This window comes from Plectropomus leopardus, chromosome 8 (genome assembly GCF_026936395.1).
Source record: "Plectropomus leopardus strain MGB_pleo_1.0 chromosome 8, ASM2693639v1, whole genome shotgun sequence".
In the NCBI taxonomy this organism is placed as follows: domain Eukaryota; kingdom Metazoa; phylum Chordata; class Actinopteri; order Perciformes; family Serranidae; genus Plectropomus; species Plectropomus leopardus.
Genome location: NC_142183.1, coordinates 18,926,242 through 18,997,485, shown reverse-complemented (window position 1 = coordinate 18,997,485; position 71,244 = coordinate 18,926,242). Strand labels below are relative to the sequence as shown.

Here is a 71,244-nt window from a genome sequence, read left to right as displayed (position 1 = left end):
TAAAAAAAGACCCAGATGAACTCAATACTTTAAAGATCCCTGCAGCCTCATCAGACACATCAGACTACAGTACAGTACAGAGTGACAGCTCCACTAATTTACCTTAGAATTTCAACCTACACCCTTTAATAAAAATAAGAACTGGGAATAAAATCATGTTTACAGAACAAAAAAACAAAAAAGACTTAATCTCTAAGCCAGAGGTTCTGACTAAGTGAGATATTTTATGGATATTTCATATAATTATTTAATGCATGACAATACCTTTACAGAGCAACCGATAAACTCCACAGTTAACTCAAATAATGAACACAATATCTGCAGGAAGTTTGTGTAAAACAAGTGATCTGGATGAATTTTGAGCAGATTGATGCCTTTGAACATTGTATACTAGATGAGTTTTCTTGATATTTTGAGGAATGCTTGATTGGATTAGCTGTCTGTACATTGTCCATATAATATATATATATATATTTTATCTTAATTTTTCTTTTGACAAATCTAATGTTTTCTTCTCCCTAAAGCTTATCCATTGTTCAGTTAGCTCTTTGGTTATTTTAACTGCATATGTTTCTAATGCAGGATGAGGCTATTCAGCAGAGCGTGAAGGCTCTGTGAATATAAATTTTAAACTCTAACCTTTGATTTTTAAAAAAGATTAAATCTTCACTTAAAAAAATGAAATGATAAAGAAATACTGTGTTATTATTATTTTTATTATTATTATTATTATTATCATCATCATCATTATTATTATTATTATTATTATTATTATTATTATTATTATTATTATTATTATTATTATTAGTTTTAGTTCCTAAACCCCCTTAAAATCAAAAATGCCCCACAACCCCCATGAAGCTTTAGTGACCCCTAGTGGGGTTTGGGACCTCCAGGTTGAGAACCAGTGCTTTGAGCTTTGTTCATTTAGCCCTTAAATCCCAACACTGCAGAAACAGGCAGTCACTCTTTTTAGTGCACTATTGAAATTATCTTGTGTTTGTTTGCCAAAGTTGTTGTTCTCGGCTTTTTGGAAACTGACAGTGAGATCTCAGCTGTGAGTGTTTTTGAATCCACCATATTAAGCTCTGTTCCAATCTGACAATACATCCCTGCCAAGATAAAAATCTCTCCCACACTCACTGTGATTTCAGTCCATAGAGGTCACTTCTGATCATTGTAAAGCTACTTTCAAACAAGACGTCCCCCACATGTACATATATGGTATCTTCAGAGGAAGTGAGGATTTTGCCAACTAGCACAACAAAATAGCCTGAATTTTCCCATGTGCTTTTCCACAGCACTAAGTCTTCTTGTACTTTGACTTTTCTCCAGGAGAATCAGCTCCACTTTCTGCAGGATGACCTTTTCTCAGATCTCGTCAACCTCACCCATCTCTTCCTGCACGGAAACCGCATCCGTGCTCTCTCTGAGAATGTGTTCAGAGGCCTGGTCAACCTGGACCGCCTCCTGATCCATGACAACCGCATCAGGCAGGTCAACCGTCGGGCTTTCCGTGACCTGGGCCGACTGACCATTCTTTACCTGTTCAACAACTCCCTGGCCGAGCTGCCAGGCCAGGCCATGAAAGACACCCAAGGCATCCAGTTCCTCCGCCTCAATGGCAACCCCTGGTCCTGCGGCTGTGAGGCTCGTCCCCTGTGGGAGTGGTTCCGCAAGGCCCGCATCTCTTCCTCTGAGCTCATGTGCACTTCCCCATCCCAACGCCGCGGCCAAGACCTCAGATTCCTCCGGGAGTTGGACTTCGCCCTCTGCCCTCTGCCTGACCCCGGCTCCCTGGCAGGAAGCACCACAACCACCTTCAGCACCAAAACCCGCTGGTGGTTCTCCAAGCACAAGCCTGCATCGTCATCCAAGTCTTCGTACCAGAAGAGCACAGAGACAGTGAAGGCCTTCCCCTTTTCTGCTGGCAAGCCTCAGTACCTCCCCAAACCCGCTGTTGAAACCTTCTCCAAGTACGAAATGTCAGATGATGAGAAGGCGCTCCCCAAGGTGGACCCAGAAGAATACTGGACTAACTACGGCAACGAAGACTCCTCCATCCGCTGCTTTGAGCTAGAGTGCCCCCCAGGCTATGACAACCCAGCCTTCCCCTCATCATCCTCCTCGCCCAGTGCCCAGTCCCTCCTCCACCTCCTCTCCCTCTCCATAGTCACATTCTCTCTCCATTTCCTTTTTGGCTGAACTCTTTTCTCCTTCACCCCCTTCTCCCCTCTCTGATTTCTCTCCCTGCTCTTTCAGACACTTAACAAACACCTTGATCTTGATTCCTTTCAGTTCCCTCCTCGACCTTCAGGAGGTGCTACACTGACACAGGAGACAGGCGAGCCAGCAGGGAACTGTTTTTCAGAGCAGATGAGTTGAGCAGGACAGGATAACAATGTTGAAGTAGCTGCTGCTTCTTAGTACAGGCTTTAAAGAGTAGAGATCAGATTATAGAAACTGACTCTGATAGTGACGGTACAAAGGCAGAAACCTACAACAACATGATGAAGTGACAGAGACACAACACTCAGACAGCTGGTGGTGTCTCCAGATGGTTTTTGATAACAGCTGTTAACAACGCAGGCGTTGTGACTCTTTGACAGCTTTTTTCTATATCAACTAGTGCTCACCATCCACTCAACACTTATTTATTTCATTCATCATGAGTTCTGATCACCAGTGGCAGGAGAAAGACGTGCTTTAACACAGATCATGACTGTCAAGGGAGGAGAGAAGAAAAAGTAGGAGGTCATAGTGAAAAGAAAATCAATACAGTTTGAGCAGAGGGAGCTTAAGATGCTCATCTGAAGGGAAAAAAGGATGAGAGGATCGTTAGAACTGCAGCCAAGAGCGGCTCTCCTCTCTCCGTTAGATTCAAGAGATCCCAGAGATGCCAGCAAACCACAGCCACCCACACATGTACATACCAGTCATCATCACTGTACATACACGCGTCCTAAACTGCTCTGTATTTTAGACTAGCTGGATTTTTACATTTAATTTAGGATCATTTTAGGACCACAAACAACAGCTTGTGGTGATAGAAGAGATGCGTAGATTGTAACCAAAAGGCTAACACGTGAAGAGCTCTTTTTTCAACCCTTGTGTTTCCCAGTCTTGTCTCTTCCTCTCTCAGACAGCCGAAAAACTTAGAAAGGGAAGGTTTGCTCTCCAGATTCAGATTTTCTTTTGTTTGTGTTTGTGTGACTCAATTTTTGTAGTTTGAGTAGGATTGGACTGTTGTAGACCAAAGTCTTGAAAAGACCAGTTTGATTAGGTCTCCTCTTCAAATGAGTGTATGCGCCTGTTTTGCCTTTAAAAAATATGGCTTTCGTCTGTCTGTCAGTCTGATGTCTGAACTGTCACAGAACAAGGTGAAAACAACACAAGGACAAAATCCAACAGCCCTTTGTGTAATTTGAAGCCTGTCCTGCTGGCTCCTGTTACATGACACTCAGTATGACTGTTTTTGTATGTATGTATTTCTTTTAAATCTGAAAGTCAAAAAAGTCTCTTATGCATAGATAAACTTGTTTTGTTTACAATCTGTATACTTTCAGTAATGCATGAGAGAATGTGTCTGTTTTTTTACTCTTTTCTGAATACAGAAATCCAAGAGTTTAACCAATATCTGTATTGCATGGTACTACAGACCGTTAACAGACCATGCAGACCTGACATACATAAAACCATCTCTCCTATATTAAAGCTGTACTTTCTAAGATAACCTTTCTGACTCCACTGTGTGTTTTTGGATAATGGGATGGGTATTTAAAAAGAAATCTGTTCAACGCAATGCCGATCCAACCTGATCATGGTGTATAAGGCCATACTGTGTGTTCCCCGTCAACCCCAAATGTCAATTTGTCCATATCAATCAACCTGAACCATGACTGTGAATTTCTGGTGTAGAACATGAGGGATGCTGTCGTACTGTTAGATTCTGTATTTTTAAATGGGAAGACATTTTAGGAAAGTGTTTTGCTTTATTACAAAATAAAAGAAACAAACAAAAGCGTCTGTTGGTTTTGTTATTGTTTCACCGTCGTCGTTGTTTGCAAAGAATACCACAAAGGAATACAAAAAATAGGCAGTGAGCTAGCACATGAGAAAAAAACACAAAATATCCAGATAACAATAGATAATAGAAACCTGAGTGATGGTAGTCTAGCAATCCAACAATTCATTCACTTGGAATCAATAGCCTTCTGAACAGAGCTTTTATGCAGGCACTTTTACACAGCACAATAAGCGAATCATAAGCATGAGTGACCAATTTCATCAAAGCACTCCTTTATGTTGAAGTCTGATGGCTTTGATGTTCAATCAAATCAACAATCTTTGTTTTTTAAGAGAGGAACATACAGTGCTCCTGTCAAACCTCTCAGAAATAGGAGGTGGTATTTGTAGTTTGTGAGTGAGTGTACGTGTGTGCTTACGCAAGTGTGCAATGCGTAAGAAATCCATTGTGATAGTGTGAGTGTGTTTGTAGAAGGTCAAGTCTCAACTTGTCCTCGCCCCAGTCACACAGCTATATTGGGCGATATTATACAGAGCGATGGATGAATAAGATGGCGAGGTGTGTGTGTGTGTGTGTGTGTGTGTGTGTGTGTGTGTGTGTGTGTGTGTGTGTGTGTGTGTGTGTGTGTGTGTCTGTTTTGGGGGTGTAATGGAGAAGTATGATTCAGGGAAGGGGCTGAATGGGAAACACGCCAGGCAAAATGTGACGATGTGTCCCGGAATCAGCACACCCCCTCAACAGATTAACTCTCACCGTGATAATGACGGTGATGCATATATACACTCATGCATGTGTTGCACATATGCACATGTGCAAATAGCCTACACACTCACACATACTCACACGCACAAATAAAAAGTTCAGATAAGTTTGGTTGAGCGGCCCTCTGATCTTTTTTGTCTTCCAGCTCAAGTTATTCATCACTTTAACACCTCACTTTCCTTCTTCCTCTTTTCTCTGCTTTATTTTCTCCTCTTTGTGATGAAAGCTACTTCACCCCTTCCAGTCATCATTTGCAGCAGACAAATCATCAGACCCACCTACATGGTTGTCCTTTACAGCTTCTTTCTTTCAGAACTTGAACTTGAATTTCCTCAAATTTAACATGCACATTTTGACCACAAAGGAGGTGAATTTAATTTTGAGGATGCACAGCACTGAGACAACATTCTAGGTGTATCACTGTTGTTAATATACTAACCAATGGAAATGCTATGAACCAGTGTCATAGAGGTAGAGGTTTGTTGCGTTGTTGTTGTATGTTGGGTTATTGATTGATTGCAGAGGCAACAATGTTAAAAATCCGTGTTCCCAGTCTAACAGTAAAATCTGCTGTTTGTGTTGCAACATTTTTTTGCAGTAAAAAAAGACAGAGACTAAAAGAGCGGCTCTTGTTATTTCAGTAGAATGGTGCTTTGAGCCTCATCCTAACATCAGCAGGCCAGCATGCCCACAATGACACTCATGACAATGAATGAACTTCACAGTCATTGTTCCATTTTGTTTTTTAACCCTGTCACACACAGTGGTCACTTCATGGACCAGCTATTTACAAAGCTATTTTCTTGCATGCATGGGCTCTGATGTTATAGTTCTGTATAAACCACCACAGTGAACTCGAGTGAGTCATGCCATTCACTGCCACCCACTGGCCAGGTGTTGTAGGTGCAACACACATCTTTAAAACCAAGATGGCTGGCAGAATGCAGGAAATGTTGTGCAGCTCAGGAATATCTCAACAATGTTACAATAATAGGAGACTTTTGCAGGTACGTATAATTTAAAATTTGGGAGGAAATTAGGATTAATCTTCTGTCCACTGAACTGGACATCAAGCATTGCTGGCTGTATTTCAACAACAATTAACAGGCTACAATCACTGCAACTTTGTTGTTATTGGAAAAAAAACCTTCATATGCAGTAACTTTTTTGGCTGTTAGTCAATGGATTTATGCTATAAGAATTTATCTTTCAACTAAAATATGTGAACACACCAGTTTAACACCATAAAATATATAATTTTATAGTTTCACACAATCTATCATTTTTTTAAAATTGGTTTATATGTCTGCAGTTGACAACTTGAATGCATGATCTCCACTCATGTAGACATGTGAAAAACTTGAAGTTTCAGTTTTGTTTGTTTGTTTGTACATTTTTTTAAGAACTTCAGTTTTTTTTTCTTAAAGAGGGAAATACAGCACTTAAAATAAAAATCTTGATTGAGGTAATCATAATTCATGCATGAAAGGGCTAGAGGTGGTTTTTGTGTGTGTGTGTATGTGTGTGTGTGTGTGTGTGTGTGTGTTCCTGTAGATACAAATGTAAAGAGGCGTAATGCATTCACTTCAAAAAAATATTATAAATTCAGAAAAACAACAATGCATTAGATTTTTTTTCTCCTTGAAAATTCATAATTCTGAAATTATAATCTTGTTAATTCAGAAAAACAGAGCAGAATATAAGTGAATGCATTATGTGCACATGCAATAATTTCAATATTTTGAAAAAGTTGCAGTAGATGTTGAAATTGAAAAATTTTGCAATTAAACATTTTCCTGTAGAAGTTACACTATCAAGACAAGTGGTGTCAAACATATAGCTCGGAGGCCAGACTGGCTGCCAAAGGCCCCAATCTGGCCTGCTGGACGACTATACACACGTAATGTTAAAGCACTTTTAAAAGCATTTCAGGTTTCAGGAGCAAGTTAACAAGTTAAATAGTGAGTACCTACTTCATGCAAAATGCTGCCTCAGAGGCTTTTTCACCCTGACCAGAATACAGCTTGCCAAGAGAAAAAAAAGAGAATACTCATTGTCTCATATTTTAAGATATTGAACATTGTGCAAAATACTGTCAGTCAGCAGTGTCAGTACAAAATAATCTGTATCGGATTAATATCTTAATATAAGTGGAACCTTGCTGTAGCGCCACTGCTGAAAGTTTAGATTTGTAAATGATTTGTAAGGCAGAAGATAACTTAATAAATCCTCAATAGCTTCCACTTTAGTTCAGTGTGGTGATGCTATCTTGACTACTCAGGAGTGGAAATGTATGGAAAAATGCAAATGACAGTGAGACTGAATGAATTTGACTAAAGCTAGAGGAGCCAAAAAAACCCAAACTCCCATATAACCCATATAAAGAGCTGAGAATGTAACACCGTCACAAACCATGCTGTGTTTTGAGAACTGAATTGTTTTTCTCAACTATCTTTGTCCCCCGACTGCTACTATTCACAGTTATCTCTCTTTTCATCTCAAAGTATTGACTGAAAGATTTTACACTTGGTGCACTTGTTCATGGCAACCAGGGAAATGTGAAAAATGACTAAAATAAACAATTGAGGCTTGTTGAGGGAAACATACCAAAAAGCCAATCGGGTGCTGCTCATGTAATATAGCATAAGGCAGTTAAAGGGGGGAGTTTTTCTTTGACGTCAGGGTGTTAGGGCTTTAAATGAATAGATCGATATTTTGGAATCCGTTTGTGACATGGAGTGAGTTGAGAAGATGGATACCATTCATACACCTCTCAGACTACATCTTGCAGCCAGCTAAAAAGCAGATTATTTGTCACCTTTGGTTACAGCTAGTCTAGCTGTCTTATCTTATATCCAGCGTTTGTGTTGAGCTAACTGGCTGCTGGCTGTAGCTTAGAGTAAAGAGTTGTGTCAGTCTCTTCATGTAAGTCTTGCAGCAAACTCTAAGGCCGAAAAATGACGCAATTCCCTTAGATATCTTTGTTAATGCACCCTTTCACATTTTCTTTAAGCTGAAAGTTATGCATAATTAAGGTTGGACTGCTTCGAGTAACAGACTCTCTGCCAATAGTGTCCTCGCCTTCTCAGTCAGATCCATCTCTCGCTCCTCCACAGCGTCAGCATAATATGCGTCAGCCTCTCTGTCTCTCTCACGGTCACTTCTGGCAACGCCCAAAATGCTGAACTCGAGGCTTCAGGACAGGAGTCGAGCCTTCAGACATCAGTTTTTTGTGGAAATTATTTACGATATGGAACAAGTGAAACATCACTGCTGATTTTAAAGGTTGGCCAATTCTTTTGGCGAACAGTTACATGCAGGCAGCAATCACATTCGACTCAAAGTATTACACATAATGACCAATAGCATAGTAGAAATAATTATAAAACAGCTTGGAGGCCACTTTGAAGTTGCACTGTGTAAAAAGCAATTAACTCAGGGTCACAATTTCACAGAAATGCAGATGGCAGTATTTGAAGACTGTGGACATCTTATCCTGCCAGGGTTAACCACCTCCGGAAATGCACATCAAAAACTCGAATCGTGACCAATGTTCTTACTCTTCCTATGTTTCCAAGTTGTTCTTTTATGGTAAAAGTGTAGGCGTTTCTCCTTATATGCCTGAAAGCAGCTGCCTGGGTGGTCATGGGACATATTTGCTGTTTTTCCGGTGCAGGAACACAACAAGGCCATTAGCAGAGAGAATTTCTCTGAAGTCGTCAGACTTTGATGATGTGCGCACATTACACTCTGCCCACTTATTCTCCCCCAACTTGCTATCCTATTTTGTGCCTCTGCCTGTCTTCCTCTCTTTTGTGTGATTGCCTGCCTTTCATATGCTGTCACTCAGTCTTTGTCTGAACCCCTTATCACTCCGGCTCCTCTCTCTCTGCCTGTCATACCGTCTCTCCCACATGGCAATGCTCGTCTTGGCCAAGCCTGCGTGTTGGCTCGCGTGAGTTCCGTATTCGTTTCCATGCCATTGGCGTGTTTGCTGACGTTCACCCTCACACATGTTCTTATTTGTCGTAGATGAACTGAGATTCACACCCTGACGTCAGAGGGCCCAGGAAAGGAAACAATGAACCCGAGAGACTTTCAGGAGGATAAAATGGATTCAGTCACTGTGTGCTGCCCTGAAACAATAGAATCTACAAGTATTGTCTTTTTCGGACCTTATAGAGGAGAATAGGTTTATAAATGCAGCTGCAAATGATGGTCGTCAATTATGAATGTCACGTTGACTGTAGCACTGTTGTATTGCACTCACCAGCTCCCACTGTGCAGCACATGGAAACATGAGCCCTCCCATGCAGCAAATCTCTATTGCTAATAACACCAAACGGAAGAGGAAGGAAAAAGAGCATAAACAGATACACAGGGAGACCCCCTAACTATCTAAATTAATAATTTTATGAGGAAACACTGACTATTCTCACTGAACAGTGAGACTTTTTTATGAGTTCACACACTGAGCAATAATGAGCCGATCAACTGTGTGTGTCACCAGATAAAATGCTACTAAAAGGGCATCAGTGGGAAACCTCCAAAATATTTACAAAATACAAAAAAAGAAGAAACTTTGGCAGAAGAAACAGAGGTTACTTTTACCATGTACTTAAGGGCGGAGCCACTTTGAGTGACAGGCTGTCTGCTGACAGTGTCCTCTTCTTCTCAGTCAGATCCACCACTAGCTTTTCCACAGTGCCAGCCTCTGCCCAAATACAGTCACTTCTGGCTCCAAAAAAAAAACAAGATGCCTAACTTGAGGCTTCAAAACAGGAGTTTGCAAACCAATGGTCGATGTCATGGTAGCTACATCAATCATGTTTACAGTCTGTAATTTTTACTCATGCAGATTTATATCATGCAAATGGTTTTTAAATTGTTTTCATCATCCCAAATGCTAGAAACCACGAAGGTTCCTGTAATTCTTCAAGTGCACCCAAAACATAAAAATAAACAAAACTGGAGCTGCATTCACATACACAAAAAACTGTGAAAAGTAGAATATGATAAAGCAGCTTTCAAAACTGCAAAACATCCAGTGATTGAAAAAGTATTCTTTTACTGAAGTAAGAGTAAAAATACTCTTGGTCAAGTTTAAGAGCAAGCCTATTATCAGGTAAATTTTACATGCAGCCAACATGCTATAAGATTGGTATTATTTTACATATGTAAGCAGCATTTTACTATTGTAGCACTTTGATGGTGTTTATTTATGTACTTGTCGTTACATACTATGTCGTTTAGTCCAGTATTTCACACCCTTTGGGTCAGGGATGTATGCCAGCTCGGAAGATGTTGCCGCCCTGGTTCCCTTAACAAAATATCCTCTTTGAATATTGCACCAAATAAGTTCTGTGGCAAACAAGCATTTTATGATATCATATGATACTTTGTGATATTGATACTTCAGCAAGATAATCTTCACAAATGTACACCACTTTAATGATTTTTGAAGCAATAAGTAAAAAGCCAATGTTAGGACATCAACAAACTACACCATGGTCACATGACCTTAACGTTACCTCCAGATTTAGGCTGCAGCGTGGCTCACCGTGATGACGTTCTGCATAGTCACATTTAGCCACTTGTTAACACCCACCTTTTTAAAGAAACATAACAGCTTTATGCCTTTAGTTTTTCCTATAAAGCTGACATTTTTTATTTTGAAGAACAAAATATGAAATCTTGTAAGCCTGTGTTGGTCACAGACGTTATTTCAGGCATCTAACCAAAAAACAATTAAAAGAAACCATTGACTTTGAGACGAGGGAACTGGGAGTGCTGAAATGCTAGCTCATTTTATAGTTTCAGGACTCATATGGAGCACTCTGTTTCAAAAGCTTAATATTAGCTTTTTATTTCAAATCTAAATCTAAAACGTAACTATTATTACTGTCAAATAAATGTAGTTGAGTAAAGGTATAAAGCTGAATAAAATGGAAATGCTTCAGTAAAGAACAATTCCAATACTAAATACTTTAGTGTATGTACTTAATAACTCATCACTTAACCACTGAGCATCAAACAATAATGCTCTGAAAACAAAACATTGTTTTGAATAAATCTAATATAAATCTATTGATTTTTATTGATAAACTTAACGATTTGAGAATTCTCAAAATTAGACTTCCCAAGCATGTAGTGTTTGAGATCTTAAACTCTTCAGATCGTGTTTGGAAAAAAAAAGACATGATGGAAACTTGCTTTGTTTCTTTTGCTCTTATGCTGTGTTCACACTACGAGCAACTACGCGACAGTGCGACATTATCACTGAGTCACTGCTGAAGTGTTGCTCAAGCACAAGATAACGTAGCTTTTTTGTCACAGACTTGTTTGTGTCTGCTATTTGCCTCAAACCAACTCCACTGAACGTCATCTTAAGTTTGCATTTGGACAAAAAAAACCCAAAAAACTTTGCTTTTGATCTATGCCTGAGCCTTTTTCAACATCACATTACACCACCAGATTGCATCCCAGCGTGCTCAGAAATGCATGTAAAGCTCGTAAAGTGTCAGCTAACTGAGCTATATAACACAGCACCACAATAGAAACAAAAGCATATGATTGGTTGTTGCTTTCCTGCATCATTGATAAACTGAAAAAGTTAATGGCAGCTCAACTTTGATTTGTAGTGCGTCACGACCATCTGCATAGACAAGTGTCATGTGTCCATTTGTAATTTTATGTCACTGGCTTCCATTAAAAGTGGCTTGCAACGTGAACACAGCATAATACATACAGGTGTGAGAAACATCAGGTAAGGTCTCTGTACAAAGGAATATTGATAAAGTAAAAGTCACAGCAGCTCAATAATTTTCGTGTTTCACTTCACCCACATTTTCAAGGCAGCAGGTAAAACATAAAAAAATGTATGTTTTTAAGTTGAACCAGTTTGCGATGTTTCATAGTGTAAATTTACAAAGTGATTAACAGCTTGAAAAAGAAAATGCACAGCAGGCTAAATAAACACTTAAACATCAGATTACATCTTTACCAGCTGGTGAGTCTGAAAGAATCAGAATATAATGCTGCAGCAGAGAAAAACAAGCTTAGAAAAAAGACCTGCATTTATGAATGAAATATCTGCCTTCTGTTGTTGCTCCTCTGCTTGCTTGGGTCTACGCACAGAAATATCTGCGTGGATGTATGAGTGTTTGTGAGCATTGATCACAGGATTACACATCGTGCAGTTTGGAGGCAACCAGGGGCTCTGTACATCCGGTCTTGAGTCAGTTTGAAGTAAAAGAGGAGAGCGGGGTGAAGACAGGGCACATCTGTCCCACAGTCTGTCCGCCCCGCTGAAGGTTTACGCACACAGCTAAAAATACAGAGCCACAGACTGCAGAGACAGATTGGAATCCAAAGACGCAGCAGAGATTTAACATGTCTTTGTGTCTGGCCTGTTGTTAGAAAGAGTGACATACAGAGTAAAAGATTTAATCATACGGCAAAGACAGCCACAGTGAAAGTGGCTGCACAGCAAAGATGAAGTGAAAGAAGAGTTTGCTGTGAACAAAAGAACAGTTATTAAATGAGTGCTTGTGAGTCACTCACAACGCCTCCCTCTGGGGAGTTGTTTGGCACATGTTTGTTGGCACAGACGCAGCCAGTGACGTCCATTTGTATGAGTGCCCAAAAATGTGACTGCCACATTCACTGCGTGTGAACACGTGGATTCTGTATTGCTATTCCGGCAACACCATATTTGCTTTTAACTTGGTGCACACAAACACATCCGACAGTAGCTCTGCTGGGTTTTCTCTCGCTCTCTCTTTTGTTTTTTTGGGGTGCTGTCTTTCTGTTGTCTCTCACAGGCCTACATTTGGAAAATAGACAATGCAAGCAATTACAGATCTTTGGAGGACAACCCCTTGGGACCTAAAGTAATCTTTCCCACTTATACAGAGGACAGATTTTGAGTTGAAATAGCCAGACGGAGAATTTGATCTTTAGGTTTTTAGCTGAATGGGATGACGCAAATATGAGATCAAAAAAGTCTGTGCGATTCTGTCAGCCATCTGTGTTTCTAAATTTGCTTCTTTATTTACGTATGTTGTTGATTTAAAGTATTTAACATTAAGTGCATTTCAAGCCGTTGTTAAATAAATTGTGACACAATTGCTGGAAACAAAAGAATAAAGAGAAACAAGTCCATCTCATTTGTTGCATCATAAAAACCTCAACTTGTGGATGTACGATCATGCTGATCCGTCCCATCTGATGTGAATGATAAACACCCTGCTTAGGTTTTGCCACTGGTGTCTGCTTTTGCTCTTCTAACCGTTGCTGTGTCTTGTGTCCCACCACATTCACTGAACAATTAGTAGATGCATGTCGATGCTCTGCTTTTTTATCTGCTCTTTCTGCCAAGCTAACTGGATAGCCTTCTCCAATGTGAGCTCTGACTGGAGCTGTAATTGATGGGAGACCTCGTTATCTTGGATGCCATTGACTAAGCTGTCTCTTATTTGCTCAAACCCGCACAGGCTCCTTACAGAGGTTTCAACATTCTTTTCGGGCGTTTGGGCCCCTTCATGGAAGCATGCAGGGCCGTGGATAATGATTCATTTAGGTATAAAGTGTTCAAACCTTTCTATGACTGTCCATTAATCAAACTCCAGTTTATTTTCCACTTCGTTATATATGAAAGATAACCCTGCTGAATAAAAGCCCCAGCTTGACCAGCTTAAGATGGGTTTTAAGGTGGTTGACCAGCTTGTTTGACCAGTTTGAGGTATATTTTCCTATACTTTTCAGTGGTTCAGCTGGTCATACCAGCTTGTGATGGTCACTCTTGCTGGTTGAAATTCCTGTAAAAAAATGAATCCAAATCAATGTTCTTGAGTGTTGGGAAATAATTGTGTCATGATAGGGAAGTATGAAAAGCAAAGGGCATAAATCACTTAAGTCCACTGTTATACAATACGCATAAAGATTAATGTGTGCAGCTTGATAGGCTGGTCACACATATACTGCAGGTAGCCCACCCAGTTTATCCATCAAAAACCAGCAAGAACTGGGTGACCATCTAAGATCATCTTCCAAAAATGTGAAATGGTGAAATTGCGCTTTTCTATTTTTCAACAGTATATGGCTGCTCAGCACCGTTGAAGACATTGTTTGTGTTGTGAATATTCTGTTAAGTCAAACTTTGCAACTATTCATACACGTATCTTAATGCGTAATAAATTATTTTATTAAAAAACCTGAAATTTTATCAATTGACATGTTTAAAAATAAACCTTCCCTATAGTGGTTTCGTCCGACACCCCTTCAGCCATAAATTGTGGTACAGCCTACATGCGCGGCGCGCGAAACTATTTTTTTTTTAACAGCAATGGCGTCTACAGCAGGTAAGGGTGTGTGTTTTTGTGTGCATTATACTGTGAAGAAAGAAAACTCTAATAAAGTAACACGATAGAAATGTGGAGTATATTGTTTCCAGTTTATAATACAGTTCCACTTTGTTGTAGCACTTGTGACAGCTGTCGTCATGTTTTGGTTTTGGTCAGAGGTCGTCTTGTAAGCTGCAGGTTGCCATGGAGCTTCGTTAGCTAGCTTCATGGCTAACTGTTAACGGTGGAGCAAAGCGTCCAAACTGGTGGGATTTACATAAAACTTTAGATCTGCCGGTTTCTATTGTCAGTCACAGAAGCATCAAATGAGTTCACGTTATGACTCATCCCTGGTATCTTCTACAATACTGATTAGTCAGTATGTAAACAAACATAACATCATGTGTGTTCAGGTCGACGAGGAAGGAAGCGCAAAGCGGAGGCTCAGGCCGAGGAGGAGAAACCATCTGTGGAGGAGAAGAAGGACAGAGGAGAGGGGGAAGACGACCAGGAGGGCCAAAGGGTGGTCATTGAACACTGGTGAGTAACTTATTAGTCAGGGTGCATTATTAATATCTAAAGCCAAATGGCTAGTGAGTGTTTTCATTTAACTAGTCGCTCTTTGCATGTTAACCATCGTTATTCCGACTGGTGAGCAAAACAATACTATCAGCCACATGCTTTTTTTTGCCAGCATTGTGCTAGTGGGTGGTGCTTAATATGTTCCCTTCTAGTGAGATCACATTGTAGTGGGATAAGCACTTAACCATATTCACTTTTCAAATACCTCATTATAATGAAAAAGTACTCAAAAGTTAAAGTATTACTTGGAATTTCCTCATTTCTCTTCCCTTTTACTCCTCCTCTTTAGTTTAGATGATATTACCCCCTAAAATGTAGTTGGGTATGAGTATCAAATGGTAATCACTCAGAGTTGCACTTGAGTAAATGCACAGATTTTTCATCATATGCTGCCATGCTCCTAATGGATAACTGTAGTAAATTGCACTGATGTTCACCTGATGGTTGATCTGTTATTTCTTGTAGTAAGAGCTGACGAGTGTATGGGCGTAATGCTGAGGAGGTGAAATCTGCCCTCTTGGCTGCCCACCCTGACCTGACTGTGGTCCTCAACCCTGAGAAGCCGCGGAGGAACAGCTTTGAGATCACTCTGCTGGATGGAGGCAAAGGTGAGGAGAAGGAATCAGGGAAATCCAAGAATAATAATTTAAAGTTTCAGTTCACCAAAATTAAAACCAACAAAAACACACAATTTTTCCAACCGCTGCTTGCCATGTACCCTGTCTGGTTTTATCTGCTGAGCTCATGAGTGGTGGTGAATGGAATTTCATGTGGTGGTTATAGCATTAAACAGAATCACTAAGCATTGTACCTTTCTGGAAAGTGCTCGAGTTACGTAGAATAATCACAGGCCTCGTTTTGGATAATTGCCGTAGTTTTATTCCTATTTTAAAACTCACTTCACTATTTAAATTCAGTATTTGTATTCTCCCTTTATGTTAACTGTTTTGCACCGAAACACCAAGTCAAAATCCTTGTATATCTAAATTTACTTGTCAATAAAGCCAGATTCTAATTCTGAACAGCTTTCATTTATGGGGCCTTTGGATCTATCAGAATAAACAGTGTGTGGTTAAGACACAGACATTGGGTATTTCAGCAGGAATGATGTATACAGGAGCTCGATGTGAACACAAACTTTAGAAAGAAAAAAAAACGAGTTGAATGAAACAACCGTTCAGTAAAGTATCATAAATTTAATTTTATCGTCAAGTTTAAAAGGTTTTGCATTGGCTGTATATAACTACAAGTGGGGAAAAAAGTAATATCTTGCCAGAACGTGTATGTGTGTGCCCAGAGTGGTTGTCTGTTTTGGCTCATTAATCCCCGCTTAAACAGTCAACAAGAGGCTGTGTTGACCCAGGAGTGCAGAATTGCCACCAGAGAGATTAAGAGACGTGCACATGTCTTATCAGCCATAATGCTCATGTCCATGTGTTGTGTTTAAATGTATGATTATTTTTTTCTGGACTGGCGAGGTTGCTACACCAGTGTCTTTTCACTTTCCACCTAGTTTTTGATTACCTGAATAAACACATGTTAAATTGTCTTGAGGGCACTTAATTTTACTGCTCTCTTCTGGGGGCTTTTTTAAACACTTAAAGCTTTGCGCATCTATATTTGTCCTACAAATGAATTTCTGTGTCATCCCTATAGAAACCTCTCTGTGGACTGGGATAAAGAAGGGTCCACCGCGTAAGCTGAAGTTTCCTCAATCTGATGTCGTGGTTGCTGCTCTAAAGGAGGCTCTGAAGACCGAGTAGACACCCAGTGAAGGTTTGTCATTTAAAAGCTGTCAGACAAAATAGTAGATACAGAATTAATCAAGTTTTGCACTGTCACACTTAATAATTCAGCTGTAATAAAAAGAAGTGCAGAATTAAATGAAACTTCGAAGACTTTCTGCATTATTTAGTTCTGGAGGTCAGTGGTGTTAAATGTAAAAGGGTTTCACACAAAGGAGATGAAGAAGGATTTAAAATACATGTGCAGTACATATGAAAAAATGGCTTTATGGGAGCTCATGTTAGAAATGCCACTTTCCAAAAAGTTATTTTAGGTTGTTGCTATTTTTTGTTTAGTTAGTTAAAATGGGACACATTACAAGGAAAGTTTGATACAATTTCATCTGTATTGACTGGCTTGTGAACCAAAATTGACAAAAAAAATATGATTATATGAATATATTATTTCCTTTGCCTTTGCAGTTTTCTCCACTGTTCAAAGAAAACCTTAAAGGGAAGTTTTGGTATTTTTCAATTGCTGGACCCTATTTTCCTATGTTTTTTTTAAGTGACCAATGGAGACAAAAATGTTATTGAGCGTTCAAAAGAGGACTACTAGGGAGAATTTCCGGTGTTGTTTTTCAAGTGTATCTTGGTGAAAAGATTTTCAACGTCATGGCTGAAAAGTCTTTTTTGACTGTTTTAAAAAAAAATGTTGCACTTTATTTTTCATAATCATAAAATGAGTTTGAGGCAAAACACATTTGCTCGTTAGTTTTTACCAGCATCTCCTGAGATACTTTGTATCTTAAAAATACATTTTTTTCTCCCAGAGCCATGCGTCATAGACTAAATTTGGATTTTCTTTTATGTCTTAACATTTTGTGAGTCACCAGCCGAGGGGAAACGTTAAATGCTTGTTAGTCGAGATTATGACACAACCTTCAGCCTGTAGACCATCACTAACAGACTTTTTAGTTTCTGTGGCAGGCAGAGTGTTGTGTACCCCTCTGTGAAATTATATTAGCAAGTCTGAAAATGAAATCAAGCTGAGTATTGCTCCTTTTTTTGCATGTTTTGCATAACAGATTTCAATAAACCACATGCAATCAGTTTTATACAGTTACCCCCCTAGTTTGCAGATGTGTCCATATTGCTATTTCAGACTGATGGCCTCTAAAGGTGAATAGTTCTGTAGTACACAGCAGTGTTGTGTTAGGAATGTTTGTATGTCAGAGTTTAACAAAATAAATTATCTTTCATGCAGCCAAGACTTCAGGAGACGTGGTCTGTGGAAGCAGAATGATGAGGAGAGACTAATGGGATGTTCTCAGTCCCTCCTCTGATGAACCAGGCTCCATCAGCTCACATCTTCTGGGTGCATGGTGACACCTAGTGGAGTGTCTTTGAGCCAGCACATTACTCAGATGCTGTTATGTTGTTTTTTATGTTTGTTCTTCCCCATTTCTGAATGGTTTAATTTGCTTATATAACATTTTTTAGGTAAATAAAGTTTCTTGTTTTGTAATTATTGGATGTTTTTTTTTTTATTAACTCTGACCAAACAGTCAGTGTGTAAGGAGGATCTTGTAACTGCAGTTTTAGGATTTTTATTGTCGAGTTGCAGCTAAATTGCAAAGAGAATTCTTGCAGAACGGGGGTTGATTAAAACAACCATGAATATATTTTGATGACTAGATTGAAACATTGAATCTTGGTTTATATTTAGTAATGATTAAAATGCATTTTCTACAAAAAAAAGTTGATCCACTTTTGATAGGATCAATGACATATTACCAGTATCACCAATACAGAAGCCTCAATTACATTCAAAGCTTCAAGATGGCATTTATGGCCATGTCTCAAAAAAAGTTTCTTTGTCAATTATTTGCACTTGCAGGTGAGGAAAATATAACAAGGTTGCACCTGTTATGTAGCAACTTTCATGCCTCATAAGTTTAACTTTTTTAAAAAAATGTTTTAAGAAAAAAAAAACCTGACAGACATTTCTTGTTTTTCACATTATGTAAAAATGGTGTCAAGTAAATGGCATAAAAGCTTTGGCTTATTTTAAGCACCCAGATTATCCCTATGGATGGACTGGTATATATTGGTTTATAGAGCAATCAGGTTGGACAGCTTTGAACTAACTTGAAAATTAAAGAACTTCAAGAGTATGATAAACAAATCAACATCATGGAATTATTGTAGGAGTGTAGGGTTTTTAAAAATGTATATATCAGGAAGTGAGCTAAGAAAATATCAGGAGGTGAGTTAAGAAATTTGCTTGTGGATGTGAAAAAAACAAGTACAAGTAACTAAAAAGCTCAGTGATTTTTATTTTTTTAAGAAGTATTAAATATGCATTATTTCGTGTCATGTGATGAAGACCTTGACCTCTAAGACTTTTTAATTATTTGACATATTTTGAAGAAAATATTAGAAAATGTTGCAGGAATGACTTTCCATACAGCCAGTGACAACAAATATAGTGTTTCTTAACCTAAAATGTAATGTTTTCCAAATTATTTTGAAAATATTATGTCTTTAAGTTTTTCCAAAACTTTTAATCGAACTGAAGCGAACGTAATATAATAGATCCATGCGTAGAACCAGAACGCGCAACACGTCAAGAAGAACTTCGAATGTGATTGGTTTGGAAAGATGGAACGTCATCATCACGCGACCAGCCGCAGCGGTTGTTCATCCAGATTTGAGAGCATATTTTTCATTCTACAATAAGGCTGTAAATTAGTTCGTAAGTACAATACATTCAAATAATAAACCCGTAGACAGTCACGTGACAACGTGGGAATAGCTCACTGGTTTTATAAGCGTTTGTAGGCTGTCGTTCTGCCTTCACTACAGAAATTAGTAGGGCTAAGTTAGCTTCGGCTTGCTAACTGCTAGCTAGCTGGTGCTTGCCATTAAGTGTGCTCATTACATGTGTTATAAAATCCTTTAGAAATCTCTTACTAAAACCCAAGACTTGACTGTCTATGCTACGAAATCCCAGAGACTTCTACTGCCTGTTAAACCTTTAAGAGTGAGCGTTGGCTACATTATCACACTTCGTTTGGTCGTGTGGGTGTACTGAGATCACTTAGGCAACTTGTTGCTTTTGTAAGATATGCCCCTCAAACGCTTAAATAGTAATCCATCTGTTAAAATATTTCAAGCACATCTTTTTAGCTTTAGTTTGCAACAACTACAAACTGGTGGCATAGTCTTTCATTCCTTTAAAGCACTATTTTTCCTTTCTAGGTGTGATAAAAGTAAATAAATAGTGTTTTTTTTTTGTGACTAGGTGTTACCTAAAGCTGTCTATTTGGTTTGTGTTGCAGATGTTTTGTCAAGAGACATCCTGGGGAAAATAACTGTAACTCAGCTTTTGATAAGCGTATAAATAATGTTTACCTATCAGAATCAATGATTAATCATAAAAAAAAGTATTAATACAAAACGGAAATAGTTTTTATAAGTATTGCAGTATTTGAGACATTGCCAGAACTGGTGTTGTGTTGTATATGCATTATGCATTACTTTTCCTCTAAATACAATGCTCTTATTACCATGTATTTGTAACATAGTTTTTCTCTTGTAGGTCATGGCAACAGAGGGTGTTGAAAAGGCGAGTGAGGAATCCCCTGTACCTGGGAAGTCGAGCACCAGGTTTGACTTGGAGAAGGAGACTGAACTTAGGTTTGAGGTGGAAGCAGGAGAGGCAGCAGAGCAAGTTGAGCTGGAGCTCCTCACTGGAATGGCTGAGGTTTTTGGCTCAGAGCTGAACCGCAACAAGAAGTACACATTTGGACCAGGTTCCAAGATCGCAGTTTTCACCTGGCAAGGCTGCAGTGTAAATCTTTATGGAAAGCCAGAGGTGAGCACCTGGAAGAAGGTCTATTAAAACATTTTTTCATGTGGGTACTTTTTTGGCTAATTTTGTGATTCACCTCACCAATGGGATATGGTATCACATTTAACACTGTGTGGCTTTGCGAGTTTTTTAATAAGGGATAGGCACAAATAACCAGCGTCTCTTTCTCATTATCACAGGTGGCTTATGTGTCCAAGGATACTCCCATGCTGCTCTACCTGAACACACATGCTGCCCTGGAACAGATGAGAAAACAAGCAGAGCGGGACAATGAAAGGGGGCCAAGGGTAGGTTTGAATAAAAAAAGCACTGTTTTCAAGGTCCTTTATTAGCAGGCTGACCAAATCCCAGTAAATACACTTTCTGTTGACTTGGAATAATGACTCATCCCTCAGGTGATGGTGGTTGGACCTACAGATGTGGGGAAGTCAACGGTGTGCCGGCTGCTTTTAAGCTATGCTGTCAGGGTGGGGCGGAGGCCAACACTGGTGGAACTGGATGTTGGACAGAGTGGGGTAAGATTAATCGATGTTTTCATAATAAACATCAATACAGACAACAAAACATCAGAGGAATAACGTCAGCTGATATTTCAAAGCCACTGGAAATACAAATCCACAATAACCTTGTAACTAATTAAGGGTCTTATGTACATAATAGAAAGCACCTAAAAATTTTGAAATGAGTTTCAGTCCAATTTCGAAATATTGTTATTTAAGTTTTTTGTAAACTTTCTTAATTGTATGTTTGGACATTTATTATGAAACTGTGCAGTTAATTCTGTGAACCAATCATAAAAAAATGCATCAGTTGTCTAACCTAAGCAGGGGCAGTAATGCTTGTTTATGTTCTGACTGAGTACACATCCAAAGATGAGGTTTTATTTTCAATTGTGGTCAGCTGTGGAGTCGTCCACAAAACTCCCTCATATGCAGCGCTCATTTCCCCAAAGACCTGTACAGTACTAACGACGAGAAAACAATGAATTTTGCACAGTATGTTTTGCAGCTGGAACTGTACCCTCTCTCCCTCCAATTCAGCCTCTCACTCTAGATATCATATGTCCCCTATGTCTTCACTACAGAGACTAATAATGTAAGTTACTAACCCTAGATTATGTTGAGCTATACATTTAACTGACTTATAAGGGAGATATCAATCAAAATGTAATCTGCAACTCCTACAAAGTCTTGGTCTAAACAGCAAAATGAGTAGATTTTGGAACTAGGTTGTCTGAATGTTATGGATGTTTATTTTCAGATTTTGTGTGCTCTGTTTTAACAGCAGTAAAAATAAGGAGATGTGTTGTATTTCTAGCACAGCAGTGAATTACTGTTTGTAGGTTGGAGACCAGTTGGGGTGCCATTTGTCCATTAAGTGGAAATATGGCAGTCAGAGCAGTTAATAAACCATCAAGGTCCAGAAAATCATCTTTTATAGTTGTTATTTCAAATGGTAAAACTTATATTAAGACTTAAGTACAATCTGCTCCTCAGGTGTCTGTACCTGGGACAGTATCTGCACTGTGCATTGAGCGGCCGGCAGATGTGGAGGAGGGTTTCTCAGTGCAGGCTCCTTTGGTCTACCACTTTGGCTCTACTACCCCGGGGACCAACATCAAGCTTTACAACAAGGTGAGAAAAGATTTTAACTGTTGTGTAACATGACAGTACGAAGCCAAAAGCCCACAACCAAACTACTATTTTAGTCTGCATTGTCATCAGTTATTCTGTTTTTCTCTGCCCACTTTAATCTGCTCTTTTTTTTTTCATAATGTGTAGCTGACGACATGCCTGGCCGAGGTGTTTTCCCAGCGCTGTGAGGTGAACAGGAAGGCCAGCGTGGGAGGTTGTATCATCAACACCTGCGGCTGGGTGAAAGGCTCTGGATACCAGGCTCTGGTCCACTGTGCCTCTGCCTTCGAGGTGGACGTGGTGCTGGTGCTGGACCACGAGAGGCTCTACAATGAACTCAAACGAGACCTCCCTCACTTTGTACGGGTTGTGCTGCTACCCAAGTCCGGGGGGGTGGTGGAGCGCTCTAAGGAGTGCAGGCGGGATGCTCGGGATGAGAAGATCCGTGAGTATTTCTACGGCTTCCGTGGAGTGACCTTCTACCCCTTTTCATACGAAGTACGTTTCTCAGACGTCCGCATCTATAAGATCGGAGCACCATCCATCCCCGACTCATGCTTGCCACTAGGAATGTCTCAGGATGACACGCAGCTAAAGCTGGTGCCGGTGACACCAGGGAGAGACCTCACGTATCATGTGCTGAGCGTGAGCAGTGCCGAGGACGGAGAGGAAGGTGCTAGAAAGGGAATAGTTGAAAGTCCAGTGTGTGGCTTTATTGTGGTGACAAATGTGGACACGCAAGCACAGGTGATGAAGGTGCTGTCACCAGCTCCCAGACCACTGCCCAGACACACTCTGCTTATCATGGACATCCGCTTCATGGACATGAAATGAGGAAACACTTAAGGCAAGAGGACTGTTTGGGGTTCATTTTTTGGAGGGGGTATTTGCTGAGAGGATTTCTTTTTTTCTCTTTGTGCTTTGTAAAGGCCTAGACGCACCAAACCGACATCAAAGAACTAGCAGCGATGAAAGCAGACTTGACTCATGTTGCCTGTGTCTCAAGTTCGCATGAACACACCACAAAGACTTAGAAACCAAGGGCAACAAGCACACATGTTCACACCTGCAGGAGAAAAAAATACTTTACATACCAGCAGACGGCGGTAATTTGTATTCGTCATTCAATATGGGGAACCGAAAGACCTTCATGACACAGTTGGCCTGTGAGCACATTAACAACACAATCCAAAGTTGAAAGAATGAAGCAAAATTATCATGCGCCAATAAAATACACCGTAAACCATCAGCTAACGTTTCAGCAGAAGAGCACAATGGCTAAAGAAAAACAGTCTAAACTTATATAACAAGTTGGTTTGACCTCACTCCTTCTTGACTTTATCTGTTTGTTTACTTTTCTCACTTCTGTTTGTCTTCTCGTGGGCTGAGCTGAACCGACCATCAGAGTGATTTCACTCACTGACAAGCTCTGCGGAACTGGCTAGAAAAAAAGCAGACGAGGCGTAGCGCAGGACACGTGCAACAGACGATCGTCGCCAGCCCAACGTTGACTGACGACTGACAGTTGGTTTGGTGTGTCAGGGCCTTTAATCATTACAGAGGGCAAAAGGGGAACAGTGTTTGTAGCTGCTGTAAATTGTACCCCATTTTATAGACCACACTGTACAGATATTTGCCAAGTAGTGGGCAAGGGATGTTTTATCAGGGCAAGAATTATTTTTCTTAATCTTTTTTATAAAAAATGTTTTTGTTCTTGAATAATAAATATTTCAAATGGAAAGAGTTTTGTGTTATTTATACTATGTTCTACAGCTGTCTCTTTTCTACAATTCAAATTCACTCTATATCAGGCTATGTGTCTCTGGTTAAGTAAAACTTAAACAAGTATGGGAAAAGTCTTTCCATTTCCACAGATTGTTCCTTTACAGCTGAGAAAACAGTAGGTTTTGCAAAATATTTCCACAAATCCTTGTAAAAACTCAGTATTAATGTGTCTGTGAAGAGGGACATTTGTCCTCTCTTCTCTGTTGTATACATCATTTTAATGCTCACCATGTCTGTTTTGACATACAGAAAAGTGGGGCAAAATAAACTTAATTGTGGGCCACATCCTCACTGACATGACCAGTATGGCAGTCAGTGTTTGGGAGCACTATAATATAAACACCTTTGCTGTTTATTCTGTAAACACCTGCCAGCCCATATTGTCAAATATTCTACAGGCCTATATGCTGTTTTAATGATTTCTCCTAGTTTTATGACAGCTTATAGGAACATATAGGAAGAGTTTGAAGCAACATGTACTGTGAGATGCCGAGACATATAAACATAATTAATGTATTTTCTGATTTTTATATGAAACATATTTTCTTTACCTAATTTTTTTCAGTGCTATTGCTCTAAACATCAGCTTTTATCAGCAGGATGTGGCTTCACCGTAGGTGGGTGTGTTGTGGGGGATTTGAGTTGACCATCAGGGATCTATGGTGAAAAGCTACTGTACTAAAACTTCTTCACATTAATATTATTATTTTGTTTCTCATAGTAATTATAAGTTAAGTAAGCACTTTTATATTACGCTATTTGTTCACAATTTATTCAGTCTTTCTTGAGTGTAATCTTTACATTCAAGGATGCTGAAATCATTACTATTTTACAAAAACATTATTTTACATAGAAATACATAAAGGTGCTACTTGCACTAGAATTGAAAAATGTAAGTAAACAATTATTTGTCCTGTTTGATCATCTGATCTCCAACAACTTTATCTAGACACCATATAATTAGATCATTAGGTAATCATTATTGATTTATATTTCTCTACAGCTGGCTTTTTCTCTACTATTAATGACATTTGCCTTAAATGGTACTCGCCGAGTATCATTTATACTCATTCTGAAAGGTTAAAAGCTGTAGATTGTAATAGGCTGTCAATTGTTACCTTAACAATAGTAGGCACAGTGGAAAGAGGTCACCCAGTACAGCTAACATGTTAAAAACTTACTGATGGGGTGTGGGGTCATAGCTACCACTGATAAATGACTTGATGGGTTTTTATAGGCTAACCAAGTTTGGGTGGGACTTAACATTTTTAAATGTAATGTTTTTTTTCTAGAAAAAAAGATCAAATGTGATGAAATATAATTGAAACAGTTCATTCTTTTGGTGGCCTGACAAAAATGATAAAAGAACTGTAGAGATAGCCCTGCCTTTAGACCCGCTGAGTTTCTTACAACTCTCAGACTGTTAAATCTAGAAAGGATAAAAACTGCTACACATTTACTTCTGTTGCTCCAGCAAAGGTATAGCATTTTTTGTCAAGTGGAATTTGGCTTCTCCTTGATGTGTGGATTGTAACTCATTTGCATGTTGCTTTTGACAAAAGATGGATATGTTTAATCCTAAAATTATCAAGTGTTTTACAAGAAAAAATAGATCAAGGGAAAAGCAGAGGCTACTAATTACTCTTGACGTATGAATGTGGAACTTTCCAAGAATCTGCTGAAGTTTGATGAAACCATCCGTTTCCACTTGGAAACAGTTTCAAGTTTTACAACCCACAACCAAGACACCTGACCCTTCAAGTTTTTTAAGAAGAGCAATATCTCATAAGAAGTGGGCAGAGGAGGGAGGATTATGAAATAAGTGTTCTTCCTCTTAGTTTCAAAATGGGCAGTATGTTGAAATATTACTTTTAAATGTATCATAACATCAGATACAATTTTACTGATCCATAGCAGAGAAATCCATGTCTGTAACACATATTACATACAATTGGTAATTTTTAAAAACTAGGTCACATTTTGAAAAAAACAACAACAAAAAAACAAAACATGAACTCCTGGTATTTTAGCCTAGATGCATGAGATTACAGCAATTATCTAGTTTTCAAAAATATTTATATGTGCCTGCCCATTTAAGAGTTAAGCACCGTTGACGACCTTCCCCAGTCCTTAAAAATATTCGTTATGTATACCCCCTTTTGCAAAACCCACTCCCCCTACAAAAATAACAAACAGTCCCTGAAATCAAACCAATACTACAGTACAGGATGATAGTTTTATGCAGGGTTGATTGGGCTGTTTGTTGAGACCACACCTGCTCGCTCTCTGATTGGCTGTTGATCCCACCTGAGAGACGACGGACTACTTCCGGGATTCCGATGTCGGCCTAGCTAGCGAGCTAACTAGTTTGCTAGCGGCTAACTGAAGGAGGACCGTAACGACCCACACCCTACGGGCTGGACAGCTCGTATGTTCGGTATTAGGTATGTCCTGCTCGTTTTATCTGCTCTCCGTGGTGACTGTTTAGCTGAACGTATCTACATTTATCTCGGCGGCTGTAAGTGAAACTTACTCGGCAAGTGTAAAGCGCCCATGCTAGCCAGGTAATGTTAGCTAACTCTTTTAGCTGTGGTAAAGGACTGAGCAGTGTCGCAAAAAACTTTCGAGGCTAGGTAAGGGCTAACTGATTACTAAGTATAAATCGCGTTTAAATAAGTAATTAATACATGAAACATTAATACATCGAGTTAAGTCTATAATACTTAGTTTGTAAAAGTGAAGTGTATTTAAATGAGGTTCATTGTGTTAACGTTGACTGAGTCCTAGTGCTGCTCTGTTGTTTGGCCTGTTGTTGAACGCTTCTTCCATGTCAACGTATGATCCAAACATGAAGTGATAATCAATCTAATGGTATCGATTTTAAAAACACATTAGCTGCCAACTGTAGGTGTGTCACTGTTGCTGGTAAAATTGGCTATATTTCGTCGTAATGTTTGATGTAAGTTAGCCAGCGAACTGCAGATTGTTGCAGGGACATGACAGGCTCGACACGGAGATTTTAGGATTAACATCCATTATAGTCGGGGGGGATTTGTTTGTTGGGCAGATGAGATGATTAACAACAGCCACACCGACACTCAGCTTCGGCCACAGCTCTGTATTTGTTGATGATTGTTGAAAAGAGGGGTGTGTCCTAACTATCGGGTTACCTTGCTACTCCAGATCCGTTTTCAGTGTGTTAACACCGCACGGACTGCTTTTTCATCTGGAGATGAGGGAAATTAATCTGACGTGTGTGTCAAAGGCGTCTAGGTTCGTCACAGATGGTTATCTCCGTAGTGTTTTGAATTTCCAGTTGTGGGAGGTCTTTCATTTGACCACCTGAGGGCATTGAGGTGACGACTGTGTGTTTAACAACAGTAGGCTGTTGAACAACTCTGTTTATGAGTAATGGTGAGAAATGCACAGACATGCACTTAAACACAACTTTTTTAGGACAGTGAAGAGATGGTTAGTCATCCTAACTGTTGTGAAATCAAAGTGAAGTCTGCTTGTCTTAGATAACTCTGTGGTGTAACCCAACAAGGGCATTTTGTTTTGACAGTGAAACTTAAACTTGTAAAACAAATAGTTTCATATATGGCATTATTAGTATTGTGATGTCCAACAACTTAAGGCCATCACAAAGGTGGGTATTTCTTTAAAAATACGATACCAGTACCCTTGAAAATTCTACCTATACCAATAGAGTACTCCATTAATAACTTTTTCAAACTGTCAGCTCAGTCAAATACGCAACACAGTCGCTAGAGTATATGTTGGCATTGTGCATTTCTGCAAACTACAGCTATGTATGTTCTTATGTAGAATATACATCAGATCTGCAATGTTGTGGTTAATGCACAACAAACCACTTGGTTATGCTTAAGAAAAGATCATGTTTAAAATATTATGTTTTGGTGACTAAAAAGCTATTGAAAATGCAGCAATGTCTCAGTAAAAAAAAACCAACTGCTTTTTGTGGCACTACCCTGGCTTGAAACAGTGATGGGTCATGAAAAAGCATCTGGAAACGCAGCTTAGACTGGCTAAAAAACAACAGATTTTGTTGTTTGTTGGTTCTAATCAGTGGTCTGCAGCTTGGCAGGCGTCTCGCCATGGTGTCATACCATCCACCATCCTTTCCACTTCCCAATGACAAAGTAAGTTTAGAAGCGTTGATATGATACGTTTGAAACTTACAAATGTAGGTTTGTTGAAACGTAAAATTCCAACATTTTCTTCTGGCGACTCCTCTGGTGACTGGGCTGAAATACACCAGGCTTAACTTCATCACGCCACAGATTGTAGGGGTTATCGCTGCTGTGATAGTGAGCCAATCACATATGCATTAAATCAGAGATTGCTTGTGATTGGCTGTAACAGAGGAGGATGGAGGAGTATTCAGATTGAGTTTTAGTGGAAGTAACATTTCACAGCTACAGAACAGTCCCTAAGTAGGCCTAACAGCTTTGTTGTGATCTCTGCATATTTACATGTTGTTCTGCTTGTTGGGAGATGGAAGGAATCAAACATCAGATATCAGTTTATCCTTTCAACATAACCGAGCTGAAAACACACTCAAACAAACTCAAACCGCGAGCAGTTTCCTCTCGTCACAAACACACCTGGTGCAGGGGGGGAGAGGGGGAGACGCTGGGCTGACGCCAGCTTACAGCAGTGTTCGCGGTTACTGAGAGCAGCAAGCATGGGAATAAATGACATTATATTTCCTCCTTGTTCCCTGATGATCTAAATAAGTCGCTGAATGTGTCTCTTGTTGCTTTTTAAATGTAATGCAGCCGAGAGGGTCCGAAAAGCTGCAAAATAGCGATAAAGTTTTCCTCTCCTCCCGTCGCCCTGGGACCTTAGATCGTCTTGTTCGTTTGCAGAATGATGGGGCCATTGTTTCTTAACTTAACAGTATGTATTTCATTATGGCTTACTGTGAAAACGCCCTGAACCACCAGTCGCTCCACTGTGACGCTAACTTTGCTACAAGTGCTTCTAGGAGTTGGTAAGAGTGGCGTAAACAATGGAGTTGAAGTGCACTCTGCTGGATAAACTACATAAATGAAACCATTTCTAAACCACCCAAGCATCCTTTTCTGTATCTTATGCTCTGGAAACAAAAGTTTTCTTATTGGCGCATATCGGAAAAAATATTCGCCAATGCCAATATGCTACGATATGTCTAAGGTAATATCGATCGATAATATCGTTAAACTGCTAAATTGGTTGGGCCCTAGTTGAAACTATCAAATATTTGGAAGTTTTGCATGGAAGTTGTACTGATTATTAAAATAGCTGCCAGTTAATATAATCAAGTCATTATTTCAGCTGTAATTGTTGACAGCGTTAGTGTTTGTCTACTTATGTTTTGCCCAATGACATGTGTAATATGTTTTGTTTTTTACAGGGGCGTCCAACAACTGACGCACAGAGCCAGTGGGTGAAAGAAGACAGGGAAAAGAGGAAAACGGACTAAGATGCATCAGACTACATAATACCATTGATGCACATGGCTTTGTTTGAGAGATACAAAATGGGAAAGGAGGTCTATCTGCAGAGAATTTGGAGGTGGGAGAGGTCTCTACACGCAGACCTGGCCAAGTGCGGTGACACCTCGATGACGCACACAGGGCTTCTTTTTGGAATGAGTTGATTTTGTCCTCATATTAACGCAAAGACTGGAGGCAGGGGTCTCACAAGAACCAGGGGACTCTGCTTGGCTATTTGAGCTATTTTACTTGTAAAGGCAAGGCTAGACAATTTTTAAAACATTTTTTAGCAAATTTTTGAAAATATATTTCAGCTGGACTTTTGTTTGAGGTTAAGCCGCTTCCTGCAAACTGGTTTAAAAGTGAATTTGTTTGTTTAGTTGTTTTCCCCTGCTGACTTAGTTTAAAACGCTGGAACTGTCCCTCCTGCCGCCATCCTCAGTTTCTTCCACCCACCCAGTGCCTAAATAAGCCCTCTCGGGACAATCACAGAAGTCATCAGCAGCTGCTGTGCTCAATCCTCTGCCTGTTCTCCTCTATGTGCTTCTGTACTCGGCCTGCTGGCTATCCACCCACTACCTCTTTTAATTTTCTGGTCTTTTCTTTTTATATTCATTTTCTTTGAGAGGCATAATCAGAACTCAAGCACAGTGGCGAGCATTAATGTAAACACTGAGTGTCAGGAGTGGAGAGAAGCCTAGATTGAGTTTTAGTCGTTCATGCACAGCAGTGTTACAGTTGCACTGGTGTCAGAGAGCTGTAACATTAGATTTATTTATATTGTTGCACCAAATACAGTTACATTAAAGCCATACAAAAATATTTATGAATTACCTACACATATTTTTGTATCACATTGCTCTTGTATAGTTTTGCTTTTATAAGCTTCTATCAAGATTATGCACACAAATTAAATATTTACAAGAAGCTGTGCACATGCGAGCAAAGCTGTATATTGCTATACAAAAAATATCCTGTTTTTGAGTGATTATATTAGTGCCCACAGACATTTTGTGTCTGGACTCAAAGAATCCTTCATGTTTCTGTTCAGTTGCTGCTTTGCGTAGCGTTTTATTTTCCAGTCTGTAGCCATGGCCACTCCTCCCAAACAAACCCCATATTTGCCATTTTGACCTGCAAAGCACACTTTACAGTAGGTAGACGGTAGATATCTACCTCTCTCTCTGTCTTCCTCCCCTCTCTCTCTGTCTCTGATGCCGGGCTTCAGTGGTGGGGGGGTTGGGGGAGGAGTAGGCGTACCTGCTTCTGCTCCTCCCCGTCCATTTCGACCCAGCCGATATGTCCCGGTGTCTGCAGCCACCACCTTCCTTGTGGGATCCACCACCCTCTTCTTCTGCTTCACGTAAGTATCAAGCAAACACACTCACACATATGCAAGCACGGTGCGAAGGGCTGACATGTAGACACATGCAATTGTGTCACTGCTAATGATGTTTATATTTGCGATAAAGGCACGTGTAAATATCTCAATGAGTTATGATTTATATGTCTAACTTCTATTTACTCAGAGAAAGTTAATTGAGAAAACTTGTCCTCGTTTCAGCAACACCTGTGAGTTCCACACAGTTACACCTGTGAGCTCCCAATTTACAGTAACAGTCCTGTATTTCGCACCTCTGAACAGCTTTAATGGAGCTGTTGGGGGTGAATTGTCTTGTAAAAAGCCTTGTCTGCAGTCGTTGGAGCGTAGAGTGCTACTTTTTCATTTTTCCCATCTGTGTATTACCAGCATGTGCAGCAGTTCAACTCTGCTTATGTGCTAGCTACAGCACAGCTAGCAGCAGTTTCTGTGAATAATACTTGAAAATAATTAAATAGTCTTAAATTTGAATTTGCATGGTCCTAATTGCCACAGACAATTTTCTACAATATCATATACCCATCATACATTTCTTTTAGTCAAAATGAGTCAAAGTTTACATTTTTGATGTTTCAAATCTTTAAACCTGCAGCCAAATGCTGTCTTTTTACTTTGCGATTAATTCACTCAAGTTACAACAGTCTTGAATAAAATCATCCTCTGTATGGGACAACATGTATGCTATCTACTCTTATACTTGCCTGCATTGCTTGAGGGAGAAAAAGACGATTTGTCTAAAAATCTCTCTTAAATTTGGTTAACAGTATCTTGGAAAAGGTTTTACAAATCATTCAATTTAAGTGTTGAATAGACACCCTGTGTCTATTAAACTTTTAAAGATAGGAAGATAAAGTCTAGTAGTTATGACAAAATTATGTCAAGCTGTTTTTTTTGTCCCATTCTTTTTCATGCTGTCCAGCTGTCCATGGTTGTCAGAGTATTTCTCCTCCATCATTCCCATCTACATCGCCGTGATCTTCCTTTTCACCCTCGCCAACTTCTGTATGGCCACTTTCATGGATCCTGGCGTCTTCCCCAGAGGTAAAAACATGCCATCAGCATTGGTATGTGAGTTGTTGCCCAAGAAAGTTAGTTATCAGCAGGCCCGCATGGAATCTGCGCCTGCAGAATTCCAAAAACACCTTTGTAGATTTTCCACAGATTTAAAAACAAGAGTAGGTCAAACCCAGTATATGGTTGAATCATGTACAGAGCGCTATAGGGCTTTTAGATTGAATGAATGAATCTACAAGAAATTGACGTTAATAATTTACTGAAAGGAAACCTTATGTTGAGGTGTTATGATGTCAGTGCATTCTCAGTCTTTGTGTCTATTGTTGTCTTTAGCGGAGGAGGATGAGGACAAAGAGGACGATTTCCGTGCTCCTCTCTATAAGACAGTGGAGATCAAAGGGATCCAGGTGCGCATGAAGTGGTGCTCGACCTGCCGCTTCTACCGCCCGCCGCGCTGCTCGCACTGCTCCGTCTGCGACAACTGTGTGGAGGTACACACAGACATACACACGCAATCTGAAAACACCACCTCCATGAGTTTGCATTACATATACCTGTGTGTGCTTGTGCATGCGTGTGTGTGTGTGTGTATGTATGAACTTTTATGACTCCTGTGTAACCTGACAGCTCAACCTAGATCCGTCCTATTCTTAGTTTCCATGTTTGAGCATGGGAGGTAGCTATTGTTTGATTTTAAGGTGTTGTCTGTGATCATCATTATGTTCCTCTCTGGCGTGTCCTTACTGGCGCACATTCATGTTTGTCCTTTGACCCTCTGCTCTCTTAGGATTTTGACCACCACTGTCCTTGGGTGAACAACTGCATTGGTCGGAGGAATTATCGCTATTTCTTCCTCTTCCTGCTGTCACTTACCACCCACATCATGAACGTGTTTGGCTTTGGCTTGGTGTATGTCCTGCACCACCGCCAGCAGCTGGACACGCCCCATGCTGCTGTTACGTATCCTTTACTTGACATTCTGCAGTCATAAAGATGCAGGAGATATTGTGGGACCTTCTTTTCACATTCATTGCGTTGTGATTATTTGTTTTGTTTTCCTTTGCTGGATTTTTCGTAACCTCCTTGACCTCCTCGCTCCAGTATGGCTGTAATGTGTGTGGCTGGTCTGTTTTTTGTCCCAGTCGCTGGCCTGACTGGGTTCCACATTGTGTTGGTGGCTCGCGGTAGAACCACGAATGAACAGGTACATACAAGAGCTTTTTTTGTGCATCAAACCTGTTCATGCAGACAGTTCAGATGGATTTCTTTATTTTTATTATTTATGTTCATTTTTCTATTCTCCCTCCTCTCCCTGTAGGTGACAGGGAAGTTTCGGGGAGGTGTTAACCCTTTCACCAACGGCTGCATGAGGAATATTTCTCATGTGCTCTGCAGCTCCCAGGCCCCGAGGTCAGCCTTCGTCTCTCCTCTGCACTCCTCTGTTTCCTCTCCTCCGTTTAGACTCCACAGTTATTCTTTTTCCACTGCCTCTGTCTTTCCATCGCTCTCTCCTCTCCCACTTTTCCAGCCTCATCTTTTATTGTTCTCGCTTTTCTCTTTGGCTATGGAATATATGAGTACAAGCCTTCAGTATAAGTGACTTTAGGTGTTTAATGCATTTATCATTTTAATAAGGATTTAAATGTATATGTTTGTTCCTCTCACAGGTACATGGGCCGGTGGCGGAGCCCTCAGGCAGTGGATGTACAGCCACCATTTCTCAGACCGCCTCTCACTGAGGCCCAGCTAGAAGCCAAGGTTCTGGACAACGGCATCCAGAATGACAGACACAGCACCAGGGTGAGTGATACTAAATCCAACACATGTATCAAGACAAGCAGTCTGCATGTGGACGTTTAAATGAGGAAGCTCTTCAAAGATTTTCAATGGTTTTCATGTTATCTTTTAATGACTGGTAGACTGTTGACTTGACTTGAGATTAGTTATCTGAATGTTTAAGCACCAGACAATTCCTGTTTCACTTGTTGCATTACATGAATCTCCCTCCTCTCTATCATGTCAGCACCAGAGTTAGTTGAAAGAGAGTATCAGTAGAAAACTGCACTTTAACTTACAAATATATATATATGTATAATAATATACTTAGATACATAATTATAAAAGTTCAGTATTCATTTTGTTCAGTAAATGTTGGAAATAATTTCCTTTCATTTTTTAAACAAGCAATTTTTAGTACTTCAGTAGTGTGGTGAAAGAGGCAGAAAGGCAGAACTGAGTTCACATTAACATCTGTTGATTTTTCACCAATATCCAATATCTCATCAAGTAATATTGGTATTTTCAACAATATTATTGCACATTTCCTCGTATTGTGCAGCCCTACAGTTTATCTAAATTGTAAAATAATCTTCATGTTTAAATATTACCAGATCAAAATGTCAAAAAAAGGTCTCACGCTATTAAGCCTCAGTGACAGGTGTGTGGGATTAAACCATCTACATTTGAAAAGAAATCAAAGAATCCCACACACTTATCTATTACTTGAAGTCTCTTTATAAAGGCAAAACTTTGTCTGCAAACTGTCATTGGGCAAAAATCTATACAGACAAACAAAAAAGGAAAAAAAAGAACTTAAGTGTGTTAAAGTGCTGGACAGTGCATGCATTCCTTGTTTTTCTTTCATGTTTGAATACTTTAAGGTGAGAATGAACACAGAACAGGCTGTTGTTGCAGCATATGTTGTAGCTGCTGGTATGGATACTGGTGCTGGTTTTAATCCTGCAAACCATGCAGCTAGTTTAGACGAAATAACACATTCTGCTCCTCCTATCCATGTGCATAATGAAATCCATGTGTCAGCAGCTGCTTAAGTGGGCGTTCAAACTAAAAATAGTTTGAGTACATCAGTGAATTTGAAAGTTTATCCAATGCCAAAACCTTGAACAATGGTTCATGAAACAAGACTTTATATCTCAAAAAGTTGTTATGGCAACAACCTTTCTATCCCTGGTTGTCCAGTGCATTTTGCAGTAGAAGATGAATTTGCAGCAAACGATGAATTAAATTTTTTTGCAGTGTTTTTTTTCCTCTCTGTGCCAGGCAGTCTAATCAGTGTATATTGGCTCACATGACTTTTCTGTGTGTCTTTTGCAGTCCAAGAGCAGTTTAGATCAGATGGAGAGCCAGTCAGCTGATGCAGAGCCTCCGCCTCCTCCAAAGCCGGAGCTTCGTTACCCTGGCCTGCCCCGTGCTGACACAGAGGGTGAGACACAAACACACACACACACACAATACACACTGTGTGTGAACCTGTGTAGTGGCACGTATATCACGTGACACCTGAGTGTTGATCATCAAGTCCTGCCCAGGCACTTCAGCTGTTTTACATCTTGTGAACAGATGAATGTTTATTTTCTAATCACTACCACACCTCTTTTAAATGTCACTTTTGGTTTCTTGCCCCGCAGAGAGCAGCTTGTTGACTGAAGCTCCACCTACGCCATCGATGTACAAGTACCGACCAGCCTACAACAGCCCAGGAAGGAACCACACTGCCCTCACACACCCAAACAAGGTACATGTCAGTTATACACTCGCACAGACCTCGATGCATAAACTATACACATGACATTATTATTATATTATGAATATTAAAGGAACAGCTAAGTCATTTGAAACACATTTCTTTACCAGATTGCAAACACAGACGCATTTAAGGACTGTAAATCTCAATGTTTTCTTTAAATACTCACAACCTTGATTATTTCATAATAAGCTTGTTTTATCATTTGTAAAACATAAAGGGATGTGGTTAACTTATTACGCAAAATGAGATGATGAGAACAGAACAAGTATTTCCCACAGTTTACTGTAACAGATGGTCTGGTGGCTAATATGCCCTCGGCCCTGATAATTTCCTTTGTGGTTAATACCATGCCCCTCTTTTTTTTTTTTTTTTACTTTGAATTGATCATTCAGTGGCCATCGGTTGATCAGTAAGTCTCAGCTAGTGTCATCTGTGTGTATCCCTTTGGCTGTCTGTGTTTGAGTGGATCTCTCCTTTCCCCCTGAGACTGCATTGACTGGAATGTGTAGTTCATGTACCGTATGTATTTGTATTTCCATTTATGTGTTGATACACAGTCTTTGACATGCAGTGTCGATGCTTGTTGAAGCCAGTCAATGTTTCCAATCCAGTAGTGTGATGATGGAGTAGAGCACTGAAGCATCCAGTTTCTCCCTACCACTCTTTATTTCTGTTAGAATCTGTAGAAAAATGGTTGCTGTTGTTTAGTGCTATGTTATCTGTTCCTGAGGTAACATGGTGATTTTCATCTCTCTTCCCTCTCTTCACTCCTCCCTTCATCTTCATCACACTTTTCCTCCCCCTCTCTACCTCTTGCCTGTTTCTCCTCTCAGATGATCCGTGGGGAGAGTCTTGACTCTCCGTCTCCCTCCATCCTCCAGTCCAGCCGTCAGCCGAGCTACCGCTCGGAGCCGAGCAGCCTGGACGGAACCACAGTGGTGGGGGGAGGTGTAGGGGCGCGCAGAGGGGGAGGGGAGAGGGGTGAGGGCCCCGGAGGCCCTGGCGGGACTGCTGGGGTGATGATAGGGGGCATGTCAGGTTACTCTCTGACTGGGCGCTCCTACACCTCCTACCCATCCTCTCTGGTTCTGTCCACTGGCGGCTCTCGCTCCTCCAGTCTGCGCTCAGCGCACACGGCACATAACCCGCTGGCCACGCTCCAATCAGAGGGCACCACAGACACCAGCTACAAAAGCCTGGCCAATCAAACGCCTCGGAATGGCAGCCTGTCCTATGACAGCCTTCTGACACCATCCGAGAGCCCAGAGTTCGAGTCAGCCGCTCACGAGCTGTCACCGCAGAAGCCTCGTGCTCCGTTTCCCTCAGCAACTATAACAGGCCAGCACGAGGTGGTGTCACCCAGTAGCCCGCTGCAGGGCTACACGTCGCCCTTCCTCTCAGCTCAGATCGCCCAGCAGAGGGAGGGGCAGCTGCTCCAGGGCTCTGCCACTTTCTCCTCCCCCCACAGGGCCTACCTTCGTGCCGTCAGCCCGCCCCCTCCCTCCTCCTCTGGGCCTCCTGAGATCCAGCACCTGCTCCAGCATAACCAGGACTCCTCTTCCCGAGCCCCTCGTAACCTTTCCTCCTCATCCTCTTCCCCAGGGGCTCGATCTCTAGAGCCCCCTGTTTCCCCGCCACCTCGCGGCCTCTCCCTCGGCAAGTCCCAGTCTTACATTGGGGAGGCGGGGCCTCAGCACAAGCCTCGGCCCACAGGAGGAGGCACTGTGCTGGGAGGGGGAGGAGCCGGAGGAGGGCAACAGGCTCCACAGTGAGTAGTGATCCGTCGCCAGATCCGTCAGCCTGCTACTCTTCCTCCTTTTCCTCCTAATTCTCTTCTTCTTCCCTGGTTTGTGTCAGCCCTCCTCTTCCTCCCTGATCTGTGTGAGTCTTCCTTTTCCTCCTCCACAGTTTACAGTTATGCTTGTTTAGTGTTCAGCTGTTAGAAGTTTTACTGGTTCAGTTGGTGGACTGTGTGGATTATTGTTAAAAGCATGCCAGTATGTGTTTAGTCAAAGCATGCCCAACGAAGCTGCTCTTTACTTCCATCCTGTAGCCTTTTCTGTCCTCGTCTTTTTCTTCCTTACCAACTTTAGTTACGATATGCCTTACAAGATCAATGTTAGAGAAACATTTTGCTGTTTGTGTTTGTTTGTTGTTATTTTTTTGAAGTAGAACCACTCACCTCCACATCCATTTATCCTCTGTCTTCACCCCTCATCTTCTCCCCCACACCTCCCCTCCTGTCCCCTTCCTGATGGCTGTCCAATCAGATCCGCCTCTCGCCCAGTCTTGGCCAATCACACCATATCCAAACCAGGGGGCGGAGTGAAGAAGGTGACAGGCGTCGGAGGGACCACTTACGAGATATCGGTTTGAGTGACGGACATCCTTCACGGTCTATCACGAGGAAGGAGGAAAAAGTGATCGGACTACTTCCACTTCTTACCTGAGCTGAACATCATTCATGACCGCAGGCTCCTGAAAAATGACTGTTCTCTGCTGCAAAGGACTAAAGGAGCAGGTCTTTAAGGTACTCACTTTGTTATTTTGTAACACCACTGGCCACTCTTCTCTGCTCGCCTTTCAAATATGAACAAAGAGTCAAACGGGACACTGGTTCATTTTTTTTTTTTCACAAGATCAAGTCGTCACTTTGTGAGCCATAGACGGACGTGACTGTATTATCACGGCGGGGTACAGATATGTCTATAGAACATGCATAGCTATTCAATGATTTGCTGTTTTATTTGGTACATTAGCACACAGAGTATTGACCACCGTGTCCGACACATAACGAGAGGGTGGCCTTTATTCAGTGGAGTTTTAGGAGGGGAGGATTCAGGACTGTTGACCAATAGAAAACGTCTTCTCCACTGTCTGAATGGACCACCCAACCTGTTTATCGAAAAGAGTCGTTGAGAGAGTCCAACCTGTAAACACAGTATCATTTTAGTTTTATAAATCTTTTTTTAAATATTGTTTTATATAAATGTATAAAATCTTACAGATTATTATTGGGTCAAGTTGTCAGGTATTGACTATGGATGAGGGTGGAAGATGAACTGCGTGTAATTATTCATGAAAGCGATTTCAAATCAGTTGCCTGTTTGTATTTAATGGCTGCATCAGCCACTCATGAGCTCTTGCTGGAATTTTCATTGTCCAAAGAGAATGACGATAATTTGGTGGAAAGCTGAAGTGGCAAATAATTTAGCTTAATTTTTATTTTTTATTTTTTGGAAAGCCACAAAGAAATTCTGAATCACGATTGCAGCACAAGCATCTTTGTGGAATGTACGCTTGTAATGTTTTATGCTAGAGACATTATGCAAAATCTGTTAGTAGCTTTAAGATCATTGTATGTCTTTTTTGGTGTTTATTTTTTTCTGTAATGTTTTGTCTGTCAATCAATCAAAATGCTAGCAGGACCTTAAACCTTTAACAAATGGCCAGCCAAATAGGGGCAGCGAGGGAAGGGCTTATTTATTTCACCAGACAAGACAACTTTGTAGTTTTGGGCACCATTTCAAACCAGTCTCCACCAGTTTGTTTTCTTTTTTGAGAAAAGATGAGGAGGTATGAATATTTTTTATGAAAAAAAAAACCCTTTATAAATTAAATTGTAAATGTGATATGCCACTGAATAGAATTTTAACGGGGGACTGGTTTGCATTGGACACTGTATTGAGTTTCTTTTTTGCCTTGAGACCATTCATATGGAAGCATGCTGATTTTAATTTTTTTTCTATTTGTTCATTTTGATTTTTTTTTTTTACACTTTTCTGAGGGGAAAATATAACTTAGGTTATACTTTTTGATTGACTTATTCATTTTTTTAAAACTACTGTAAAAGGTACAATTAATTTTTTTTAACCCACAGCCATGCTTTAAAAATAGAGGAATGGAGGTGTATATGGGAGTTTCTGGATTGGGCATTATGGTTACCATTTAATTTAATTTTTTTTTGTCGAGGCCTACAGCGGTGTTAGCAGTAGAATGTCAAAGCTGGCTGAATGTAGCACGTCTTTTGGGGGAAAAGTACACGCTTGAAGCACACGCGTTATTATGGTTCAACCCAAAGGACCGTGCTACAAGTTTTACCCTCCTAGGCTATGTCTTCGGTGTGCATGTGACTTTTGTTTGTTGTGCTGAATGCTTCACTGGCGTGTGTACTTGTGAGAATATTGTCAAAAGCCCCCCTGGTTGATGTGTGGGTGGCAACAAGAAAAGAAGCATTATTAATGGCACGGACAGCCGTCACACAGAGATAAAGAGAACCTGTGTTACTTTTCTTCCTTTCTGGCCAGGGATGATGGCCTCTGAACAATTTGAAACTATGTGAGTACAGTGAGTATACTTCTATGTGAGATAAAATATTGCTATTGTGGGCTGTGATGAATGGAACGAGTTTCACAAATATCTGTAACGAGTACATTGAAAACATTTCCAAAATGGCCTTATAAAGAATTTTTAAAAAGATGTCTTCTCAGAATAAAAAAGGTCAAACTTATGAAAAATTCTGTTCATCATAAATCTTTTATTTGCACACTTTTTTAAAATGTCATTATTTATTTCATTCATTATTTTTTTTTTTTTTTACAGTTTTTGTATTACCTCTTACATTTTACTTTGGTTTTGAAACATCAGACAGTAAACACACAAAATACAGCCAACAAAAGTTTAAACAGCAATGAGATGTAGCCAAACAACAGTCATTACAAAAAAGGCCTTTATTCAACAAATAACTTAAGTAATAACACACCATACTGTATCAAACCCAGTCAGACCAGGGAAACATGGTCCAGCCTTTTGTTTATTATTTGCTACGATAAAGACTTGACATCTAGTGGTTAAACTTGTTTTCCTCTTTCCATTCCATAATATTTGGCAATAATGTAAGGCATGGTAATGTCAGAAGAAAAGGAAATACTTGTTGCAGTCCCTCTCTGAATCAACGTTGATGCTAGAATGGATGGTCTGGAGGGACAAGTCCCACCCCGCAGTGTTGCTATGTGCTAGAGCGCGAAACGTTTCGTCCAGTCATCAAGGCTGTTTAAGAGAGGCATGTGCAGCGAAACTGGCGCTGCAGTGTTGGAGGGTTACAGCACATGCTGATAGAAAAAAAGGGATGATGTCCGCTCAGGTGCCCCCTGGGTGCACCACTTTAGTTTCATTAGGTGTGCTTGGCCTGACAAATTTTTGTAATACCATAGTGTGTCGTCCAAAAATCCCAAAACAGGTCATAGTACAGTATGTTGTTTAAAAATCATAACTTTAAGCTCAAATTGATGATCGCCAATAATCAATAGAGCGCTTGCATACAGATTGCATATACAAAGAGTCTGTTTATGGTCATTTACAAAAGTATATTTTTGTCCTGTGATTTAGCTTTTGGTCATTTCACTGTGCATGTGTTGTTCCCCAACTGTGAGACATAATTTGAAACTGTGACTTCTCCTGTTTTGACCCTCTTTACCAGTTATAGGGAACAAACGTTGAGAACGGGGGCACGAAAGTCAAGAGTTGTACACCCGGGGGTAAATGGACACTCAAGGATAGCGTAAAAGGGCCACTTGCTGTAGGCATGGACCCTGTCGAACAGCTGCCCTAGCTCTGGTTTTCTTGCGGAGAAGCAGAGCATAGCCTGAATCAGTAGGGCTTTACTGTTGCTGGAGAGGCAGTCAAAGCTGGTGTGAGGAAAGCTGAGGCCCGTAGAGTATGTGGACACTAGAGGACAGCTGACAGCAGGCACCCGGTTGTGTACACAGACCCTTGACTCTCAGCAGCTTGGCTTTATCCCACAGCCCCTAAGTAGCCTCCAGCAAGCCCCACTGACCCAGGTTGTTCTCTGCCAGAACCAGAGGGAGGACAGGAAGTTGACGTGGGACTGTGGACTTAAAGCATACTGCCGAGATGCAATAATAGTAGAAAAAAATTATGGCTGTGGTCAATATTAATTATGGCAGTCCCTCCCTGATCCCTTGGACCATCCATTCTAGCATCAACACACCTTACTGGTCTTTCTTGCTCTCTGTGAGCTGCTCCGGATTGTTGGTTTCAGGATTGAGCTCGTTGCTGCCGTCCTCTGGCTGAGTGCCGTTATGCTCCCCTTCCTCTTTCAAGCCACGACTTTTGTTCAGCTTTTTGTACTTTTGGAAGAGCTCGTTGAGGTTAAACTCTCGGATAATGTTTTCCTAGGGAGTAAATAAGCTACACGTTAGCATCTGTGTGACAGAGCAGACTCCATGTCTTTGCAACAGACAAGACTTACTTCATTGAATGTCCATGACACTGCTCTCCCTTTATTGTCCACCATTGGGCGTCTCATAAGTTCACGTCCTCCTTGGAAAAGCACCAGTGAGGGCAGCTGCTTGGCCAGAGGAGAAGTACTCACCCTGTACCTTTTCAAAGATAATTCAACGGACAGTCAATATCTTTGTAGAAAACAATTGACAGACAATACTATGGCACTGAAATGCATGGAGAACACGACTGACTTCTCTGAAACCTCTCCATAGCGTCCAATGTCCACCTTCCCAAACCTGAGTCCAGCACAGTTGTACCTAGAGTATACAGGGGAAGATGCATGAGATATTTAGGTCAGACTTGAGCAAAAAACAAACTAACATGTTTCTAACATGATTTTTCTTGGAAATACTAGAAAATTACCTTTTTGTGATTTTTGGACAACACACCATACTATGTTTTGTTTTTTGGACAAAAAATGTCACAGTTAAGTTTTTCATTGAAAAAATCATGAAAAATGTCATAGTATGGTATGTCGTCCAAAAATCATTTAAAACATAATTTCAAACTATGTTAAAAAAATCACACAAAATGTCATAGTATAGTATGTCATCCAAAATGACCTAAAAATGTCTGTCCAAAAATCATTTAAAAATGCCATTTCATACTATGTTGTCCAAAAATTATAAAAAAAAGACAGTAAAGCATGTCGTCCAAATATCGCACAAAACATAGTAGTATAGTTTGTCAAAAATAGCTTAAAATGGCACAAAAATGTCCTCCAAAATGACCTACAAATGTCACAGTATAGTATGTCGTCCAAAAAGTCATTTAAAATGTCATGAGAAAATATGTCGTCCAAAAATCACAAAAAACGTCATGGTATCGACCCAAAAAATGAAAAATGTCATTGCAAGGTATGTCATTCAAAAATAATGGAATATGTCATAGTATAGTACATTGTCCAAAAATCACAAAAAACATCATATGATAGTATTTGGTTCAAAAATCACTAAAAGTTTCTAAGTTTACTATGTTGTTCATAGAGTTGTATGTCATCCAAAAATCACACAAAACATCATAACGAAGTATGTCTTCCAAAAATCCCAAAAAAGGTCATAGTATAGTATGTCGTCCAAAATCATTTAAAATGTTATAGTATAGTATGTTGTTTAAAAATAAATAAAATCATCATTCTATAGTATGTTGTCATAAAATCACACAAAACCTCAATATATAGTACGTCGTTCTAGAATTACAAACAGCATCGTCATATAGTATGTTGTACAAAAATCTGAAGAAAAAAAAACAGTAACAGTAGTGTGTCGTCCAGAAATAATAAAAAACGTCATCGTATTGCACGTCTTCCAAAAAAATCACAAAAAAACTCATACTAAAGTGTAGTCCAAAACAAAAAAAAAAGTCATAGTATAGTATGTCGTCCAAAAATCGCAAAAAATGCAAAACTATATTGTGTCATCCAAAACCACAAAACATAGTTTGTTGTCCAAAAATCACAAAAAACATCATAGTATAGTATGTCGTCCAAGAATCATGACAAAGATTGTAGTATGGTTTGTAATCAAAAAGTCACAAAAATGTCATAGTATAGTATGTTGATCATAAATCATGCATAGTATATTATATACTATGACTTTTTTTTCGTGATTTTCTGACGACATTCTATACTATCACATTTCTTCGTGATTTTTGGTAGACATACTATACTATGACGTTTGTGATTTTTGGACAACATGCTATACCGTGTTGTTTTTTTTGTGATTTTTGGCTGATATACTACACTATGAATCTTTTCATGATTTTTGGACGACATACTATGTTGTTCTTTGGTCAATATATTATACTCTGAATTTTTTCATGATTCTTGGATGACCTCCTATATTATGTTGTTTTTTGTGATTTTTGGTCGACATACTATACCTTGATATTTTTATGATTTTTGGATGACGTTTTTGAGCCTTTTTGGATCATTTTTTTGATGACATGCTATATGACGTTTTGGGGTCATTTTTGACGACATACTATACAATGATGTTTTTGGGCCGTTGTCATTTTTGACAACATGCTATGACGTGCCTCTACATGCAATACTATGTTGTTTTCAGCCCTTTTTTTTGGACATGTCACTGTTGAGAGACCATCCAAGAATGGAAAGTTTCATCCAGATCCTAACCCAAACTCTTCATGAGCATGTTTAAACTGTTCATGAATCAGCAGCACCAGCCGTTTGAGCAATCAGTGACAGGAAACCACATGCAGAGGGGTGTAAACTCCCCTGCATCAGGAGAAGGAAGCTTCAATCCAAACTTCACACCCCAAACAGCAGGCGAAAGCTTCTACTCAAACATGCCACCCCAGGGCCAGCCAATACGGAGGGATGGAGAATGGAGAGAGTGATGACGCCACAGACCTCCAGATAAAGAGGAACCACTGTGTGAGTTATTTGGGGCTTTTTGCACTTCGTCTGGTTTTCAGCTGTTTTCATAATCATGCTAGATTATGGTGTTTTTGACCATATTTGCAACATTCTATGCAATGAAGTGTCTCGGCATGCTATCTTGTGTGGTTTTCAGCTGTTATTTGGACGTAACATATTTTGCCATTTTTCACCATAGTAGTATGGCATTTTCAGTTGTTTTTTTGACATGCTAGATTATAGTTTCTTCTGCCGTTTTTGCAAAATTGTATGCTATGATGTGTCTCGGCATGCTATTTTATGTGGTTGTCAGCTGTTTTTTTTTGACATTTTTCGCCATACATTTCTGGTCATTTTTCGACATGCTAGATTATGGTGATTTTCTCGACATAATATTTTATGTACTTTTTTGCTGTTTTTTGGACATGTCATATTATTACACTTTTTTCGCCATATTATAGTATGGCATTTTTGGTCGTTTTTTTGACATGCTAGATTATGGTTTCTTCTGCCGTTTTTGCAAAATTGTATGCTATGTCTCGACATGTTATTCTTGCAACTTTCTATACTATGGCATGTCTTGGAAAGCTATTTCACGTGGTTTAATGTGATTTTCAGTTGTTTTTGGGACACGTCATATTTTGTCAGTTTTTCCATACTATACTATACTATAGCCTGCATTTTTGGTCATTTTTTTGACATGCTAAATTACGATGTTTTCGGTCATTTTTGCAAATTTCTCTGCTATGGCGTGTCATGGAAGGTTGTTTTATGTGGTTTAATGTGGTTTTCAGCTGTTTTTGGGACATGTCATATTTTGACTTTTTTCGCCATACTATAGTATGGCATTTCTAGTTGTTTTTCGATATGCTAGATTATGGTGATTATGGCCGTTTTTGCAACACTGTATGCTATGGCGTGTCTTGGACGGCTATTTTATGTGGTTTAATGTGGTTTTCAGCGGTTTTTGGGACACGTCATATTTTATCATTTTTTCCATACTAGCCTTGCATCTTCAGTCATTTTTTCCACATGCCAACTTATGGTGTTTTTGGCCTTTGTTGCAACTTTCTATGCAATCGCATGTTTTGGAGGGCTATTTTATGTGGTTTAATGTGTTTTTCAGCTGTTTTTGGGACATGTCATATTTTGACGTTTTTGCCATACTATAGCCTTGCATTTTTGGTCATTTTTTCAACATGCCAAATTATGGTGTTTTTGGTCCTATTTGCATCTTTCCATGCTTTGGCGTGTCTTGGAAGGCTATTTTATGTAGTTTAATGTGGGTTTCAGCAGTTTTTGGGACATGTCATATTTTGACATTTTTGCCATACTATAGTATGGCATTTCTGGTCGTTTTTCAACATGCTAGATTATGGTGATTATGTCTGTTTTTGTTACACTGTATGCTATGGCGCGTCTTGGGAGGTTATTTTATGTGGTTCAATGTGGTTTTCAGCTGTTTTTGGGATATGTCATATTTTGACATTTTTGCCATACTATAGCCTTGCATTTTCTGTCATTTTTTCCACATGCCAAATTATGGCGTTTTTGGCCCTTTTTGCAAATTTCTCTGCTATGGCATGTCATGGAAGGTTGTTTTATGTGGTTTAATGTGGTTTTCAGCAGTTTTTGGGACATGTCATATTTTGACTTTTTTCGCCATACTATAGTATGGCATTTCTAGTTGTTTTTCGATATGCTAGATTATGGTGATTATGGCCGTTTTTGCAACACTGTATGCTATGGCGTGTCTTGGACGGCTATTTTATGTGGTTTAATGTGGTTTTCAGCAGTTTTTGGGACACGTCATATTTTGTAATTTTTTCCATACTAGCCTTGCATCTTCAGTCATTTTTTCCACATGCCAAATTATGGTGTTTTTGGCCCCTTTCGATACTTTCTATGCAATGGTGTGTTTTGGAAAGCTATTTTATGTTGTTTAATGTGGTTTTCAGCAGTTTTTGGGACATGTCACATTTTGACGTTTTTGCCATACTATAGCCTTGCCTTTTCAGTCATTTTTTTCCACATACCAAATTATGGCGTTTTTGGCCCTTTTTGCAAATTTCTCTGCTATGGCATGTCATGGAAGGTTGTTTTATGTGGTTTAATGTGGTTTTCAGCAGTTTTTGGGACATGTCATATTTTGACTTTTTTCGCCATACTATAGTATGGCATTTCTAGTTGTTTTTCGATATGCTAGATTATGGTGATTATGGCCGTTTTTGCAACACTGTATGCTATGGCGTGTCTTGGACGGCTATTTTATGTGGTTTAATGTGGTTTTCAGCAGTTTTTGGGACACGTCATATTTTGTCATTTTTTCCATACTAGCCTTGCATCTTCAGTCATTTTTTCCACATGCCAAATTATGGTGTTTTTGGCCCCTTTCGATACTTTCTATGCAATGGTGTGTTTTGGAAAGCTATTTTATGTTGTTTAATGTGGTTTTCAGCAGTTTTTGGGACATGTCACATTTTGACGTTTTTGCCATACTATAGCCTTGCCTTTTCAGTCATTTTTTTCCACATACCAAATTATGGCGTTTTTGGCCCTTTTTGCAACTTTCTACACAATGGTGTGTCGTGGAAAGCTATTTTATGTTGTTCAATGTGGTTTTCAGCAGTTTTTGGGACATGTCATATTTTGACATTTTTGCCATACTATAGCCTTGCATTTTCTGTCATTTTTTCCAACATGCCAAATTATGGTGTTTTTGGCCCTTATTGCAACTTTCTATGCAATGGCGTGTTTTGGACGGCTATTTTATGTTGTTCAACAAGGTTTTCAGCTGTTTTTGGGACATGTCATATTTTGACATTTTTCGCCATAAATTTGACATGGCATTTTTGGTGTTTTGTTTTGACATGATTTATTATGGTCTTTCGCCCATTTTTCAACATTCTCTGCGATGAGGTGTCTATGCATACTATCTTATACAGTTTTCAGCTGTTTTTTGGACATGTCGTATTTTGAAAATTTTCACCATACTATAGTATGGCAATTTCAGCAGTGTATTCGTCATGCTATATTATGGTGTTTTTGCTCGATTTTGCAACATCGTATCCTACGAAATGTCTGCTACTTTAATCGGTTTTCAGTTGTGTTTTGGATATGTCATAGTTTAGATTTTTTAACATGTTGTATTATGGTGTTTTTTACCATCACTTTTACATGCTATACTACGATGTGTTTCAACATGCTATTGTATGTTGTTTTCAGACTTTTTTTTTTACATGCTATTATATGATGTTTTTTGCAGTTTTTTAACATAATATACTATGATGTTTCTCGAAATGCTGTACTATGCTGTTTTCAGACCTTTTTAGTCATGTCACTGTTGAGAGACCAGCCAAGAATGGAAACCCGCACCAGATCCTAATCCAAACTGCTGCCCCCAAGGGATATGAACCCCTTCATGAACATGCAAATGGCCGCACCCTGGCTAATGAGCATGGTCAACATGTTCATGAAACAGCAGCTGCAGCCATTTGAGCAATCAGTGACCAGAAACCACATGCGGAGGGGTGGAAACTCCCCTGCATCAGGAGAAGGAAGCTTCTACCCAAACATGACACCCCAAGGCCAGCCAATGAGGAGAGATGGAGAGTGGAGAGAGTGATGACGCAACAGACCTTTGTGTGTCTTCTGGTTTTCAGCCATTTTCACAATCATGCTATATCATGGTGTTTTTGGCCATATTTGCAACATTGTATACTATGACGTGTCTTGGCAAGCTATATTTTGTGGTTTTCAACAGTTTTTGTAGACATGTCATGTTGTGGTCGATTTTTCAACATGTTATATTATGGTTTTTTTGATCATTATTTTCAACATGCTATACTATGACGTTTCTCGAAATGCTGCACTATGCTGTTTTCAGCCCCTTTTTTGTTGTGTCACTGTTGAGAGACCAGCCAAGAATGGAAAGTCGCACCCAGATCCTAACCCAAACTGTTCCCCCAGAGGGAGATGAACCCCTTCATGAACACGTAAATGGCCGCACCCTGGCTAGTGAGCATGTTTAACATGTTCATGAAACAGCAGCTGCAGCCATTTGAGCAATCAGTGACAGGAGATCACATGCGGAGAGGTGGAAACTCCCCTGTAGCAGGAGAAGGAAGCTTCTACCCAAACATGACACTGCAAGCAGCAGGCGGAAGCTTCTACTCGAACATGCCAACCCAAGGCCAGCCAGTGAGGAGGAACAGGGAATGGAGAGAGTGATGACGCAATGGACCGCTAGATAAAGAGAAACAGCAGATCACTGTGTGGGTTTTTGGGGCTATTTGTGCATCTACTTTATCTTGCTTGGATCTTGTGTTAGATGGTATATGAAGCTCCTGGAAAAGGGAGAGAGGTATTTGTTGCTTTTGATTTATGCTTGTGACGTTTCTCATATTTCAATAAAGCCTGCCTTGAGCAGTTTTAACCTTTTTTGACCATCCTTGGGTGTTTGCATTTTACTCTTCTAAAAATCTAGTACGTGGCAAAAAAGACCAGACATGTCAAAAACATTTTTCCCACATGCCAAATTATGGCGTTTTTGGCCCCTTTCGATACTTTCTATTCAATGGCATGTCTTGGAAGGCTATTTTATGTTGTTTAATGTGGTTTTCAGTAGTTTTTGGGGCATGTCACATTTTGACATTTTTGCCATACTATAGCCTTGCATTTTCGGTCATTTTTTTCCCACATGCCAAATGATGGCGTTTTTGGCCCTTTTTGCAACTTTCTACACAATGGTGTGTCTTGGAAAGCTATTTTATGTTCTTTAATGTGGTATTCAGCAGTTTTTGGGACATGTCATATTTTGACAATTTTGCCATACTATAGCCTTGCAGTTTTTGTCATTTTTTTCCCCCACATTCCAAATTATGGCGTTTTTGGCCCTTTTTGCAAATTTCTCTGCTATGGCATGTCTTGGAAGTTTATTTTACATGGTTTAATGTGGTTTTCAGCAGTTTTTGGGACATGTCATATTTTGACATTTTTGCCATACTATAGCCTTGCATTTTCGGTCATTTTTTTTCCCACATGCCAAATAATGTCGTTTTTTTGGCCCTTTTTGCAAATTTCTCTGCTATGGCGTGTCTTGGAAAGCAATTTTATGTTGTTTAATGTGGTTTTCAGAAGTTTTTGGGACATGTCACATTTTCACATTTTTGCCATACTATAGCCTTGCATTTTCGGTCATTTTTTCTACATACCAAATTATGGTCTTTTTGGTCCTTTTTGCAACTTTCTATGCTATGGCGTGTATTGGGAGGCTATTTTATGTTGTTTAATGTGGTTTTCAGAAGTTTTTGGGACATGTCACATTTTCACATTTTTGCCATACTATAGCCTTGCATTTTCGGTCATTTTTTTCCAAATGCCAAATTATGGTGTTGTTGGCCCCTAATAATACTTTCTACACAATGGTGTGTCTTGGAAAGCTATTTCATGTTGTTTAATGTGGTTTTTCAGCAGTTTTTGGGACATGTCACATTTTGACATTTTTGCCATACTATAGCCTTGCTTTTTTTGTCATTTTTTTCCCTCATTCCAAATTATGTCGTTTTTGGCCCTTTTTGTAACTTTCTACACAATGGTGTGTCTTGGAAAGCTATTTTATGTTGTTCAATTTGGTTTTCAGCAGTTTTTGGGACATGTCACATTTTGACATTTTTGCCATACTATAGCCTTGCATTTTTGGTCATTTTTTTCCACTTGCCAAATTTTGGCGTTTTTGGCTCTTTTTGCAAATTTCTCTGCTATGGCGTGTCTTGGAAAGCTATTTTATGTTGTTTAATGTGGTTCTCAGCAGTTTTTGGGACATGTCATATTTTGACATTTTTGCCATACTATAGCCTTGCATTTTTGTTCACTTTTTTCCAAATGCCAAATTATGTCGTTGTTGGCCCTTTTTGCAAATTTCTCTGCTATGGCATGTCTTGGAAGAATATTTTACATGGTTTAATGTTGTTTTCAGCTGTCTTTGGGACATGTCACATTTTGACATTTTTGCCATACTATAGCCTTGCATTTTCGGTCATTTTTTTCCACATGCCAAATTATGGCGTTTTTGGCCCTTTTTGCAAATTTCTTTGCTATGGCATGTCTTGGAAGTTGATTTTACATGGTTTAATGTGGTTTTCAGCAGTTTTTGGGACATGTCACATTTTAACATTTTTGCCATACTATAGCCTTGCTTTTTTGGTCATTTTTTTCCACATGCCAAATTATGGCGTTTTTGGCCCTTTTTGCAAATTTCTTTGCTATGGCATGTCTTGGAAGTTTATTTTACATGGTTTAATGTTGTTTTCAGCTGTTTTTGGGACATGTCACATTTTGACATTTTTGCCATACTATAGCCTTGCATTTTTGGTCATTTTTTTCCACTTGCCAAATTTTGGCGTTTTTGGCCCTTTTTGCAAATTTCTCTGCTATGGCGTGTCTTGGAAAGCTATTTTATGTTGTTTAATGTGGTTCTCAGCAGTTTTTGGGACACGTCATATTTTGACATTTTTGCCATACTATAGCCTTGCATTTTTGTTCACTTTTTTCCAAATGCCAAATTATGTCGTTGTTGGCCCTTTTTGCAAATTTCTTTGCTATGGCATGTCTTGGAAGACTATTTTACATGGTTTAATGTTGTTTTCAGCTGTCTTTGGGACATGTCACATTTTGACATTTTTGCCATACTATAGCCTTGCATTTTCGGTCATTTTTTTCCACATGCCAAATTATGGCGTTTTTGGCCCTTTTTGCAAATTTCTTTGCTATGGCATGTCTTGGAAGTTGATTTTACATGGTTTAATGTGGTTTTCAGCAGTTTTTGGGACATGTCACATTTTAACATTTTTGCCATACTATAGCCTTGCTTTTTTGGTCATTTTTTTCCACATGCCAAATTATGGCGTTTTTGGCCCTTTTTGCAAGTTTCTCTGCTATGGCGTGTCTTGGAAGACTATTTTACATGGTTTAATGTTGTTTTCAGCTGTCTTTGGGACATGTCACATTTTGACATTTTTGCCATACTATAGCCTTGCATTTTCGGTCATTTTTTCCACTTGCCAAATTATGGTGTTTTTGGCCCTTTTTGCAAATTTCTCTGCTATGGCGTGTCTTGGAAGAATATTTTACATGGTTTATCGTTGTTTTCAGCTGTCTTTGGGACATGTCACATTTTGACATTTTTGCCATACTATAGCCGTGCATTTTTGGTCATTTTTTTCCACATGGCAAATTTTGGCGTTTTTGGCCCTTTTTGCAAATTTCTCTGCTATGGCGTGTCTTGGAAAGCTATTTTATGTTGTTTAATGTGGTTTTCAGCAGTTTTTGGGACATGTCATATTTTGACATTTTTGCCATACTATAGCCTTGCATTTTTGTTCACTTTTTTCCAAATGCCAAATTATGTCATTGTTGGCCCTTTTTGCAAATTTCTCTGCTATGGCGTGTCTTGGAAAGCTATTTTATGTTGTTTAATGTGGTTTTCAGCAGTTTTTGGGACATGTCACATTTTGACATTTTTGCCATACTATATAGCCTTGCATTTTTGTTCACTTTTTTCCAAATGCCAAATTATGTCGTTGTTGGCCCTTTTTGCAAATTTCTCTGCTATGGCGTGTCTTGGAAGAATATTTTACATGGTTTAATGTTGTTTTCAGCAGTTTTTGGGACATGTCACATTTTGACATTTTTGCCATACTATAGCCTTGCATTCTTGGTCATTTTTTTCCACTTGCCAAATTTTGGCATTTTTGGCCCTTTTTGCAAATTTCTCTGCTATGGCATGTCTTGGAAGTTTATTTTACATGGTTTAATGCGGTTTTCAGCAGTTTTTGGGACATGTCACATTTTGACATTTTTGCCATACTATAGCCTTGCTTTTTTGGTCATTTTTTTCCACATGGCAAATTATGTCGTTGTTGGCCCTTTTTGCAAATTTCTTTGCTATGGCATGTCTTGGAAGTTTATTTTACATGGTTTAATGTGGTTTTCAGCAGTTTTTGGGACATGTCACATTTTGACATTTTTGCCATACTATAGCCTTGCATTTTTGGTCATTTTTTTCCACTTGCCAAATTTTGGCGTTTTTGGCCCTTTTTGCAAATTTCTCTGCTATGGCGTGTCTTGGAAAGCTATTTTATGTTGTTTAATGTGGTTCTCAGCAGTTTTTGGGACACGTCATATTTTGACATTTTTGCCATACTATAGCCTTGCATTTTTGTTCACTTTTTTCCAAATGCCAAATTATGTCGTTGTTGGCCCTTTTTGCAAATTTCTCTGCTATGGCGTGTCTTGGAAGAATATTTTACATGGTTTAATGTTGTTTTCAGCAGTTTTTGGGACATGTCACATTTTGACATTTTTGCCATACTATAGCCTTGCATTCTTGGTCATTTTTTTCCACATGCCAAATTTTGGCATTTTTGGCCCTTTTTGCAAATTTCTCTGCTATGGCATGTCTTGAAAGTTGATTTTACATGGTTTAATGTGGTTTTCAGCTGTCTTTGGGACATGTCACATTTTGACATTTTTGCCATACTATAGCCTTGCATTTTCGGTCATTTTTTTCCACATGGCAAATTATGGCGTTTTTGGCCCTTTTTACAAATTTCTTTGCCATGGCATGTCTTGGAAGTTGATTTTACATGGTTTAATGTGGTTTTCAGCAGTTTTTGGGACATGTCACATTTTAACATTTTTGCCATACTATAGCCTTGCATTTTCTGTCATTTTTTTCCACATGGCAAATTATGGCGTTTTTGGCCCTTTTTGCAAATTTCTTTGCTATGGCATGTCTTGGAAGTTTATTTTACATGTTTTAATGCGGTTTTCAGCAGTTTTTGGGACATGTCACATTTTGACATTTTTGCCATACTATAGCCTTGCATTTTCTGTCATTTTTTTCCACATGGCAAATTATTTTTTTTTTGGCCCTTTTTGCAAATTTCTCTGCTATGGCGTGTCTTGGAAGACTATTTTACATGGTTTAATCTTGTTTTCAGCTGTCTTTGGGACATGTCACATTTTGACATTTTTGCCATACTATAGCCTTGCATTTTCGTTCACTTTTTTCCAAATGCCAAATTATGTTGTTGTTGGCCCTTTTTGCAAATTTCTCTGCTATGGCGTGTCTTGGAAAGCTATTTTATGTTGTTTAATGTGGTTTTCAGCAGTTTTTGGGACATGTCATATTTTGACATTTTTGCCATACTATAGCCTTGCATTTTCGGTCATTTTTTCCCACATGCCAAATTATGTCATTTTTGGCCCTTTTTGCAACTTTCTACACAATGGTGTGTTTTGGAGAGCTATTTTATGTTTTTTAATGTGGTTTTCAGCAGTTTTTGGGACATGTCATATTTTGACATTTTTGCCATACTATAGCCTTGCATTTTCGCTCATTTTTTTTCCACATGCCAAATTATGGCGTTTTTGGCACTTTTTGCAAATTTCTTCGCTATGGCATGTCTTGGAAGTTTATTTTACATGGTTTAATGTGCTTTTCAGTAGTTTTTGGGACATGTCATATTTTGACATTTTTGCCATACTATAGCCTTGCCTCTTCTGTCATTTTTTTCCACATGCCAAATAATGTTGTTTTTGGCCCTTTTTGCAAATTTCTCTGCTATGGCGTGTCTTGGAAAGCTATTTTATGTTGTTTAACGTTGTTTTCAGCAGTTTTTGGGACATGTCATATTTTGACATTTTTGCCATACTATAGCCTTGCCTTTTCTGTCATTTTTTTCCACATGGCAAATTATGGTGTTTTTGGCCCTTTTTGCAAATTTCTCTGCTATGGCGTGTCTTGGAAGACTATTTTACATGGTTTAATGTTGTTTTCAGCTGTCTTTGGGACATGTCACATTTTGACATTTTTGCCATACTATAGCCTTGCCTTTTCTGTCATTTTTTTCCACATGCCAAATTATGTCGTTTTTGGCCCTTTTTGCAACTTTCTACACAATGGTGTGTCGTGGAAAGGTATTTTATGTTGTTTAATGTGGTTTTCAGCAGTTTTTGGGACATGTCATATTTTGACATTTTGCCATACTATAGCCTTGCATTTTTGGTCATTTTTTCCACATGCCAAATAATGTCGTTTTTGGCCCTTTTTGCAAATTTCTCTGCTATGGCGTGTCTTGGAAGACTATTTTACATGGTTTAATGTTGTTTTCAGCTGTCTTTGGGACATGTCACATTTTGACATTTTTGCCATACTATAGCCTTGCATTTTCTGTCATTTTTTTCCACATGCCAAATTATGTTGTTTTTGGCCCTTTTTTGCAAATTTCTCTGCTATGGCGTGTCTTGGAAAGCTATTTTATGTTGTTTAACGTTGTTTTCAGCAGTTTTTGGGACATGTCATATTTTGACATTTTTGCCATACTATAGCCTTGCCTTTTCTGTCATTTTTTTCCACATGGCAAATTATGGCGTTTTTGGCCCTTTTTGCAAATTTCTCTGCTATGGCGTGTCTTGGAAGACTATTTTACATGGTTTAATGTTGTTTTCAGCTGTCTTTGGGACATGTCACATTTTGACATTTTTGCCATACTATAGCCTTGCATTTTCTGTCATTTTTTTCCACATGCCAAATTATGTCATTTTTGGCCCTTTTTGCAACTTTCTACACAATGGTGTGTCGTGGAAAGGTATTTTATGTTGTTTAATGTGGTTTTCAGCAGTTTTTGGGACATGTCATATTTTGACATTTTGCCATACTATAGCCTTGCATTTTTGGTCATTTTTTCCACATGCCAAATAATGTTGTTTTTGGCCCTTTTTGCAAATTTCTCTGCTATGGCGTGTCTTGGAAGACTATTTTACATGGTTTAATGTTGTTTTCAGCTGTCTTTGGGACATGTCACATTTTGACATTTTTGCCATACTATAGCCTTGCTTTTTTGTCATTTTTTTCCCACATTCCAAATTATGTCGTTTTTGGCCCTTTTTGTAACTTTCTACACAATGGTGTGTTTTGGAAAGCTATTTTATGTTGTTTAATGTGGTTTTCAGCAGATTTTGGGACATGTCATATTTTGACATTTTTGCCATACTATAGCCTTGCATTTTCGGTCATTTTTTCCACATGCCAAATTATGGTGTTTTTGGCCCCTTTCGATACTTTCTATGCAATGATGTGTTTTGGAAGGCTATTTTATGTTGTTCAACGTGGTTTTCAGCAGTTTTTGGGACATGTCATATTTTGACATTTTTGCCATACTATAGCCTTGCATTTTCGGTCATTTTTTTCCACATGCCAAATTATGTCGCTTTTGGCCCTTTTTGCAACTTTCTACACAATGGTGTGTCTTCGAAAGGTATTTTATGTTGTTTAATGTGGTTTTCAGCAGTTTTTGGGACATGTCACATTTTGACATTTTTGCCATACTATAGCCTTGCTTTTTCTGTCATTTTTTTCCACATGCCAAATAATGTTGTTTTTGGCCCTTTTTGCAAATTTCTCTGCTATGGCATGTCTTGGAAGTTTATTTTACATGTTTTAATGTGGTTTTCAGCAGTTTTTGGGACATGTCATATTTTGACATTTTTGCCATACTATAGCCTTGCTTTTTTTGTCATTTTTTCCACATGCCAAATAATGTCGTTTTTGGCCCTTTTTGCAAATTTCTCTGCTATGGTGTGTCTTGGAACACTATTTTACTTGGTTTAATGTTGTTTTCAGCTGTCTTTGGGACATGTCACATTTTGACATTTTTGCCATACTATAGCCTTGCATTTTCGGTCATTTTTTCCACATGCCAAATTATGGTGTTTTGGCCCTTTTTGCAACTTTCTACACAATGGTGTGTCGTGGAAAGGTATTTTATGTTGTTTAATGCGGTTTTCGGCAGTTTTTGGGACATGTCATATTTTGACATTTTGCCATACTATAGCCTTGCATTTTTGGTCATTTTTTTCCCACATTCCAAATTATGTCGTTTTTGGCCCTTTTTGTAACTTTCTACACAATGGTGTGTTTTGGAAAGCTATTTTATGTTGTTTAATGTGGTTTTTAGCAGATTTTGGGACATGTCATATTTTGACATTTTTGCCATACTATAGCCTTGCATTTTCTGTCATTTTTTTCCACATGCCAAATTATGGTGTTTTTGGCCCCTTTCGATACTTTCTATGCAATGGTGTGTTTTGGAAGGATATTTTATGTTGTTCAATGTGGTTTTCAGCAGTTTCTGGGACATGTCACATTTTGACATTTTTGCCATACTATAGCCTTGCATTTTTGGTCATTTTTTTCCACATGCCAAATAATGTTGTTTTTGGCCCTTTTTGCAAATTTCTTTGCTATGGCATGTCTTGGAAGTTTATTTTACATGGTTTAATGTGGTTTTCAGCAGTTTTTGGGACATGTCACATTTTGACATTTTTGCCATACTATAGCCTTGCATTTTCGGTCATTTTTTTCCACATGGCAAATTATGGCGTTTTTGGCCCTTTTTGCAACTTTCTACACAATGGTGTGTCTTGGAAGACTATTTTATGTTGTTTAATGTGGTTTTCAGCAGTTTTTGGGACATGTCACATTTTGACATTTTTGCCATACTATAGCCTTGCTTTTTTTGTCATTTTTTTCCCACATGCCAAATAATGTTGTTTTTGGCCCTTTTTGCAAATTTCTCTGCTATGGTGTGTCTTGGAAGAATATTTTACATGGTTTAATGTTGTTTTCAGCTGTCTTTGGGACATGTCACATTTTGACATTTTTGCCATACTATAGCCTTGCCTTTTCTGTCATTTTTTTCCACATGCCAAATTATGTTGTTTTTGGCCCTTTTTGCAACTTGCTACACAATGGTGTGTCGTGGAAAGGTATTTTATGTTGTTTAATGTGGTTTTCAGCAGTTTTTGGGACATGTCATATTTTGACATTTTTGCCATACTATAGCCTTGCATTTTCTGTCATTTTTTTCCACATGGCAAATTATGGCGTTTTTGGCCCTTTTTGCAAATTTCTCTGCTATGGCGTGTCTTGGAAGACTATTTTACATGGTTTAATGTTGTTTTCAGCTGTCTTTGGGACATGTCACATTTTGACATTTTTGCCATACTATAGCCTTGCCTTTTCTGTCATTTTTTTCCACATGCCAAATTATGTTGTTTTTGGCCCTTTTTTGCAAATTTCTCTGCTATGGCGTGTCTTGGAAAGCTATTTTATGTTGTTTAACGTTGTTTTCAGCAGTTTTTGGGACATGTCATATTTTGACATTTTTGCCATACTATAGCCTTGCATTTTCTGTCATTTTTTTCCACATGCCAAATTATGTCGTTTTTGGCCCTTTTTGCAACTTTCTACACAATGGTGTGTCGTGGAAAGGTATTTTATGTTGTTTAATGTGGTTTTCAGCAGTTTTTGGGACATGTCATATTTTGACATTTTGCCATACTATAGCCTTGCATTTTTGGTCATTTTTTCCACATGCCAAATAATGTTGTTTTTGGCCCTTTTTGCAAATTTCTTTGCTATGGCATGTCTTGGAAGTTTATTTTACATGGTTTAATGCGGTTTTCAGCAGTTTTTGGGACATGTCACATTTTGACATTTTTGCCATACTATAGCCTTGCATTTTTGGTCATTTTTTTCCACATGCCAAATTTTGGTGTTTTTGGCCCCTTTCGATACTTTCTATGCAATGGTGTGTTTTGGAAGGATATTTTATGTTGTTCAATGTGGTTTTCAGCAGTTTCTGGGACATGTCACATTTTGACATTTTTGCCATACTATAGCCTTGCATTTTTGGTCATTTTTTTCCACATGCCAAATAATGTTGTTTTTGGCCCTTTTTGCAAATTTCTTTGCTATGGCATGTCTTGGAAGTTTATTTTACATGGTTTAATGTGGTTTTCAGCAGTTTTTGGGACATGTCACATTTTGACATTTTTGCCATACTATAGCCTTGCATTTTCGGTCATTTTTTTCCACATGGCAAATTATGGCGTTTTTGGCCCTTTTTGCAACTTTCTACACAATGGTGTGTCTTGGAAGACTATTTTATGTTGTTTAATGTGGTTTTCAGCAGTTTTTGGGACATGTCACATTTTGACATTTTTGCCATACTATAGCCTTGCTTTTTTTGTCATTTTTTTCCCACATGCCAAATAATGTTGTTTTTGGCCCTTTTTGCAAATTTCTCTGCTATGGTGTGTCTTGGAAGAATATTTTACATGGTTTAATGTTGTTTTCAGCTGTCTTTGGGACATGTCACATTTTGACATTTTTGCCATACTATAGCCTTGCCTTTTCTGTCATTTTTTTCCACATGCCAAATTATGTTGTTTTTGGCCCCTTTTTGCAAATTTCTCTGCTATGGTGTGTCTTGGAAAGCTATTTTATGTTGTTTAACGTTGTTTTCAGCAGTTTTTGGGACATGTCACATTTTGACATTTTTGCCATACTATAGCCTTGCATTTTCGGTCATTTTTTTCCACATCCCAAATTATGTCGTTTTGGCCCTTTTTGCAACTTTCTACACAATGGTGTGTCGTGGAAAGGTATTTTATGTTGTTTAATGTGGTTTTCAGCAGTTTTTGGGACATGTCATATTTTGACATTTTGCCATACTATAGCCTTGCATTTTTGGTCATTTTTTCCACATGCCAAATAATGTCGTTTTTGGCCCTTTTTGCAAATTTCTCTGCTATGGCGTGTCTTGGAAGACTATTTTACATGGATTAATGTTGTTTTCAGCTGTCTTTGGGACATGTCACATTTTGACATTTTTGCCATACTATAGCCTTGCTTTTTTGTCATTTTTTTCCCTCATTCCAAATTATGTCGTTTTTGGCCCTTTTTGTAACTTTCTACACAATGGTGTGTCTTGGAAAGCTATTTTATGTTGTTTAATGTGGTTTTTAGCAGATTTTGGGACATGTCATATTTTGACATTTTTGCCATACTATAGCCTTGCATTTTCGGTCATTTTTTTCCACATGCCAAATTATGGTGTTTTTGGCCCCTTTCGATACTTTCTATGCAATGGTGTGTTTTGGAAGGATATTTTATGTTGTTCAATGTGGTTTTCAGCAGTTTCTGGGACATGTCACATTTTGACATTTTTGCCATACTATAGCCTTGCATTTTCGGTCATTTTTTTCCACATGCCAAATTATGTCGCTTTTGGCCCTTTTTGCAACTTTCTACACAATGGTGTGTCTTCGAAAGGTATTTTATGTTGTTTAATGTGGTTTTCAGCAGTTTTTGGGACATGTCACATTTTGACATTTTTGCCATACTATAGCCTTGCTTTTTCTGTCATTTTTTTCCACATGCCAAATAATGTTGTTTTTGGCCCTTTTTGCAAATTTCTCTGCTATGGCATGTCTTGGAAGTTTATTTTACATGTTTTAATGTGGTTTTCAGCAGTTTTTGGGACATGTCATATTTTGACATTTTTGCCATACTATAGCCTTGCTTTTTTTGTCATTTTTTCCACATGCCAAATAATGTCGTTTTTGGCCCTTTTTGCAAATTTCTCTGCTATGGTGTGTCTTGGAACACTATTTTACTTGGTTTAATGTTGTTTTCAGCTGTCTTTGGGACATGTCACATTTTGACATTTTTGCCATACTATAGCCTTGCATTTTCGGTCATTTTTTTCCACATGGTAAATTATGGCGTTTTTGGCCCTTTTTGCAACTTTCTACACAATGGTGTGTCGTGGAAAGGTATTTTATGTTGTTTAATGCGGTTTTCGGCAGTTTTTGGGACATGTCATATTTTGACATTTTGCCATACTATAGCCTTGCATTTTTGGTCATTTTTTTCCCACATTCCAAATTATGTCGTTTTTGGCTCTTTTTGTAACTTTCTACACAATGGTGTGTTTTGGAAAGCTATTTTATGTTGTTTAATGTGGTTTTCAGCAGTTTTTGGGACATGTCATATTTTGACATTTTTGCCATACTATAGCCTTGCATTTTCTGTCATTTTTTTCCACTTGCCAAATTATGGTGTTTTTGGCCCCTTTCGATACTTTCTATGCAATGGTGTGTTTTGGAAGGCTATTTGATGTTGTTCAACGTGGTTTTCAGCAGTTTTTGGGACATGTCATATTTTGACATTTTTGCCATACTATAGCCTTGCATTTTCGGTCATTTTTTCCACATGCCAAATAATGTTGTTTTTGGCCCTTTTTGCAAATTTCTTTGCTATGGCATGTCTTGGAAGTTTATTTTACATGGTTTAATGTGGTTTTCAGCAGTTTTTGGGACATGTCACATTTTGACATTTTTGCCATACTATAGCCTTGCATTTTCGGTCATTTTTTTCCACATGGCAAATTATGGCGTTTTTGGCCCTTTTTGCAACTTTCTACACAATGGTGTGTCTTGGAAGACTATTTTATGTTGTTTAATGTGGTTTTCAGCAGTTTTTGGGACATGTCACATTTTGACATTTTTGCCATACTATAGCCTTGCATTTTCTGTCATTTTTTTTCCACATGCCAAATTATGTTGTTTTTGGCCCTTTTTGCAAATTTCTCTGCTATGGCGTGTCTTGGAAGACTATTTTACATGGTTTAATGTTGTTTTCAGCTGTTTTTGGGACATGTCACATTTTGACATTTTTGCCATACTATAGCCTTGCTTTTTTTGTCATTTTTTTCCCTCATTCCAAATTATGTCGTTTTTTGGCCCTTCAAACTTACTATGCAATGGTGTGTTTTGGGATGCTATTTTATGTTGTTTAATGTTGTTTTCAGCAGTTTTTGGGACATGTCACATTTTGACATTTTGCCATACTATAGCCTTGCATTTTCGGTCATTTTTTCCACTTGCCAAATTATGGTTTTTGGCCCTTTTGCAACTTTCTACACAATGATGTGTTTTGGAAGGCTATTTTATGTTGTTCAACGTGGTTTTCAGCAGTTTTTGGGACATGTCATATTTTGACATTTTTGCCATACTATAGCCTTGCATTTTCTGTCATTTTTTTCCACATGGCAAATTATGGCGTTTTTGGCCCTTTTTGCAAATTTCTCTGCTATGGCGTGTCTTGGAAGACTATTTTACATGGTTTAATGTTGTTTTCAGCTGTCTTTGGGACATGTCACATTTTGACATTTTTGCCATACTATAGCCTTGCCTTTTCTGTCATGTTTTTCCCACATGCCAAATAATGTTGTTTTTGGCCCTTTTTGCAAATTTCTCTGCTATGGCGTGTCTTGGAAAGCTATTTTATGTTGTTTAATATGGTTTTCAGCAGTTTTTGTGACATGTCATATTTTGACATTTTTGCCATACTATAGCCTTGCATTTTCGGTCATTTTTTTCCACTTGCCAAATTATGGCGTTTTTGGCCCTTTTTGCAACTTTCTACACAATGGTGTGTCTTGGAAAGGTATTTTATGTTGTTTAATGTGGTTTTCAGCAGTTTTTGGGACATGTCATATTTTGACATTTTGCCATACTATAGCCTTGCATTTTTGGTCATTTTTTCCACATTCCAAATTATGTCGTTTTGGCCCTTTTGCAACTTTCTACACAATGGTGTGTCTTGGAAGACTATTTTATGTTGTTTAATGTGGTTTTTAGCAGATTTTGGGACATGTCATATTTTGACATTTTTGCCATACTATAGCCTTGCATTTTCTGTCATTTTTTTCCACATGCCAAATTATGGTGTTTTTGGCCCCTTTCGATACTTTCTATGCAATGGTGTGTTTTGGAAGGATATTTTATGTTGTTCAATGTGGTTTTCAGCAGTTTCTGGGACATGTCACATTTTGACATTTTTGCCATACTATAGCCTTGCTTTTTTTGTCATTTTTTTCCCTCATTCCAAATTATGTCGTTTTTGGCCCTTTTTGTAACTTTCTACACAATGGTGTGTCTTGGAAAGCTATTTTATGTTGTTCAACGTGGTTTTCAGCAGTTTTTGGGACATGTCACATTTTGACATTTTTGCCATACTATAGCCTTGCCTTTTCTGTCATGTTTTTCCCACATGCCAAATAATGTTGTTTTTGGCCCTTTTTGCAAATTTCTTTGCTATGGCATGTCTTGGAAGTTGATTTTACATGGTTTAATGTGGTTTTCAGCAGTTTTTGGGACATGTCACATTTTGACATTTTTGCCATACTATAGCCTTGCTTTTTCGGTCATTTTTTTCCACATGCCAAATAATGTCGTTTTTTGCCCTTTTTGCAAGTTTCTACACAATGGTGTGTCTTGGAAGACTATTTTATGTTGTTTAATGTGGTTTTCAGCAGTTTTTGGGACATGTCACATTTTGACATTTTGCCATACTATAGCCTTGCTTTTTTTGTCATTTTTTCCACTTGCCAAATAATGGCGTTTTTGGCCCTTTTTGCAAATTTCTCTGCTATGGTGTGTCTTGGAAAGCTATTTTATGTTGTTTAATGTTGTTTTCAGCTGTCTTTGGGACATGTCACATTTTGACATTTTTGCCATACTATAGCCTTGCCTTTTCTGTCATTTTTTTCCACATGCCAAATAATGTTGTTTTTGGCCCTTTTTGCAAATTTCTCTGCTATGGCGTGTCTTGGAAGACTATTTTACATGGTTTAATGTTGTTTTCAGCTGTCTTTGGGACATGTCACATTTTGACATTTTTGCCATACTATAGCCTTGCATTTTCTGTCATTTTTTTCCACATGGCAAATTATGGCGTTTTTGGCCCTTTTTGCAACTTTCTACACAATGGTGTGTCTTGGAAGTTGATTTTACATGGTTTAATGTGCTTTTCAGTAGTTTTTGGGACATGTCACATTTTGACATTTTTGCCATACTATAGCCTTGCTTTTTCGGTCATTTTTTTCCACATGCCAAATTATGGCGTTTTTGGCCCTTTTTGCAACTTTCTACACAATGGTGTGTCTTGAAGGTATTTTATGTTGTTTAATGTGGTTTTCAGCAGTTTTGGGACATGTCATATTTTGACATTTTTGCCATACTATAGCCTTGCCTTTTCTGTCATTTTTTTCCACATGCCAAATAATGTTGTTTTTGGCCCTTTTTGCAACTTTCTACACAATGGTGTGTCTTGGAAGTTGATTTTACATGGTTTAATGTGGTTTTCAGCAGTTTTTGGGACATGTCATATTTTGACATTTTTGCCATACTATAGCCTTGCTTTTTCGGTCATTTTTTTCCACATGCCAAATAATGTCGTTTTTTGCCCTTTTTGCAAGTTTCTCTGCTATGGCGTGTCTTGGAAGACTATTTTACATGGTTTAATGTTGTTTTCAGCTGTCTTTGGGACATGTCACATTTTGACATTTTTGCCATACTATAGCCTTGCATTTTCGGTCATTTTTTCCACATGCCAAATTATGGCGTTTTTGGCCCTTTTTGCAACTTTCTACACAATGGTGTGTCTTGGAAGTTGATTTTACATGGTTTAATGTGGTTTTCAGCAGTTTTGGGACATGTCATATTTTGACATTTTTGCTATACTATAGCCTTGCTTTTTTGGTCATTTTTTTCCACACATTCCAAATTATGTCGTTTTTGGCCCTTTTTGTAACTTTCTACACAATGGTGTGTCTTGGAAGACTATTTTATGTTGTTTAATGTGGTTTTCAGCAGTTTTTGGGACATGTCATATTTTGACATTTTTGCCATACTATAGCCTTGCTCTTTTTTGTCATTTTTTCCAAATGCCAAATTATGGCGTTTTTGGCCCCTTTCGATACTTTCTATGCAATGGTGTGTTTTGGAAGGCTATTTTATGTTGTTCAACGTGGTTTTCAGCAGTTTTTGGGACATGTCACATTTTGACATTTTTGCCATACTATAGCCTTGCATTTTTGGTCATTTTTTTCCACATGCCAAATAATGTTGTTTTTGGCCCTTTTTGCAAATTTCTCTGCTATGGCATGTCTTGGAAGTTTATTTTACATGGTTTAATGTGGTTTTCAGCAGTTTTTGGGACATGTCACATTTTGACATTTTTGCCATACTATAGCCTTGCATTTTCGGTCATTTTTTTCCACATGGCAAATTATGGCGTTTTTGGCCCTTTTTGCAACTTTCTACACAATGGTGTGTCTTGGAAGTTGATTTTACATGGTTTAATGTGGTTTTCAGCAGTTTTTGGGACATTCATATTTTGACATTTTTGCCATACTATAGCCTTGCATTTTCGGTCATTTTTTTCCACATGCCAAATTATGTCGTTTTGGCCCTTTTTGCAACTTTCTGCTATGGTGTGTCTTGGAAGACTATTTTATGTTGTTTAATGTGGTTTTCAGCAGTTTTTGGGACATGTCATATTTTGACATTTTTGCCATACTATAGCCTTGCTTTTTTTGTCATTTTTTTCCCACATGCCAAATAATGTTGTTTTTGGCCCTTTTTGCAAATTTCTCTGCTATGGCGTGTCTTGGAACACTATTTTACATGGTTTAATGTTGTTTTCAGCTGTCTTTGGGACATGTCACATTTTGACATTTTTGCCATACTATAGCCTTGCATTTTCGTTCACTTTTTTCCAAATGCCAAATTATGTTGTTGTTGGCCCTTTTTGCAAATTTCTCTGCTATGGCGTGTCTTGGAAAGCTATTTTATGTTGTTTAATGTGGTTTTCAGCAGTTTTTGGGACATGTCATATTTTGACATTTTTGCCATACTATAGCCTTGCATTTTCTGTCATTTTTTTCCACATGGCAAATTATGGCGTTTTTGGCCCTTTTTGCAAATTTCTTTGCTATGGCATGTCTTGGAAGTTTATTTTACATGTTTTAATGCGGTTTTCAGCAGTTTTTGGGACATGTCACATTTTGCCATTTTTGCCATACTATAGCCTTGCATTTTCGTTCACTTTTTTCCAAATGCCAAATAATGTCGTTGTTGGCCGTTGTTGTGTCATTTTTTTCCACATGCAAAATTATGGTTGTTGTGACCCTCTTTGCAACTTTCTATGCTATGACGTGTCTTGGAAGGCTATTTTTTGTCGTTTAGTATGGGTTTCAGCAGTTTTTGGGACATGTCATAATTTGCCATACTATAGTCTTGCATGTTCGATCATTTTTTTTCCACATGCAAAATTATGGTCTTTTTTTTCGGTCATTTTTCTACATACCAAATTATGGCATTTTTGCAACTTTCTATGCTGTGGTGTGTTTCGGAACGCTATTTTATGTGGTTTAATGTGGTTTTCAGCTGTTATTGGGACATGTCACATTTTGACATTTTTGCCATACTATAGCCTTGCATTTTCGGTCATTTTTTCCCACATGCAAAATTATGGTTGTTGTGACCCTCTTTGCAACTTTCTATGCTATGGCGTGTCTTGGAAGGCTATGTTTTGTGGTTTAATATGGGTTTCAGCAGTTTTTGGAACATGTCATAATTTGTCATTTTTGCCATACTATAGCCTTGCATGTTCGGTTATTTTTTTTCCACATGCAAAATTATGGTCTTTTTTTCGGTCATTTTTCTACATGCCAAATTATGGCATTTTTGCAACTTTCTATGCTGTGGCGTGTTCCGGAACGCTATTTTATGTGGTTTAATGTGGTTTTCAGCTGTTATTGGGACATGTCATATTTTAACGCTTTATTAACATTGTATGCTCTATGGCCTCTCTCTGCACAATATTTTATGCTGTTTTAAATGGTTTTAAACTGATTTTGGGACATGATACATTTTTAAAATTTTGGCAACACTACAGTATGGCTTTTTCTGTTGATTTTTCAAAATGCTATAATACGGTGTTTTTGGCCGTTTTTGTAATATTTCATGCTATGGCGTGTCTCGGCACAATATGTTATGCTGTTTTAAGTGAATTTAAACGGTTTTTGGGACATGTCATATATTGACATTTTTGGCAGTACTTTAGTACATTTTTGCAACATTCTATACTATGGCCTGTCTTGGTACACTATTTTATGCTCTTTTTAACTGTTTTTGTGAGGTCATATTTTTACATTTTTGGCAATACTATAATTTGGCCTTTTTGGCTGGATTTTCTACATGCTATTATACTGCGTTTTGGCTATTTTTGCAACATTCTATGCTGTGGCTTCTCATGATATATTATGATATGCTCTTTTAAACTATTTTTGGGACATGTCATATTTTGACATTTTTGGCAATACGATAGTATGGCATTGTCTTCCCTTTTTTTGACATGCTATAATATGGTGTTTTGGGTCGTTTTTGCAAAATTCTATGCTATGGCATGCCTTGGCACGCTATTTCATGCTGTTTTAAACTGTTTTTTGGACATGTCATATTTTAACATTTTTGGCAATAGTATAGAATTGCATTTTCTGCAGTTTTCTCGACATGCTGTATTATAGTGTTTTTGGCGGTTTTGCAAAATTATATGCTATGGCCTGTCTCAGCAATGAAAATTGAATGAACTGAATGAATAATGAAAAAAAAAGTAATGGTAAATCATGATATAAAAAATGTCATCAAAAAGTCATAGTATGGTATGTCACGAAAATGTCATGAAGAAAGTCATGGCATAGCATGAGATAAAGATGTCATCAAAAAAGCAATAGAAAATGCCATGTAAAAGTCATAGTATGGTATATCCTGAAAATTTTGTGGAAAAACAAGGTCCCAAAACAATCCCATGTAAAAAAAAAAAAAAAAAAGAAGAAGTCATAGCATAGTATGTGAAAAGAAATATCAAAAAAATGTTTATGTCATGAAATAAAATCATAGCATTCTATGTGATAAAAATGTCAAAAAATAGTTATAGTTTGTCATGAAAAAAGTAGTTATGGTATATTACTGGATAAAATTGTCATGAAAAAAGTCATAGTGTAGTATGTGATAAAAATGCCATGAAAAATTCATTCATGTGAATAAAACATATTATAGCATGTGATAAAAATTTCATGAAAAAAGTCATAGTATGATATTACAAAAATATATTTTAAAAAAGTCACAGTATGTGATAAAAGTGTCACAAAAGGTTGTATTATAGTATAGTAGTCCGACCACCACAGTACATTTGTGTAAACCATTAGTGACTAATTAACTTGTCCAAAGGCCAGAGAAAAGCCATAATGAGACAGTGCAGGCATCCGTATCTTAAATGCTCGAGTGCCTGTATTTACTTATCGCTTACTTGAGTGAAAGGTCAGCAAAGACGGGAGCAAAGGACTGGCAGTCAGAGGACCAATTGGCGTAGAATTCAACGATCCAGGTAACACGACTGTCACTCTGCAACTCCTCCTAATGAGTCAAAACACAGAATCAGTTCATATAGGTGTAGATCTGTCGTTTACACATATTCACCCCCAGGAGTGTGTCATTACACCTGAAGATGTTTTATATTTTACTATTTCAATTTAAAATGTCTGACATTCAGTTTATATAATGTAATATGAATTGCAATATTGCTACTACAAATGGGCCTCCAATGTTTGATGGATGCTGTCTAAAAGCCAACCCTTCTTATTACCTATATTCTTGATAATAGAAATCTTTTATAACCTTATTACAATTCTCATCAGTTTTGTTGTTTCAAAACATTTGCTGAACATATTAGAGGCCTGAGGTACTGCTGTACATTCAAATGGTCGCCTCACATAATTAAGGAATTCAAACACATAGTTTGTAGCTTAACACTTACATCTATGGTCGTGTCACTGAAGTACTTGATGTACTCGGGGCCCATGTAGAGAGGTGGCTTACAGGTCATGACAAATGCTGGAGAAAAGGCAAAAACAAACACTGATAAGTTTGTATCACATATAGGAATCTTAGAAGTATTAACTTTTCATAATACATTCGTAAATACACCCCTGAAGGGTGGTATTTTCCAACTTGGACCCCATTTTCTAAGGTTGTGTCAAAGTGACTAATGGGGATGACAGTTTTCTTAAATTGGTCCAGTATTGAATGAGAATGCACACCAGACTCTACTTAAATAGACAGTAATTTTATTACCCAAAACACACTTCATTTGACAGCAAAAAAATAAAATCAAACTCATAATAATGGTCTTAGTTTGTCTTTTCACTGGTTCAACAATCACCAACTCTTGTTTGAAATAAACCCTTAATTCACGGAATTGGATCTGAAAATATGCTGGCTCTATACAAGCTAAAATGACTGTTTATCGCTTTTTGGGAAGTGATATTACCATTGAATGGATACTTAGCAGTGTTGAAGATGGACAAGGAAAGACCTAAAATATGACAGTATGTGAATTTATTGTGAACATCCTCTCTGTATGACGTTTTATGTGTTTCTTCTATGTCAAATAAAACAATTTTAACTAAATTAAACATAAAGGTGCTTTGTAAATAAAGTCCTTCTTTTTTTTCTTTTAATCAGTATCATCATCATCATCATCAGGGTTCCTACAGCACAAGGCAGGTAGAATTTTGGGGAGACTTTCTAAGACTTTTTAATGCCATTTGGATTAAAATTTAAGACCATTTTTACAGTAGCCAATACTGATGGCATAAAATGAACATGGACTAAATCCAATTACCTAAGATTAGGGTGAATTTTACTTCATTTTTCAAATGAAGTAAAATTTATTGTAATATAAATTAGGACTCTTTGGTGATATTAATGCAAGAGACATTCTGTAAAAGGGTTTTTATTTATTTTTTGTTACCCAATATCAAGTTACCCTTTAAATATACCTTTTGTTGTGAGTGGAGGAAGATTTGTAACAATGTTTATATGTCCACTGACCGACACACAATGCGAGGTAAAGGATGCCGAGCCGAACGTCCAGCCTGAAGAAGAGGATGACGTTGGCCACTTTACTGAACAAGAACAAGTTCCCTATGTGCTGCTCCAGTGTGACTGAGAAACAGAGAGGAGAGGTGAGGAGGAACAGTAAATGCAGTACAGGAAAAACCTTGATGCTGTTGAGACAAGGTCAAAGGAAGGCAGGACGGTAATGTTTACACAACAAAGCAAAGTTTTCAGTAAAGCACTTCCTGGATGTGGCCTGCTGCAGGGCTTCTAATCTGGTTTCAGGTGTTAAAACTGTTACTCATTAAGTCGCAAATTCCTGTTTAGTTGAAGTTTAACAGTTATAGGACACAAACATCTTGTCCTATAACAAGATGTCATCTTAGATGTGATGTTAAACATAGTCACATAACTGTCTGCAGTTCAGGTTGAATATGAGGTTTAAATTAGGGACTGTATTTTATTTATCAGAGTAGGGAGTTGGCTGGGGTGTGGCTTTGTTTTTGTTTTATATATTGACCCTGCCTGGAGCTCCAAATACTTTTCCTTGAGTGACTGCAGCAAAATGCATGAACCTCAATCCACCATAAATAACCACATTTCACACTGTACTGAGAAAGTCGAACTATTGTGTTAGTCCGACTAAAACTGGACTTTTAAAATGCACGTAAACACGTTAGTCAGACTGAAATCATACTAAATCAAATTTCTCAAAGTGGGGACTAACACACCTAGATACTGCAGTTGGGAATGGAGATACTCTTTCATGTGTATCCCCCAGCTGGACTTGAACTGGCCTAAGCTTTCTGCTCGCGTTTCACAGTCTGCACACCACGCTTTGACTCGGAAGTTGAACTGACAAAATTCACAGAAGCAAGCCGAGAAAAACGCAGACAAAGAAGGATAAAAGACAGCAAAACAGGACGAAGGTAAAAAGTAAAACGTAGACTACTAACAAAATGTACAGCGATGAAATTTTATCCATGTTTTCAACATTTGATAAAAAAAATTGATTTTCCCTGGTGCTGTATACTGGGACAAGGACAGTAGTCCAGTTAAATGGACTAATCGAGTGATAATTGAAGCTCAACCTGACTGTGCATGTCAACAAATGGTAAAAACATGCCTTTCAAACCCACTGGTAGGTTTTTAGGTTCTGAGGGTTTTTAAAATAAATACAAACATTTAAAGTTGAAAACCATATCAAAAACACAACTCACTCCCCAGTGCCTCCTCCAACACCCCCTCTCGTAAATGACCAACAGTCCCTAAGGAGACAGATTTCTCATAATCGTCTACTGTATATTAAGGATCGACCAATATTGGTTTTTCAGGGCTAATACCGATACTGATTATTAGTAGCTAATGAGACCAATAACCGATATTTGCAACCAATATGCATTTACAATCAAAATGAAAATCTTTGTCAATATTTAGAATTTGGAATATAACAAAATCCAACACAAAACTTTGTTTAAATGCCTTCAGCAAATGTTTATTAAAAAGTGAAATGTTCAACTCCATATACCGCATGTTGCATAAACAGCAAGTCAAGTGAAAATTTAAATGAATAAATAAAAATTGCTCCTATGCTGACACTTTTTTAATGTATTTATTTTCATCAGCGATCATTACAATAAAACATCAACACAGATAATTTGCAAAATGACAAATACTGGCCCCCATAATCGGCCAGGCTGATAATCTGTCGACCCCTATTCTATATATACTGGTGCTTCCCTGCTTCCAAATTAAGCCTCACCTGCTAAGTGCATATAAACAATTTCTGTTTACACTGTTTACAGTATAAACATGCACTTGCAATAGTATGACATCAGTTGGTTTACACATATACAAATGTAAATGTGTGTGTGTGTGTGTGTGGTTACTTACTTGCTCTCCTGTTCTTCATCATCACTATTGCACTGAGAAACATGAGAATCTCCACCTCTCTCTATAAAAACAACAACAACAAATAACAAAACATGACACAGCTTTGTGTTAAGTGATTAAATTGGCTGACTTGTCTGACAGCAGCTATCTCGGCTCAGCCATATTTAGCAACAGGCAGCAGCACCGCAGAGCAACACTATCCCCAGTCTGCTCACCCAGTCAAAGTCGCAGGAGTTTCCGTCCTCGCGCTGGGTCGCCAGGTACTCGCACAGACCGGGAGCCTTTCGGACCACCAGGAAGGCGACAGTCATGAGGAACGAGGTGATATAATACGGTTTCAGCAGCCATTTGTAGATCTGTGGTAGGTGGTACAAGAAAGTAAAAAGTCCTGTGATGAGACCCATGTTGGCAGAGATGACAGCCAACCTCGAGGGGTTTGAAGGGGAATGACAGCTGGACTGATTGGACGAGGCGGCTGGTTCGAACTGCGCATGCGCCAAACAAAAAGCGCTGCGTTCCAAAAGTTGTTTAACACGCCCTCCTTCACTTCCCATCGGCACTTGCCATCGAGGGAATCCCGACTTCACTATGATACAGCCATGGTCTTTTTTTTTTTATAAATGAAACCAAACAGTATATAAAAACAATCAAAAACTCAACCAACAGTAAAGCTGTCAAGACCCTGAACCTGTGTACCCTTTTTAATGTGGTTTTGTAAAGAAACTTATTTATAAAAAAAAAAAAAAAATGGAATACCATGTATGTAACCCCCTGACAAAACCCCCTTCTTGTTTTTATGTTGTATTGTTATGTTCTGTCAAACGTTTAATAAA

The 71,244-nt window shown here is 38.5% G+C and overlaps 5 protein-coding genes across 7 annotated transcripts in view; 4 read left to right on the top strand and 1 right to left on the bottom strand.

Moving 5' to 3' along the window:
- The window catches only part of rtn4rl2b (reticulon 4 receptor-like 2b), a 7,146-nt gene extending 3,124 nt beyond the window's left edge, over window positions 1-4,022 (top strand). Inside the window, exon 4 of the mRNA XM_042493394.2 lies at window positions 1,336-4,022. Coding sequence (XP_042349328.1) covers window positions 1,336-2,205 — 870 coding nt within the window. The 3' untranslated portion in view covers window positions 2,206-4,022. The remainder of the gene's footprint in view (window positions 1-1,335) is intronic.
- Window positions 4,023-14,037: 10,015 nt separating this feature from the next.
- On the top strand, window positions 14,038-17,967 carry selenoh (selenoprotein H). The gene is made up of 5 exons (XM_042493717.2): window positions 14,038-14,151; window positions 14,547-14,673; window positions 15,181-15,323; window positions 16,372-16,491; window positions 17,707-17,967. Exons 1-4 carry the CDS (start codon window positions 14,136-14,138, stop codon window positions 16,476-16,478), a joined length of 393 nt encoding a protein of 130 aa, XP_042349651.2. The 5' UTR covers window positions 14,038-14,135; the 3' UTR covers window positions 16,479-16,491; window positions 17,707-17,967.
- Window positions 17,968-19,064: 1,097 nt separating this feature from the next.
- clp1 (cleavage factor polyribonucleotide kinase subunit 1) lies at window positions 19,065-23,693 on the top strand. The gene is made up of 6 exons (XM_042493246.2): window positions 19,065-19,197; window positions 20,044-20,319; window positions 20,496-20,603; window positions 20,712-20,831; window positions 21,813-21,950; window positions 22,098-23,693. Exons 2-6 carry the CDS (start codon window positions 20,047-20,049, stop codon window positions 22,782-22,784), a joined length of 1,326 nt encoding a protein of 441 aa, XP_042349180.1. The 5' UTR covers window positions 19,065-19,197; window positions 20,044-20,046; the 3' UTR covers window positions 22,785-23,693.
- A 2,357-nt stretch (window positions 23,694-26,050) lies between these two features.
- On the top strand, window positions 26,051-39,695 carry zdhhc5b (zDHHC palmitoyltransferase 5b). Of its 3 annotated transcripts, none has more exons than XM_042492863.2 (12): window positions 26,051-26,179; window positions 29,155-30,599; window positions 31,537-31,658; window positions 31,965-32,122; window positions 32,419-32,591; window positions 32,733-32,835; window positions 32,950-33,041; window positions 33,299-33,431; window positions 34,746-34,854; window positions 35,060-35,166; window positions 36,012-36,946; window positions 37,449-39,695. In XM_042492863.2, exons 2-12 carry the CDS (start codon window positions 30,451-30,453, stop codon window positions 37,552-37,554), a joined length of 2,187 nt encoding a protein of 728 aa, XP_042348797.1. In that variant the 5' UTR covers window positions 26,051-26,179; window positions 29,155-30,450; the 3' UTR covers window positions 37,555-39,695. The 3 variants fall into 3 exon arrangements, with proteins under 3 accessions (XP_042348797.1, XP_087937164.1, XP_087937163.1); XM_088081038.1 differs by lacking the exon at window positions 26,051-26,179 and adding an exon at window positions 26,281-26,299; XM_088081037.1 differs by lacking the exon at window positions 26,051-26,179 and adding an exon at window positions 26,288-26,368.
- A 198-nt stretch (window positions 39,696-39,893) lies between these two features.
- On the bottom strand, window positions 39,894-70,884 carry tmx2a (thioredoxin-related transmembrane protein 2a). The gene is made up of 8 exons (XM_042492865.2): window positions 70,627-70,884; window positions 70,412-70,472; window positions 68,513-68,626; window positions 67,437-67,513; window positions 66,930-67,036; window positions 41,676-41,741; window positions 41,450-41,579; window positions 39,894-41,372 (listed from the first exon to the last, which is right to left on the bottom strand). Exons 1-8 carry the CDS (start codon window positions 70,813-70,815, stop codon window positions 41,190-41,192), a joined length of 927 nt encoding a protein of 308 aa, XP_042348799.2. The 5' UTR covers window positions 70,816-70,884; the 3' UTR covers window positions 39,894-41,189.
- Window positions 70,885-71,244: the final 360 nt, after the last annotated feature.

Coding starts and splice junctions, on each gene's coding strand:
- zdhhc5b (XM_042492863.2), top strand. CDS start 30,451: ATGCCGGGCTTCAGTGGTGGGGGGGTTGGGGGAGGAGTAGGCGTACCT. Junction 32,592..32,732: donor ACGCCCCATGCTGCTGTTAC/GTATCCTTTACT, acceptor TCCTCGCTCCAG/TATGGCTGTAATGTGTGTGG. Junction 32,836..32,949: donor GTAGAACCACGAATGAACAG/GTACATACAAGA, acceptor CTCTCCCTGTAG/GTGACAGGGAAGTTTCGGGG.
- tmx2a (XM_042492865.2), bottom strand. CDS start 70,815: ATGGGTCTCATCACAGGACTTTTTACTTTCTTGTACCACCTACCACAG. Junction 67,514..68,512: donor TTACCTCGCATTGTGTGTCG/GTCAGTGGACAT, acceptor CCTTTTCTCCAG/CATTTGTCATGACCTGTAAG. Junction 41,373..41,449: donor TGTCATGGACATTCAATGAA/GTAAGTCTTGTC, acceptor TTTACTCCCTAG/GAAAACATTATCCGAGAGTT.
- clp1 (XM_042493246.2), top strand. CDS start 20,047: ATGGCAACAGAGGGTGTTGAAAAGGCGAGTGAGGAATCCCCTGTACCT. Junction 20,320..20,495: donor ATCTTTATGGAAAGCCAGAG/GTGAGCACCTGG, acceptor TCATTATCACAG/GTGGCTTATGTGTCCAAGGA. Junction 20,604..20,711: donor ACAATGAAAGGGGGCCAAGG/GTAGGTTTGAAT, acceptor CTCATCCCTCAG/GTGATGGTGGTTGGACCTAC.